Source organism: Pleurodeles waltl, chromosome 7 (genome assembly GCF_031143425.1).
Source record: "Pleurodeles waltl isolate 20211129_DDA chromosome 7, aPleWal1.hap1.20221129, whole genome shotgun sequence".
NCBI classification, from domain to species: Eukaryota; Metazoa; Chordata; class Amphibia; order Caudata; family Salamandridae; genus Pleurodeles; species Pleurodeles waltl.
Genome location: NC_090446.1, coordinates 20,340,524 through 20,412,612, shown reverse-complemented (window position 1 = coordinate 20,412,612; position 72,089 = coordinate 20,340,524).

Genomic DNA, 72,089 nt, shown 5'->3' with positions numbered 1-72,089 from the left:
GCATGTGAATTCAGAGAAATTGTCACAGCAAATGGGAAACACAACATAGGTCCTGTTAGACATACATAAACTGGGAAGAAGTTGCATAGATACCGAGGTTAGGAGTCAGACATATGAATGCAATGAAAATAAAAGTGTCATGTAGAGACCCAATAAGCAAAAGACTAAAGAGAACTGTGAGTGATTGACACTATACAGACATATTAACAAACCAGCAAAGATATGGGTAATGGCAGTTATAAAAATATAACATCGGGAATGACAGAGATAAAAATAGAAGCACAGAATAATCTAACATATAATAGGAATGCTAGACAGAAATTCTGAATTTGAAGTGAAAGACACAATTTCAAGCACTGGGAATGAAAAACAAAGAGAAAGGAGCCAGCAAACTTTAGTAATTAGAGTACTCCACATCCTTGGTGTAATGCATCATTAAGACAACTAACAGTGTTAAAGAGTCATAGCAATGTTACACAGGTACAATATTAATACACACCTGTCATTAGAGCACAGACCACATTGTCATCCATTGCTGAGCTATTACTTTAGGACAAATGTTACTCCAGTCCAGTCACCTTCATTAAAGTGTTCAGCTTGCTTTATTTGCATCTTATACCATTATTCCTTCCACTCTAGTTCAAAAGGGATCACCCCAACATCCATGGCCTATTCTTTGAAATAAACTGGAAAGGAAAGGCCATTTTACCTAAGGGGACCTGCATCAGTTATGTAAAATGTCTCAATTTAAAAATAGCAAATCCTTAGGTCCCAAAACATAGGGATTCAGATAGCCCAAATAAAATCTATTAAAAATAATCAGAAAATTCATGAAAAATGTAATTCTTAAACAAAAATAAAGATAAAATGAAAGACAAAAGAGGGGTCGGGATAGAAAAAAATCAAGTGAGAGGAAAGAAATACCACCGACACGGAAAGCAGTATTGTGCACAGGACAGGTACCACCTGGTGAGTGTGATCCATGTTACCATGTGGGCCTTCTTTTTATGTGACAATTGTGTGGTGGAGCCTTTGCTAATTGAATTGAAATACATTTTATTCTCTCTAAAACTAAATACTGTGGATAGTCTTGGTACAATAGAATACAATATTTAAGAGAGTATAAAGCAGTTGATACATGTTTCTCCATGAAAAGCAGATATAACAATTTTAGGCACACATATATTCCTCTGTGAATGTTGTTCTTTTTAAGAGACAGGTGATAAAACCCACTAAAAGTGTGATGAAAACGAAAACGTTTGTTGTTGGTATGTTTGGAAGAAAGAAACGTATTTTGAACATTTACAAATTGTGAAATTAGGAGCTTTGCTCATAACCACAAAAACAAATTACAAGTCAAACCAGTTAGTCAAAAATGTTATTCACATTGCTGGTGTGCTTTATTTCAGCCTGTCTTCAAATCCCAAATGGAAGGGGAAAATCTGACTTCAGAGAAACCGTTCCTGATAGTAGGGTTTTCGGATCTTCCACTGCTGCAAGTTCCACTTTTTGTTACATTTACACTAATTTATGTCATGACTTTGAGTGGAAACATTTTTATTATGTCAATTATATACTCCTGTTCACACCTGCACACCCCCATGTATTTTTTCCTGATTAATGTTGCCTTCATTGACATCACTTACATTTCACTCACTTTCCCACATATGCTGATAAACTTCTTTCAGAAAGGTACACTCATTACTCTCACTAATTGTCTGCTGCAGATATATTTATTTATCCTCCTGGTGGAGGCAGAATTTTTCATCCTCACAGTTATGGCTTTTGATCGGTATGTGGCCATCTGTTATCCCTTACATTACATGAGCATCATGAACAAAATTATGTGTATACGTCTGGCCGCTGGAAGTTGGCTTGGTGGTATCTTGATCGCTCTACCACAAACTGTACTAATCTCAGGGCTCTCCTACTGCCAGTCCCACACCATCAACCACTTCTTCTGTGATTTCACTGTAATGTTGAAGCTATCTTGCACCAGCACCCGCGCTGTTGAGACAGTGACCTATGTTCTAGGATGTACTTTTGGACTGCTACCCTTAATTACTGTTTTCACATCTTACGTCAAGATTGTCTCAGCGATATTGAACATGAAGTCTTCAGAGGGGAGGCACAAGACCTTCTCAACATGTGCTTCGCACCTCACCATGGTTATTATATTCTTTGGGTCTATTTGTTCTGCTCACATGAGGCCAACATCCAATATTTCAATAAAAGAAATGAAGATCTTGTCTTTACTGTACACATCTGTTCCTCCACTGTGCAACCCCATCATTTACAGCCTGAAAAACAAAGGATTTGCAGATGGCCTCAGGAAGGCAAGAAAAAAATCAAAATCTTGATTACAAGGCAAAAATAACTCACAATTCTAACACATCTTTTAAACTTTTAGGTCAAAGGGTAAAAGTAAACTGAGGATAGAGCCATGTCCTAAAGAATGCCTTAATACTCATTGCTGGTGTTAGGCTGATCCTTTATAACACTAATATCATGCACATAAATTAGGTGTAGCCAGGTGTAGCTGTCCCTGTCTCTCTTTCCCTTTGTTACCCTTTGCTCTGCTGTTACTACCCCGGCACTAAAGTTGACTGGGTCTTGTTTAATTTATGCAGTTTTACCTTCTTGTTTCTCTTCTAATAATTCAGCAGCAAATAGGTATGTGGGATGGGAACATCCTGAGAGGTCACCAGCAGCCAGAGTGTGTGTTAGTGTTTTACCATGATTCCTGTACCACTTTTTGGCCATCTCGGTTGTCTTGAAAAAAGTGTTAACTATGGAAATAAATAGCCTTCTCACTTGCTTAATTTGAGCAACCAGGATTAAAGGAATGGCCTTAGCTAAACTGATCATATCTCTAAGTGCAATGGGAGTGTTTAATCTGGAGGTGTGCTATTATGCAGCACAGTTATTGTGGCCAGTGGCTTTTGGAATCAGGAGAATTTAAAGATCTGACCCAGTCTCGGGAAGGGGGTAGTTGGGGACTTCCAAATGGAGAAGATGAAGGGATTGAACAGATACACCAGAGCCATTTGAGTGCACTGTTGGCATACGCTGACACAAGTATGTTGGTAGATGGGGAGATGGAGCAATTTATTCATCAAAAATACCATTGTAGTGTTTACTGGGTTTCAAGAAACTGGTGCACACTATAATAAGAAACCATGGACAAATGCTGTGGTTTTTTATGTGGGAAACAGGTATCCAGGAGGCTCGTTGTGTACCTTTGAGAATCTAGGGGATAAAACTGGTATACTGGCAGGGCAATTAATGCTGCCTTGGTGTGAACATTAAAACAAACATTGGGGATGCAGCACATGGAGCATATTAAATTTGAGGTGCTAACGAGAACACTCACCCTGGGACACTGTGGGCATCCTATGACCATCTTATATTTGACAATGGTGCCTACTTTTGCTGCTGAAATATCCTCAGTTAAGATGTGATGGTAACAATTGATGGAGAGAGAGTTTACAAAGATTAAGTGGGTTGGTGCCCTGCACTACCCAAAGATTGTCACAAGAACCCTGTGGTTTAAAAATATTCAGGTAAACTACTTACATCTGACATATTTGTCCCCCGTGAAGATTGTTAAAAATCTTCCTCGGTCACCTCACCTCTCCCCATGGTGCCAAAGAACACAGCCCGATTTTTAGGTCTGGCCTTTGAGAGTCTCACCAGATTATTGTTTTTAAGAAAAATAATCCATAATATACCAATGTAGAGGTGCTTTTAGCTATGCCTTTTCACCCATTGGTCTGTTCATGCGTCATTCACATTTTGGGTATACCCACCAGAACACACAACATGGGCCAGTGAGACAACCCACTTCAGTTACTGGATCCTTTTACAATGAGTGAGAATATTCTGTCTCTGCACAATGCTCTTTTTTTTCATGAATGTAGTCCCAATCAGTTCCAAGGGAGGTGGGCCAAAGTGTCATCTTCCAATTAATTACATTATCGCTATAAACATCTTTTATTAATCTTATTCCTTTAGCGAGGGCTCAGCAGCTCTTCAGTCACTGCTATTGGGCCGCTCACTGTGTTTTCTAAATTTATTTACATTTATCCTTGAAAGCAGAAGCAAAGATGACTGGTGATGTTGGCAGGTAAGTCGGGTTCTCCGACAGGAGAGGAGGGTGGCTGTGTTGTGTGCGTGTTTGGGGGGAGGGTGTGTGACTGTGTGTGAATGCTTGCATGCGTGTGTACTACATGTGTGCATGAGTGTGTGTGTACGTACATGTTGTGTCGTGTGAGTGCATGTGTGCCTGGATGTATGTTCGTGAGTGTTGCTGTGAGTGTGTGTGCATGTATGCATGTGTGGGTGATTGTGTGTATGTGTGTGTGTATGGATGTGTATGTATGTGCGTGTATGTGTGTATTTGTGGGGAGGGGAGGTAAGGACTCTGGGGTGGGGGAGGGGGGCATTTGAGACCCCTATTAGTGCCAGGGAAGGAATTCCCTGGCACTGATAGTGCCTACCGCCATGGTTTCTGTGGCGGAACAGAAACCGCGGAAACCATGACGGTGGGCAGGGTCAAAATGCCATGGGCGGCCTAGTGGCGGCTGCCGGGCTGGAGACTGAAGTCTCCAGCCCAGCAGTCATTACGGCCATGGCGGTCGGTGTGTTGACTTGGCGGTTTGGCTTGGGCCAAACCGCCAATGTGATAATGGTGGAAGTAGGTACCGCCATCCTGTTGACGGTAATACCTTCACTATAGCACCGACTGCCAGGGTTGTAATGAGCCTTAGTGATCTTCTTCCAAAATACAAATTGTATGATTTATTGGCAAGGCTACCAAGTCTACAACAAGGACTGCCACGCTAACAACGCCTTATGCATAATCCTTTTTTTAATTTCTTATTTTAGATTTTGGGCATCTAAGCACTAAATGTCAATGCTGCCCCGCCTTTGCCCTCACATGGACAGCCCATGGGTCTCCCTGACATGATGAGAGTCACCTTTTTCATTTAGATGGGCTCTTTATCAGTCTTCTCTGACAAGGACTTCCCTCAGTAGCCAATAACAGAATTTTGTAGTTTTTAAGTTGATTTTGCAATGCAGTACATTAACACACAGCGACCCAAATGTAACTTATGGAAGAGAAATTATGTTTAATCATGTTTAAACTGACATTAGCTAAAGTAGGCCTGCAATTTGTAGGCAAGCTGCATTTTGAGGCTGTTGATTACTGTGTTCTTGTTTCCTAGTTTCTCATAAGAAGAAATGCTTTCTTTTTTCTGTAATCATTGTGGAATGTTATAATGAGTATCCAATTAGAGAAGATACCCTGCTGGGTACAGCCTGGCCCCTGTAGCTCACTGTGTTGCAGATAATTCAAAATTCAAGGATACTGAGCTGTATTGTGGAAGGTCCTGATGCGATGTCCAGCACATAATTATGTCACATTACTTTCACCTGTTTGGATAATTTTATGGGCACTGTGTGTAGGTTTATGAAATGTTAGAAGTGTGTGATTTAGGCTATTCTATGTAGATTAGAAACAAACTGGGTTCCATGCAGCAAACAGCACAGGAGGAGATGTAGGGTACTCTCTTTATGGGAGAATCAGCCTTTTGAGCTTTCCTTTGGAGGCAAACTTATCCTGGCTCCTCCTCTTTTTGTCTTATATGACATTTTGATTTAATTTCAACAAAATATGAATTGATGCATTCATATTTGATTAATCAATACTAATTTGATGGTTTTCCCTTCTGTAATCCATTAACTTTTATGAGAACATTTGGATGTTGGGAGCTCCTTTGAAGACAATGGAGCAGCAGCTGCCTATATAAGCTGGTATAGACATGCTGCTCTCAATATTACAATGTCTTAATGTTGTCTGCCTTTTCCTTCACCCTGCCTTTCCAAAATACATGGACTACATGGATAGGACATAGAAATGTGAAGGCTTGTTTGAACTATGGAAAGCAGTTTATCAGAGTCGGGGGGGACAAGAGGCTGATTTCTGACAGCCTGTTTTCACAGCTCTTGCTGTGAATGATCAACAGTTATTAGCCATGGCACTGCACATGACTGTTAACCGCTGAGCATTCACACTGAAAGCTGCGAAAGAAAGGCTTCGAAGCAACGGGTTCCCAGTGGGACCTGCAAGGGTAAGCAGAAAGACGTGCCACCGTACCCACGCAAAGCCTTCGCATGCCTTTCTGCTTAACTTTGCAGGTCTCACTGGGGATACAGATACTCAGCCTTCTCCCTTTTCTAGTCCAAGATTATCCAGAAAGAATAAACATGGGAATATTTAATGAGCCTGTGGCGATACAACTATCCAGCCCTTTTTTTTCTTTTTGGCTTACATTTATCCCGTAAGGTAATGCCAAGGAATCTCTAAACCCTGATGAGGTCCCTTGTTGGTATGAAATGTGTTGGCTGGGCTGCAGTTGAATGTTTTGAAGAATACATTTTCTGAATACCATGACTCCTGTTTGAACTACATGGATTAATATTGGATTAAGTAAACTTTCAGTGTGAACATTGGACTTCCTATGCACTCCATTTTAAGTGTTGGTTTTCATGTTGGTGTATGGTTTCGAAGCAGTAGGGCCATTGGAGGGTTGAGTGCTATCGTTGACATAACACCAGCACTAACATTTGTACAGCCAGTTAGAGCCAATACTGCTCTCTTTGGAAATACTTTCATTCCAAGTAGCACTTTATGGTCCCTTAATTTCCCCTTGAAAAATATGCTTACAAATAATCCCTACTTACATGTAAATCCTGAATAGAGACACTATTTTTTTTAAAATGCTCATGTTATATTTTTAAATGAATGAATGAAAAAATGAATGAGCAGATGAATGAATGAATGATTTATAGAGCATGCATACACCCGAGGGCATCTTAGTTCTAGCAAATGCAGCGGAAAATCTGAGGGACAGATTTCAGGAAAGTGTACTTTCCTTGCACCCCTCAGTGACCCCCTACAGCCACCATGTGTGTGCCGTATTTAAAATACAGCGCACCATGGTGCAGGGTAGGTAGAAATAGCATCAGAATTTTTGACGCTATTGATGCGCTATTCAGGATTAGCGTCAAAACGTTATACATTTTTAGCACAATTTTGACATCCGACTTATTTTTAAGTCTGACATATAGACAGTTTTAGCTGTCTCATCAACTTCATGTTTTAAAAAATAATCCCATAATAAAACTAAACGAGCACACAAACACAGCTGTAACCTGAGCCAGCATCCATGTTGAAAGGCCGGTCACAGAGGAACAGCTACAATTTAAACAAGGAAAACAAGAATTGTATTTTATTTCTTTGAATCTGTTTTCTAAAATAAAGTGATCAGGCGATATGAGATATTTATGGTATCATGTTAAATTTTTGTATGTATCACAAAAAATCAAATATCTGCATGTTTCTACAGAAACCGTAAACACCATTATATTCATCTGACTGACACCAAAATTATTCTAATATATTTTGTTTTCTAAGAAATTACTATCTTATGTTTGATGTATTTGATTTTGTATCTCAGATTCTGATTTTGTTGTTCATGTCTGCAATGAACATGCTATAGCAAGACACCAAGGATGTAAGAGATTTATTGGAAAGGTAATAGTTTGACCATGTATTATAACAAATAAATTACCCTGTGTCATACTTTATTACTTTAAAAGTGTATAGAAAATAATCTTGGAGTTCCATCACCTCTTCAATGAATTCATCCTTCGACTTCATTCCTCAGAACTAAATAGAGAAGGCTTTAGTTTACCACTCTCTAACCATTGGCATCTTAAGGTGACATTTAAGTGGAATACAGCATGGGCCAATGGGCTACTCTTTTCAGCCCTTGACTTTCTTAATTGTGAGTGACAGCATTTTGTGCACCTGTGCAAATCAACCTATGTATTAGTCTCCTTCAGTGTCAGGGCTGGTGGGCCAATCTTTGCGTTCATTTGTGCTTTCAATTTATGTTTTTCTTTGGAGTACAGACAGTTTGTTTTTGACTGCTTTTACACTTCGATGTAGCAATTAATTTACCTTTTATGCTCTAAAGGGGGTCGACAAAACTTGGAGTTCATGCAAGGGGATGAAAGACAGGAACTAAGGTAAAAATCAATCAGCATTAAAGTTAGACAGTGTAATCAATGAGGCCACACAATGAAAACCCAAATCAGAAACAAAGTTAAAGGGTTTTATTTCAAGTTAACACTCACTGGTTGATGTAAACAAATCTCAAAAACATACTGTAAAGATACAGAACAGCAATAGATAACCAAAATGGCAAGAGTATGCAGATTAACATTAGGCAAACAAGGAATTCAGAGAGAGCTATACAGAACATCAACAAAAGAATCTGATCCATTGAAAACAAACACTGGTCAAACCGTTTATGCATTAGTGCAAACTAAAATTATCTAACTACATAAGCTTATGGGAAAGTAGGAATCTCCTAGGAAGACTTGAAGAATGAGGGCATCAAGGCAAAGAGTAAAAAACAAATAAAGAACAAAACTAATTTCAAAAATGTCACTAGGGGCAATAAGAAGATAACCAAAGAATGTTAAAAGCAGGCAAGAAGTGAAGGTGTCAGCATATCAGAAGCTCGGTCAAGAGTCTTCCCAGAGAATCAAGTGTAAGACAAAGTGACACGCAGCAAAGCATGATGAATGGATAAAGTTAGAGGCTGTACCTCTCCAAGTCCAAGGGAAACTAAACTCCTACTGGGCTGCAACTGAGTACTGAAAGTCATAGTTAAAGTCACAAAATCAGTTAAGAAACGCTTCTTTCTGTCACTCCATACCGGTGTCATCTTCTCTGGCCTCACTGTGTAACTTTGCAACATCAGTGTAAAATTCCAAGATGATCCTGGGAAGGTTGCTGTCCTTGGTCTCTTGTACACCGATTGCAAAATGTATGAATAGAGGCAGTCACTTCTCTGTACCTCTCCCTGTCCCATTCCAAGGTTGCCTTCTTAAGCTCTCTATGAATAATAATACAATAGCACATCTATTTCCAAACTAACAATCTCTCAGCACAAAATGCCTACAATGAAATGCCAGTTTAGCAGAAAATGGAAAACAGTTCCTCATGTTGAGAAATTACAGGTCTAATAATGCTAAGCAAAGAAATAATTCAATTGCATATTAAATTCATATTAGCTTTACAATATACTGAATCAGAAAATGTCAGTTATACTTTGTCCACGTAAACTTCATGTTATAGTTAATGCAAAACAAAATTATTTGTTAGCATATTCAATTACATGAAACAACATCTATTCAACATTAGTCAACAATATTTAGTGCACATGTAGAATAAAATGTTATTGTTTAAAAAGTAAACGCTCTCAAATAATGTAAGGATAATTGTGAAATCACAATAAATGAATACTTTTCAATTAATAAGGTTGTACCACACAGTATTTCTCTTCTATCACTGTAGTGAATGCACTCCATAATGAAAGTCAAGGGCACACTTTATGTTTAGTACTCTGTTTAGTACTCTGTTAGTTCACATAACATGTGTAGAATATGATCACATATAGATCAACATTGTGACATCAGGGGATGACATCAATCTACGCCATCCCACACTTTTAATGCCTGTTTCACACACTTGCAAAAATTAAGTTAAAAGAAATGCAGCCTTATCAAGGAGGCCAGAACTATTGGCTTTGTCAGTGCTTATTATCATATGCTAATGCGATGCTCACAGATTCTGATGTATGAGTCATTCATTGTTGTACTTACTGGGGAGACTGGAGGGAAGGCGCTGCCTCTGAATCCTTTGGTGTGTTACTTCAACTGAAGAAGCTTTCCAAAGCACTAAAGAATGAGTGCCCTTTTATAGACCTCACATTAGGTCTGGCCAAGAGGCACATAGCGATGGGGTAGAAGGCTCGCACCACGCCTGAGTTTAAGTCACCGCTAAATGACGTACGGTAGTGGATGCTTGCAGAGTTAAGCTCCTTATGCGCTATCAAAGGGCTTAGACGGGGGAATCTGGGAGGGGTTCCAATTGGCCAAATCAAATAATCTTCCGCCGTCGTGGGAGGAGATAATAAGAGTACGCTGAGCTGGAAGTGTAGTTCATAACCTGTGAATATGGTGGTAGGAGGTATGGGACGGTGCACTGAATGGTGTCTAGTGTTAGATGCACACACACCCTTGAGCAAAGATGTTGCAAAACTAAAGCGGACACAGGGCAACCGTTTGAATATGGGAATGTTTCTTTGGACAAGGTGACAGCCACTAAACAGATGGGACTCCTCTAGGATGGTGCTGCCTTGGGTGAGGATTAATTCAGGTAGTGTTGAATTCATCGTTTAATATGCTCAGTGGGTCTAACTGCCCTGGTAACAGTAAGTCAAAAAGATGTGTGCTTGTGAATTTAAAAACAGGCCAGCAAAGTGAAAAGTTCTATTCATCTAGAACAAAACTGAAACGTATTAAAAAATGGCAAAGATAGTTATATATTCTGAAAAGAAATGTATTGAGTTCTTATCATTTCTAAAATCTAAAATGCAATAACTGTAAAGTAAATTAAAATAGAATATAGTGTAATTAATCTCTAGTATTATCCTAAAAGAACACCTGAATGTCACAGTTGTCTCTCAGACTGTCTACCATGCCCTGCCTGCAAGCAGAAATATGCACATTGTGCCCTCAAAACCGTAGTAGTTTTGGTCCTGCGGTGTACTTCAATTAAATACTCCCATTCTCTAGTACAAACATTTATAATTTTCTCCTGCCAGGGTTGAATGAGACCTCAAAATCTTTAAATCACCTCAATGCTGTGTTAAATGTGTTTAGACTGCCCTTAAATTGTGCTATTTTGCCATCAAAGTGTACTTACTGTAACTCTAAAGTACATGGAGATTACTTCTGAGCTGTCCTTGTTTACAGTATGGCATGATGGTTTGGCAGCTGTGAGCAGCCTCTTTAACATTCTCTGCAGTGGTAAATCACTGCTATAGTGCGTTGTCATTGTGAGCTTACTCCAGCAGTGTCTTGTCACTGATATAATAGGACATCAGTGTGAGCTTTCTTCAGAAGTGTTCTGTCAGTGCCATAGTGGGACATCAGTGTGAGCTTACTCCAGCAGTGTCCTGTCACTGCTATGGTGGGACATCGGTGTGAGCTTTCTCCAGCAGTATCCTGTCATTTGTAAAGTGGGACATCGGTGTGAGCTTTCTCCAGCAGTATCCTGTCACTACTATAGTGCAACATCAGTGTGAGCTTACTCCAGCAGTGTCCTGTCACTGCTATGGTGGGACATCGGTGTGAGCTTTCTCCAGCAGTGTCCTGTCATTTGTAAAGTGGGACATCGGTGTGAGCTTTCTCCAGCAGTATCCTGTCACTACTATAGTGCAACATCAGTGTGAGCTTACTCCAGCAGTGTCCTGTCACTACTATAGTGCAACATCAGTGTGAGCTTACTCCAGCAGTGTCCTGTCACTACTATAGTGCAACATCAGTGTGAGCTTACTCCAGCAGTGCCCTGTCACTGATATAATAGGACATCAGTGTGAGCTTACTCCAGCAGTGTCCTGTCACTGATATAATAGGACATCAATGTGAGCTTACTCCAGCAGTGTCTTGTCACTGATATAATGGGACATCAGTGTGAGTTTACTCCAGCAGTGTCTTGTCACTGATATAGTGGGACATCAGTGTGAGCTTACTCCAGCAGTGTCTTGTCACTGCTATAGTGGGAAATCAGTGTGAGCTTACTCCAGCAGTGTCCTGTCACTGCTATGGTGGGAAATCAGTGTGAGCTTACTCCAGCAGTGTCCTGTCACTGCTATGGTGGGACATCGGTGTGAGCTTTCTCCAGCAGTATCCTGTCACTACTATAGTGCAACATCAGTGTGAGCCTACTCCAGCAGTGTCTTGTCACTGATATAGTGGGAAATCAGTGTGAACTTTCTCCAGCAGTGTCTTGTCACTGCTATAGTGGGAAATCAGTGTGAGCTTACTCCAGCAGTGTCTTGTCACTGATATAATAGGACATCAGTGTGAGCTTTCTTCAGAAGTGTTCTGTCAGTGCCATAGTGGGACATCAGTGTGAGCTTACTCCAGCAGTGTCCTGTCACTGCTATGATGGGACATCGGTGTGAGCTTTCTCCAGCAGTATCCTGTCACTACTATAGTGCAACATCAGTGTGAGCCTACTCCAGCAGTGTCTTGTCACTGATATAGTGGGAAATCAGTGTGAACTTTCTCCAGCAGTGTCTTGTCACTGCTATAGAGGGAAATCAGTGTGAGCTTACTCCAGCAGAGTCTTGTCACTGATATAATAGGACATCAGTGTGAGCTTTCTTCAGAAGTGTTCTGTCAGTGCCATAGTGGGACATCAGTGTGAGCTTACTCCAGGAGTGTCCTGTCACTGCTATGGTGGGACATCGGTGTGAGCTTTCTCCAGCAGTGTCTTGTCACTGATATAATAGGAGTGTTCTGTCAGTGCCATAGTGGGACATCAGTGTGAGCTTTCTTCAGAAGTGTTCTGTCAGTGCCATAGTGGGACATCAGTGTGAGCTTACTCGAGCAGTGTCCTGTCACTACTATGGTGGGACATCGGTGTGAGCTTTCTCCAGCAGTATCCTGTCACTACTATAGTGCAACATCAGTGTGAGCCTACTCTAGCAGTGTCCTGTCCCTGCAATAGTGGAATATCAGTGTGAGTTTACTCCAGCAGTGTTCTGTCAGTGCTGCAGTGGTACATCAGTGTGAGCTTATTCCAGCAGTGTCCTGTCACTGCATTAGTAGAATGTCAGTGTGAGCTTCCGCTAGCCGTGCTGCAATGTCCTGTCACTACTATAGTGGGAAGTCAGTGTGAGCTTACTCCAACTGTGTCCTATCATTGCAATAGTGGGATTTCAGTGTGAGCTTTCCCCAGCAGGATCCTGTCTGTGCTACAGCAGGATATCGGTGTGGTCTTACTGTCACTGCTATAGTGAGGTAAGTGTAAGCTTTCTCTGGGAGTGCTTTGCCTGTTTTGCAGAAATGCACATATGTGTTCTTTCTTTAGCAGTGTCCTGTCGCTGCTATTGTTGACGTCAATATGATCTTACTCCAGCAGTGTCCTGTCACTGCTATAGTGGGACATCATTATGAGCTTACTCTAATGGTGTCCTGTCACTGCTATAGTGTGATGTCAGTGTGAGCTTACTCCAGCAGTGTCCTGTCACTGCTATAGTGGGATGTCAGTGTGAGCTTACTCCATGATTGACCTTAATCTTCTGTAGAAAAGTAGAAGCCCCGCCACAGACTGTGCAGCTCCCTTCGATGGGAGCAGCTGTCTAAATGCGACTGCACACCCTTCTTTCATTCTAGTCAAGTCTCAAATTGTATCATTCTGTTGCTATTTGCATTTACAATTAATGCTTCTCAACATCTTCATGCTTTAACTGGTCCTCCCACTGATGGCGGGGTATTCAACTATTCAGCCTGCAAGTTATTCACTATGTGTTGGACTTAACCCTCTCTGCACGATCCCAAACTTTTTGCCTTAACCCTTCTGTTTTCACAACCCATTTTTCTTGACTTTTAGGAAGTCTGAGCACTGCTAACCAGTGCTGAGGTGCTGGTGCTCTTCTATCCATTAAACATGGTAAAATAGAATTACACCTAATTGGCACCATTTATTTATAAGTCCCTATTAAACTGGTCCTACAGGTACCCAGTGACTGTAAATGAAATACTTGTATTAGTGTCCAGCACAGATTGTGCCACCTCTTACATAACCCTTCAAATATCTCAGTCCTGCCATTGTAGCCTGTATGAGTCATTTCAAACAGACAAATTACACATTTGCTAGGCCTAAACCTTCCTTTTTAATGTATGTAAGTCAAGCCTTGGGTAGGACCTAAACAGACCATAGTGCAGGGTGTGTTGTACTTAAAACGTTGCACATGTACCTTTAAGTTTCATATGTACTGGTAGTAAAAAAATCCTAAATTCGTTTTTCAGTAGTGTAATTTCCAACCCTCTTTAGTATTTTAAGTCACAATTCTGAAAATGCTACTTTTAGAAAGTCCCCACCATTTGGTCTCTGCAGCCTGTTCCTGGGTCACATGACTAGGTAGATCTGGCTGTTGGTCTTTGTGCACTACAGACAGTGAGATAAAGTGGGTATAGGTGTTGGCTGGATAGGCCATCCCTGACTTGATAGGGAGGTGGACCAGTCACCTACCACACTTGCACTTCTGGTCGCACAGCTTCCAGACTCATCAGAATTGGTGCAGAGCAACTCAAAGCCCCGAAAAACCTCACAGCACACGCTACCAACTTCATCCGAACTGTTGCAGAGTGATGCAAGTCCCATCAAGCTTCACCACACAGCTTCATCAGAACCAATGCCAGACAACGCTAAGCCTTACAAAGCAACAAGCCTCAGTCCCGCTGCAACTGGACCTGCCTAGACTTGCAAAGTAACCTTCCTGAGAACTGTTAGCCGGGAATCAGACTATTCACACCGAGAATCTGCCACTAACAACAACCACAATGGTTAGAACTGTTACTCGCATGACAGTGACCAACAGCAATATCTGCAAAGGGACACCCAACCAGCTCTTCACCCTCCAGCAACAGATTGCGACACCTGCCTGCTCCTTGTGCTACATTGATAACCATTACTGAAGCTCTACCTGCTCCTTGCAGCCTCATCCATCATTAATGGAACTTTTCGTGATGTAAGGAAACAAGTGAAAAACCTGATTCTGCCACAGATGGATGACCTAGATGGATGGGAATTGGGACCCAGATTCAAACCACTAATAGAACAAAGTTAGTCCATCAAGAAAGAGGATGTGAGCATGGAGCTTAGAGAGCAGTGTCAACAGAATTGTATGAACTTGGCTTGGTAAAGAAAGAAAATAACATGCTAAAGATATTAATGGCAATAGCTCAGTATCTAAGCAAGTTTAACGCAACCACAACTGCTTAGTATGGAAAGATGTTGAAAGGCAATTACTGAGACGAGATACCACATGTGAAGCCAAACATTTGCTTTCTGTAAAATAATTCACTTAGGTGCTACAGTTAGATGCGGTGGGATATAATATCCACCTTCTTACCTTTATTTAAATCTTGATTTTCTCAGAACAGACACAGGAAATCTCTACTTTATATCAATACATAGAACTGAAAATGAATAGGTATGTTCAAAGTCGGTCAAGGAAAAAAGAAGCACCACGTATGATGGGCAAGAAGCAGAATAGGGTAGACACAAGGAACTGATATGCCAGTTTCAGGATGTTTGTTAGGACACAACCAGAAATTGAGACTTTAGAGACCATACCACCACAGATAGAGTGAGCACCACATGTCAATCTCAAATTCTGCTATGACCTACTGGAACCAACCAAGAAATGATAGGGTACAATACAACAGGATGAGGTTTTCTGAAAGAGATATTGAATTAAGAACTCAGGTAGAAAAGAAGAGAAGCTGTTTCATATTTTCCTCATATTTCTTGAGACAACCAATGCCACATATTTTGGAACAATCTGGAAATATGGTGAGATGGAAAAACATCCTACATTGTTCCTCTCAGAAAGATTTAGGTCCATACTCCTTCTTAGAGTAAAACATCCCTCGAACAGAGAACTCCTTGACTATAGAAACTATTTTAATTGATATAAGTCTTAATAGTGTGACCAAGCTGGTAGAGAATTATCTAACTAAGTCTGCAGACTGGTAGCTCAAACGGGGTGAAAAACGTTTTGCTGCACATCAAAAAGTATCTTGCTGAAGAAGTGGTGATAGGTGAATTCCAGTCATCAACCTATCATCTACCCTTATTGATTTAAAGAACTTAGAAGAGCATAACCATAGGAAATAAGACTAGACACCGACTCCTTCTTCCCTATGGTCTCTCAGTCCTTCTCCCCTTAACTCCCCGGCATAAGGTATGCCATTTTAGATCCATTTTCAGGGTGGGGAAAACAGGACAGCTTTGTTGCCCCAGCTGTGTGGAGCATACTTTATTCATTCACCATGATGATTTTTGATGGCAACCTCTTGCCTCCCTTTCTCGAGTAGTTCTCCATTTGTGATGTTAGTACCAGGCACCATTGTACCAGAAACCCCAAAATGCAAAGTACAAAAGGGAAAGTGCTTAGTGTGGTATCTGAACTGAATAAGCATTGGTAAAGACAAGTCTCTCACCTATGAGAGATCTATTGGCTTTGTCAATGTTTTTTCCCAATTTCTTTTTAAATTTTTTGCATAACAAATGTCTATTAAATTAGCATTTTCACTTCTTACAACATATCATGCATGCCCGGGGTTTCTCTAATGTTAATGTTTTTAGACACATTGCTCAGCTGCATGAGCTGCTGTGTTACCTGGTTTGAAGTCCAGAATTAACAAGTGATATGATGTGGCTAGGGTTAACTGCAACATATCGCTTTTTTAAGCCATATTGCATAGCAACGTGTGCTACTGTGCACTGTGTTACCACAAATAAATTAAACGGGTGGCTAGGTTCTACAGTGTCGCAATATCCTGTGTGCCTCAAAAATCACTTTAAAGTCCTATCGCATATGGTGCTCCAAGGGGGAGAAGTGGCCACCATAAACTTCAGTGAAAGCACAGGGCTTCCAACAATAGTTACACAACCCTTTGAGCATCCAGAAATATAAAATTCTGAATAAACAGTCTATGGTAATCACCCAAATCATCTTAATTTGTATTAAAATAGATGGACATTGAGAGCACTTAAATACTCTTTACCAAATAATAATACCTCCAATCCCCAGATATCCCTCAGTTCCAGAACCTACAATGAAAACACTTTATGATACAAATACATACACCTGATCCATCATCACATCATTGGTAAAAGCTGGGCAGTACGTGCATGTATCTTCAGCTTATACAACTAGGGTAAGCGACAGCTTGCACACTGCATACTCGGTGGAGCAGTTTGTGGATGGTTTTATTTATTCTGTCTGATATACCTATGGAGAGAAAATGTGAGTTACCTGTTATTTGTTTCAGGATCTATTCAACTTGTGGTGGACCATACTCATATATGAATATAGATAAAATATTTTCTCTGTTAGGTACAAGGTAAAACTTTGTCAGGTCAGCTATTTGAGCACTATACTGTATTTAGCTTTATGTACATGTATAATGGGGAAGAGGGATTTAAAACATAATTAGTTAATCTAATTATCTATCAATCCATGATTTTGCTGTAAAGTGTAGGTGGTCTATGAATTTGTATGTTGAAATGTACATAATCTGCAATATCTACTGACTGTTTGCATTGAGATGTGTTCTTGTAAATATTTTATTGATACATTAGAAATCAGTCTGTTATGAATTGTCAGGAGTGAGCGTTGAAAGCAGGGGATGCTGGGAGGGCCATGAGGTCAAAGCTAGGGCTAGAGGCTAATATGTCAAAAGCATTAAGGGGCATATTTAAAATGCCCTAGCACCACTGTGTGCCACATTAACGTCATTATTATTTACGGTAATGTGGCCCAATGAGGCCAAACTCCCAGTGCTGTATTTACAGAGTGGCGCAATGCATGCTTTGCACCACTCTGTAACACTTTGCGCTACATTATGTCAGTGCAAGGCATAATGTATGCAAAGGGAGTGTTCCCCCAATAAGGGGGGCAAAAAAGTGCCATAAGGAAATCTATGAGATTTCCTTGTGCTATTTGTTATGCCACTTTTATTGCCGTCTCAAGAGCAGGTGTTAAAAGGGGGGCTTCCATTCTTTCGAATGGGCCCCTATGTACTCTGCTGGAGTATCGCTAATTTTTTGGCTCTACTCCTGCAGAGTACATCAATAGCGTAATGAAAAATGATACTATTTTTCCTTACTCTGTGCCATGGTGTGCCATATTTTAAAATACGGCGCACACATGGTGTCAGTAGGGGGGTGCTAACGGGCGCAGGGAAAGTGGTGCTGCACTCGGTGCAGTGCCACGTCGCATAAATCTGCCCCTAAACCTTTCTGCCAGTCCCGGTGTTGTGAGGCATGATAAAGGGCAGCTTCCTCCACCACTCATTCTCTGATAACATATTGTTGTGAGGTTATTTTAGCATTTCCACAGGCACATTATTAAGCTCAGGGTCTCAGGTCTGTGCCATCTCACCTACTTACTTTTCGCTTTTATTCTTTTTATCATTTTAATGGAGATCTTTTTACTCTTTTATCAGTTGTCCTTCTGTTCTGCTTTCCTACATATCTCCTATTGGAGCTTACAGAACCTCTCTGGAATGCACTTCTGAGTTCAAAGAAGACCTTTATTGTTGTTAATTCTTCCCCACCCACAAGTTCTTGAGAGACGAAATTAGTAGATTTCAAGCACACAACGTAGTCGCAGCAATGAAAGCAAAATATATCACAGTACTTCTCAGTTGCAATGTACACAGCAAATATATAATATATTCAAAGCAAAGCATAAAAGTCAAATTCATCACCGTATGGGCAAGGCGGCAGGGCCTATATATTCAGCTTCATCTTTCTGGGGTCTGCAAGTTGATGACTCCGGTCAACTGCGAGAAAGAGATTATCTACCCAAATGGGAGACTGGCAACTGACGTCTAGCTCCAGCCTGAAGTCAAGCAGATTCGAATCCAACTCACTGTAGCCGAGAGTCATCCTTAAAAGCAAACTCAGTGTGAGATTTGAACGGCCTTGGAGAATGGCCAGTTCTCTGAGCCATTCCGCTCTCAGACTGGATTGCGAGGTAAACACAAAATCTACGTGCTCTTATCAGCTAAGGTCTGGTGTGAAGAAAACAGCTTGGTTCATCTTGTGGAAAAACATAGCTTGGAAAAATACAGCTTGGATTCTCAACTGCAATGTCTAACTCCACGTTAAAGCCAATAGGCAGCTAACCTAAATATAATGTCTAATGTCATGTCAAAGCCAATAGGCAGCTAAACTGCTAAAGTCATGTCAAAGCCAATAGGCAGCTAACCTAAATATCAAATGTAATGTCTAATATTGTGTCAAAGCCAATAGGCAGCTGAACTGAATACAAAATGTAATGTCTAATATCATGTCATAGCCAATAGGCAGCTGAACTGAATACAAAATGTAATGGCTAATGCCATGTCAAAGCCAATAGGCAGCTGAACTAAACAAAACATATAGGGGGTGATTCTGACCCTGGCGGTCATAGAACGCCGGGGCCAGGGTCGGCGGGAGCACCGCCAACAGGCTGGCGGTGCCCCGCAGGGCATTCTGACCACGGCGGTTTGCCCGCTGTCAGAAGTGGAAAACCGGCGGTCTCCCGCCGGTTTTCCGCTGCCCATTTGAATCCTCCATGGCGGCGCAGCAAGCTGCGCCGCCATGTGGATTCTGACACCCCATACCGCCATCCTGTTCCTGGCGGTTCGCCCGCCAGGAACAGGATGGCGGTATGGGGTGTTGTGGGGCCCCTGGGGGCCCCTGCAGTGCCCATGGCAATGGCATGGGCACTGCAGGGGCCCCCGTAAGAGGGCCCCACAAAGAATTTCACTGTCTGCATTGCAGACAGTGAAATTCGCGACGGGTGCAACTGCACCCGTCGCACCTTCCCACTCCGCCGGCTCCATTCGGAGCCGGCTTCCTCGTGGGAAGGGTGTTTCCCACTGTGCTGGCGGGCGGCCTTTTGGCGGTCGCCCGCCAGCCCAGTGGGAAACCCAGAATCACCGCAGCGGTCTTATGACCGCGGAGCGGTGTTCTGGAGGGGGGAACTCTGGCGGGCGGCCTCCGCCGCCCGTCAGAGTTAGAATGACCCCCATAGTGTGCTACTGGTGAGCATTGAGCAACTAATAAGTGCAGTGGTGAAACACAAAGTCATTGGTCAAACACAATTAGTAGCATCACACCTTCTAAGTAGAAACATGAGTCACTTCTTTGCACAACAGTCACATCCTGTGCTCAGCCCAAGGCTGTACATGTTATTTACAGGGTATTGCCAATCCAAAAGGAACATCATCTACCCTATACAGAAAAATATGTGTTGTCACTTCAGGGCAGTCCTTAGAACAACAGATATGTTATTATAAAACATCACACTGCCCACAATTTCTTAGAGGGGTCATTCCAGCCAGTTGCCACCTTATGCTGCACATCGTCGCAGTTTCTGTTGAAACATTTTGGTTCCTCTTCATCTACGTGGGAGGACTCCTAGCAGACGGATTTACCTCTTTTCTACCACTGCTATTTGCTCTCATGTAGAAACTTAGTTATGCAGGTCGTATTGTTAGACACACTATTGTGCCAATATGGTGGGATTCTCTTGATCACTGCTGTGATAATGCTGTTTTTCATTATCCTTATAATCGCAATTCATGCCTTTTTACATAGAACACAGATGCTTCAATAAAATGTATTGAACCAGGATCCTCCTTCTGCTTTGTCTTTGAGTGCATGAGACTTATGAAACTGAGATAAAGGGGTGAGATTTGTTCCACCACAACTTCCCTGAGGAGGCCGAGTGTCCTGCGATGGGCTGCCACCAATCATCATCATCATCATCAAACCTTTATTCGGCTGTCAGCCATAAAAGGATAATACAATCAAAAGAAGCATCGTTAAATAGCAAATAATCATATAAATACTAAAAACAGTTACATAAATGACAGATAGAACTCCTAAGATCAATAAATAGCAATCAATTATAATCATTTCTTACACTAAAAGAGTTAAAAATTTCTAAAATTAGTGTCCTGCCAAATGGAATACCATTGTTCTATTAGCTTTCAGATAGAAAGCTATTTAACCATTTTGTAAAAACAATTAATAGGAGTGGAGTAGTATTCCTAAAATACAAAAATAACTATATTCTTCCTTTCTATATAAAAACTAAAATGACATCTTGAACAAAATAACTACCGGGGATCTATTAACTTACCGGATGGGAAACCCATTAGCCATTCAAAACGTCATAAGATTTATCTGTGAGTATTTGTTAAATCTAAACTTACTAAAACCTCAGGCCCTCCTTCTCCCTAATGAATGAAGTTGCTAGAAGAAAGCGGTTTATTCCCAAAACAATAGATGGGATAGTGCTAGACCTTAACAGTCTAGCCGCTTCATTGTAATTTCTAATTCCTACATTCCTACAAATGGGTCAAATCCATTTTTTCCTTGGCTTATCATAGGCTTTGCAGAATAACAAAACATGATCACCGTTTCACAACATATTGCACAACCCACACTTCGCCTCATGGTTATTCTCGCTCTGGGGGCCCCATTTGAAAGTAAATGCCTTGATCTGAAGGATCCCATATCGAAACTTCATAAATAGTGCTTTCGCTCACCTAGGCTTTATTATATCTATCCATTCCTCAGCTCTTGGTGTTGGTTTAATGTCCAAAAATATCGAGGTCAGTCTACCCAGGTCCTTGCTACGGAAGAGACTAATTGAAGAATTCAGCCCTAGGTTATAAAACCAGTACCTTATATGATGGAGTCACGAAAGGGAGACTGATTTATCAAGGTCCATTATCTCAATTAGTGCTTGCCTATAATGAATCAGTTCAGGAATTGTCCAAAGCCTACATCAATAAAGCAGTGGCCTGAAAACTGACAAATTACCTATTTGCTTCATATTTAAATCATAAGTAAGAGGGATCAATGGAGTAGATGGTGGCAATCCCAATACCCCCTCATAAAGCTGTTTTCTTGGGATACTAGTGAGGTTAGGTTTGCAATTCCCCAAAGTTCAGCACCATATAAAGCAGCAGCCTGCGCTTTATACCTGTAGACCTCGAACACTGGTGAAACAATTACGGTTCTTGAACTTTTATAATTATTACTTATCGCCGTGGAGCTGTGAACTAAAGAAGTTACAGCTTTGTTAACATGCGGTGTCCAGGACAACTTAGCGTCCAACAATATCCCTAAGTAGTTAAAGTTTTTTACTCGTTCCAGTTTGTGCCCTTTAATCGAGATACTTCTTTTAAGTGCTTTGTGGGGATTGACAGTCAGATATTTTGTCTTATTTGTATTTATTTCTAGCCCCTTCAAACAACAGTATTTACTAAACATTCCTAGAAGGGTCTGTAGACCCATGGGAGTCTGGGATAGTAAGATGGTGTCATCTGCAAAAACGAGAGCAGGTACTGGATCTCCATTCAATCTTGGCGAGTCGTGATTGCTCAGTTTAAGATACTCTACCAGATCGTTGATGTGTAGTGAAAAGAGGGTTGGGGCAAGCACACAGCCCTGCCTCACTCCCCTCTTAATAGTTATTGGATCAGTCAGCTCTCCATTTGGACCCCACCGTACCTTTGCGTACGTATTTTCATGCAACCTCTTTATCTGGCACAAGAGATTCCCCGGCATACCATGACTCCCTAACGCAGCCCATAGAGAGTCTGATAGGACCGGATCGAAGGCCGCACGCAAATCCACAAACGCAAAGTAAAGATGACCCTTTATTAATTTTGTGTATTTCCACATTATTGCTAGTAGCCTGAAGGCCTGGTCAATTGTACTTGTCTGCTGCCTAAAACCTGCCTGGTATATTGTCAAAATGCTATTCTATCCAGCAGCCTATTCTATTCAGCAGCTGCCTAGCATAAATCTTTTGCATGACATCAATAAGGCTAATTGGCCTGTAATTCCCAGGGTCCTCCCTAGATCCTTTTTTATAGACGGGGGTTATTTCCGCACCTTTCCATGTCTCAGGAGCTGGCTCTCCCCTTGCTATGGCATTGCTAAGTAGATTTACGTAGGGTGCCCAGACTTCTATACTATGCTTAAAAAGATCCCCAGGGATTTTATCCAAACCTGGGGCTTTGCCTATTTTGATCGCTTCTATGGCAGTCACCGTTTCTTCCAAGCTAAACTGTATATCAGGTAAAATGCCCCAGGAGGGTAGTTCTTTAAACAGGGAAGTATGTGAATCAAGCTCGGGAAAGTCTGAATAGAGGTATGTAAAATGGTTTACCCAAGCACTGGAATCTATATGATGTTCAGTATTATATGTCCCCTCTTTCCTACCATGAGTAACTATTTTCCAAAAAGCTACTGCATTGTTGCATTTGGCTGCCTCTAAGAAGTCATGCCATTTTTGGTCCTCCCAGTTTTTTTGTGCTGTAGCCAGAATTTTCCTGTAACCAGCCCTTGCCTGTTGCACGGCTATTAAGTTTTTCTGTTTTAAGGCCTCTACCAGTAATGTTTTTCCCTCTCTACATTCAGTGATATACCAGGGGTTAGACGAAGTAATTTGCTCCTTGCCCTTTTTATACTTTTGTTGTATCTGTTTAGTAAGATAGGGTCTTAGTGCAGTACTCATTGATTGATGAATATCCGTGATAGGGATGTCAATACAGTTTTTATGGGCATGGGGTTCCAGCAGTTCTGTATATATGTTATAAATGTTTGTCATGACACCCAAATTGCCCAATATCACCGGCCATTTTACTGCCCTTCGATTATTACTGAGAGTGGGTTGCAACTCCACCTTATCCTTTTCCATGCAATCCCGGTCTGTGAAGTAGCCCCCGAGTTCAATTACTGGAATATGTAGTCCCCTTCGATTCCGGTAAGCGCGTCCGCGCTCCGGTTTTGCCCCCTGCGCTTTATAGCGCTTGTTGGAGTGATAGTGGAAGCAGGTGGTGCAAAGATGGCCGCCTCCTGGGGCCTCTAGGCAGTCTGGGATATGTAGTCCCCTTCGATTCCGGTAAGCACGTCCCGCGCTGCGGTTTTGCCCCCTGCGCTTTATAGTGCTCGTTGGAGTGATAGTGGAAGCAGGTGGTGCAAAGATGGCTGCCTCCTGGGGCCTCTAGGCAGTCTGGGATATGTAGTCCCCTTTGATTCCGGTAAGCACGTCCTGCGCTGCGGTTTTGCCCCCTGCGCTTTATAGCGCTCGTTGGAGTGATAGTGGAAGCAGGTGGTGCAAAGATTCCCGCCTCCTGGGGCCTCTAGGCAGTCTGGGATACGTAGTCCCCTTCGATTCCGGTAAGCGCGTCCCGCGCTGCGGTTTTGCCCCCTGTGCTTTATAGCGCTTGTTGGGGTGATAGTGGAAGCAGGTGGTGCAAAGATGTCTGCCACAAATCACTTCTGCCTCTGGTACTTGTGAGGTGCTTCTAGCTAGCCGGAAAGGGCTAGGCCGATAGCTGTCACATGGTGTGGTACAGGACTCAGTCCTCCACGCTTGGTGGTGCTGCCACCGAAATTTCACCAGTCTCATTACCATAACGGGAGTCTACAACAATATAAAACACCTATGATCCATTACGGAGCAACATAGCCTTGTTTATAACGCAACATTAACTACCCTCCAATAGTAGTAAAAGGTGGCATTTGGGTAGAGGCTGAGGGCCTGACTTAAGAAAAGTGGTGTTGCATCCAATGCAGTGCCACTTTTCTTATACCCTTAGCGCCCAATAGAGCCACCATGTGTGGTCTGTATTTAATATACGGCGCACCATGGTTCAGGGTAGGGGCAATACCATCAATATGTTTTTACACTATTAATGTACTGTGTAGGATTAGCACCAAAATGTTGGTTCTAATCCTGCACAGTCCACAGGGGCCTATTGAAAGCAATGGTGTGCCCCCTTTTAACACCTGCTCTGTGCAGGCATTAAAAGTAGCCACAAAAAATGGTGCAGTGGCATCTCTTATATTGCATTGCATAATTTTTGCGTTCCCCTAACAGGGGAACACCCCCCTTGCATACATTATGCCTGGCTCAGGCATAAGGTGACACAAGGGGTTACACAGTGGCGCAATGCATGCATTGCGCAACTTTGTAAATATGGTACAGTGTTTTTGTAAATCTAACATCACATTGACGTTAAACAATGATGCTTATGTGGCGCTAGCCCTTCTTAAATCTGTGCCTAAATATCCCTAGGTGAGGTCTATGCCTTCCACAATACCCTCACTTCTGAGGCTTGGCTGGGCACTAGGCGATATGTGTTTGCAAGATCACAGAGTTTCCCCTTCTTTTTTTCTGTTCCTGTAGTGAGCAGCCCCTGTTTGACCATGGGCAGTTTGGTATTGCGTGCATACTTCATGGCTTTTAGCACATTTCTGAAATGGGTGTTTCTGAGGGTCCATCCAGTCAAGAAGAGAACACATTACCTTGATGTTTTCCTAAAAGGTGGCACTCAACATTGCAAGAGATGCCTAAAGGCATTGTGGGGCATGGCATAATGTCATTGGATCCACTGGCCTGTGCCAAGAGAGAAAGCCCAAGATGATCAAATATAACTTTCTTAGGCATCGAGCTAGACATTTCATATGGCCTGTCTTGACTGTCCAGGGCAAAGTAGAACATGTCATTGTTGTGGATGAAACAACATTAGCAAAGGAAAATGAGATGTGGTGCCACATAGCCAGAAAATAAGTGCCCAACTACCAGTATGGTTCATATAAGGAGACATTAATCAATGCTTTCATAACCATAGCAATTAAGGCAAGCTTTACATCACTAGCAACCAAATTATTAGAGATATGGAAACTAGGCAGATATACAAATATATATATATATTATTCCATGAGTCTGTATTGAGTCAACCGTGTTGAAAAATTGCCAGGAATGCGTTTCCAATATGAAAACATATTTCAGAGATGAATGGTTAACAAATCCTGGTAAAGACTTCAGAAAATACTGGAAATGTGAAAATATGGCTTGATATTAATTTGATGTGTAAAAAAGGAGCTTTTCATATGGTTTGCTTGGATTACTAATTAAATGTTTGCTAAACGTTTGTGTGTCTTGTCTTGTCAGGAACGAGGGTGTGGGATCTTACAACTCCTTTGTGGAAATAGCAGCACAAAATGCACGGGCAATGAGCTGGAGAGAGGATCACATAGTTTGGTGTCAATCGCATGAGCTGGGCAAGCCTTATTAGCAGGCTAGGACAAAGTGTGGACTACGATAGAGACTAGTCAACTGTGGTGTCGATTCTTCTGGGGAGGGGTGTGGATGAACTGAAATCCAGTGGAAGGAGAGCTCTACCACCCACCACAAGCAGTCACTGGTGGCCCTTAGTAGTATGTAGAGGCCCTGTTAGTCGGAGATCATAGCCCAGACAATGAGAAAAATTTTGGTAGGAGAAGGGTATCAAACTCTTGCAAAGGCACAACGCAGACATTCGTCGTGAGGAGAGTTTTTTTTCTTTTTGGTTTATTTCGACACAACTGTTCACCTCTCAAATTAATGGATATTTTTCTGTTGGGATTCACCTCCCTGAAGTGAGCATGGAAACTTACGGGACTCTTACAACAGTTTATGGAAGTGGCATGATGTGTGTGAGCTCTTTAGGAGACACAAATTTTTGTGAACCTCATAGCTAGCAGGAGGCACCACTGAGACTTTGCGTAGTTATTGTGTGATCCAAAGGTGAAGAAGATATTTAAAGTGCTGCTTGCCACCTGTGAGGATATCCAGGCACTAAATCGGTGTCACAAAGAGCCCTACACAGTGGCAGGGACCCGGGTAGAAAGTGACTGTGCCCTCAGTAATATTTTGCAATGGTAAAATCCTGATGACTGTGGGCCTGGCATGTGATTGTTCCGCCCTGCACAGGAACAGTGTTTCTTGGACCATAGATGCTGGGTAAACCCAAAAAGAAAACACCATATGTAACTCTTCTTGGAGGGTTGTGTAAAACCAATCAGCAGCATGTCAGGTCTTCTTGTCAACTTAATTTTGATTCCAGTGACCAACGTGGAGTCTCATTGAGTTCAGTGAAAATGTTAAAGAATCAGGATCTTTGCTTGCGCACTCCACAATTAATTTAATGAAGTATGGTCTCTAGGCTTCCAACTCAGCTCAGCTTCCATGCGTTGTAGTTCCTGTCACTCTGGACATTCATACTTTCAACTCCCAAAAACACTAAGGCCTAGATTTATACTTGCTTTGCGCTGAATTAGCATAATTTTTTTTGCGCTAATTCAGCGAAAACCTAACTCCATATTTATATTTTGACGCTAGACTAGTCTAACGTCAAAACATTGGAGTTATAGTCATTTTTTGGATACGTGAACCCACCTTGCATCAATGAGATGCAGGGTGGGCCTTCTTATTCAAAAATGACTCTAAGGCCCTAGCGCCTTATTTATCCTCCCGTGCAAAAATGGAGCACTGGAGAGAGGTGTGCCTAAATAATGGTGCTAAGCCTGATTAGCATCATTATTTAACACCTGGGTCAGGGCAGGCATTAGGGGACCTGTGGGCCCATTTCCATGGTGAAACACCATGGAATAAGTCCACAGGTGCCCTCCCCGGACCCGAGGGACACTCCCACCCACACCAGAGGGACACCGGAGGATGGTGGACCCCATCCGAGGAAAGCAGGGTAAGTAGATGTAAGTAGTTTTTTTTTTGTATATTTTTTTTGTCATATTTCGAAACAATATGCAATATATAAAAAGCAAATAGCAAACAATAAGTCTCCAAAATTCGTATAAGTCATATACCTGAACGTCAGATAGAACCACACCAGTGAGTGTCAAGCAGGTGAGAAATAAAAACAATCAACTTTAGAAAAGCCTCCAGAAGGTCCCTGCTACCTAACAACTATTTCTAAGACATATAACTTCTACTGAAATATAAGACATGGAATACCAATAGTACAATCACAAAATAATATGGTAATACCGTACCCCAATAGAGTAATGCAGAAATATAGTAACACATTTGTGTAGTAACAAGAAAGCGTCATTACTTTGCAATCATACAACTACACTTCCCTTCTGTCTCACCTTAGGCCTCAGGAGAGGACAGGGATATATGTATGCCTAACAGGGCTAACAAACCTGCCCTCCCTAACCACCCCATCACCAAGAGTCCTAGAGCTCCAATAACCCACACCAGGAAACCGCAGGAGGACAACGGAGGATGGCTAAGAGACCACACTGTGGAACCTCTAAACAGGAGACTCTGGCTAAAGGCGGGGCATGGTGGGACACATGGTTTGCGGGGAGGGGTGATATTCCTCCCTAGGGATAGAGAAGGGAGGATCCGAAAGGGGCTATAAAAGAAGGGAAATTGAAGTAAAGGAGCGTCCCTTTGAGAGCCATGTGAATAAGAAAAGTGGGTGTCTCTGAGTATCAGTTTGCATCAACATGGGTAAGATCTTATTTAGGGAAGGGGTATCCCCCCCAAAAAAATGGGTGCATACAAGATAATAAAGACAAATAAAGAAAGACAGAACTATGAACTGATAATAAAAATGGAGACAAAAGGGGAGGGGAGAGAAGAGAATATCAAAGAATGAAATGGAAAAGACAGAAGCAAGAGGGAACGCATGAATAAAAATAGAGAGGACAAAGACGTGGATGGGGTGCAAATGAAATTGAGCGTGCTAATGATAATGATAATGATAATAATAATAATAATATTAATAGTGACAGGGGGGAAGATTAACACAAATGGGAGAAGGGAGGGGGACAGAAGACATGTCCATGAAGGACTGACGTGTAGGAGGGAAGGGGAGAGATGAGGGTGGGTGGTCGGTACCTTCTTGATAGGACCGGATAGGGAGCAGATGAGGATATGTGTTTGCACCTAATGGAGACCTACACAAAGCAGAAAGGGATAAAAAGAACCATAACACACTGGTGTGTAATGATCAATTTGTCAGGTAAGCATAGCGCCACTTAAGCATCTGCAATATGGCCTCCATGGGGGGTGTTCAGCTCACCGGCCCAGAGAGAAAGGGTGACCACGTCTATAAAAACATGTCTGCCTTATCCTGCAAGTCATAAATAAGAAGCTCATGGGAAACTGCCTGATACATTGCAGAGATCCATTCCACGTAAGAGGGGACGGTTGGTGCACGCCAATACCTGAGAATACATATCTTTGCTGTGCGGTGTGCAATAAACGATGTTGTGGTCTGGAGAGATCGTAGAGCTCTCCGGTGTCATGTAGCAGAAGAAGAAAAGAGGTGAGGGAAGGCGGTAAGGGTAGTGTATCTCTAAAAAGGCTGGATGACCCGGCAGTCATGTAAAATATGAGGCAAATCACAGTGTGTGTGAGGACAGCTCCAGCAGGAGGCGTGGGGCAGTAACCCTGCAGTACATAGTTTCTGAGGCGTCCAATACCAATCATGTAATGTTTTAAAAAGACTGAATTTCAAGAGGACCTCTCGTGCTCTGCGGTCTCTGGCCTCGATTAGTTCTGCCCAATCCTCTAGATCGTATTCGACCTGTAAGCGTGCCTCCCACTTATTCTTGAGAGAAACTAGGAGGGGGGGTGAGAAGAGGTGTTGATTCAACAAGGCTTGTGGGCCTGATAGAGCCACCCCTTAATTGACCCCAGGTTTCCAAGTAGTGAAGTATAGGGGATTGAGAGAGCCGCCGGGGGGGGGGTTCCAAGACGGCTTATCAGACAATGTCTAAGCTGTATAAAGCGCCAGGATTGGTGTTCAGGGAGACCAAATGACTCCCTAAGCTCTGGGAACGACTTCCATCTGTCCCCCGCGAGGAGCTGATCCACCCGTGTGAGACCTTTCAAACACTAATCCCTCCAAAAAATAGTCTTTCCCCCATGCTAAAACCTTTATTGCCCCATATGATTGCCCTGTCATGTATGTGGGGATCTACTTTCAATAAGCGGTGTGCTTGCCGCCATGCAAAATTTTGCATGGCTACAATCATGGGATTAATGATTTGTTGGGATACCGGGTCTGTATTATATAATACCTGGAGTCCTGATGTGGAATGTGAAAGCGTTTGTTCTATTTCCACCCAATGCGGCGGATCCCATGCTCCCCGGGAGTTAAAAGACCATCTGCGAGAGATGTAGTGCCAAAGCGTAATGTTCCACTGAGGGAAGACTCAAACCCCCATAATCACGTCTGGCAAGCAAAGTAGCTCTAGGCAACCGTGGACACATAGATCCCCAGACAAATGTCCGGATGTGACAATCTATCTCTTGAAGGAGAGACAGGGGTATTCGCAGGGATAGCATATTTAGAACGTGTAAAAATCGTGGTAAGGTCACCATACGTACCGCCTGTACCCTGCCCCATATAGAGAGGCCCAGATGAGTCAATTTCTCAAAATCCCGTTTCATACTGCAAAGTAAAGGATCGAGGTTGTCCGCCACCATTTTATCTAAACCTCTGTTAACTTCAATGTCCAGGTAGTGACGACATGACTGTTTCCATTTATCTGAAAATCCGTGGACTGAAGCACGAACTGTTACTGGGGATAATGGTAGCACCTCACTTTTGTCCCAGTTGATCCGATAGCCTGAACAATGTTCAAATTCCATTAGGACAGCTAAAAGGGCTGGAAGGGAGGTGGGTAAATTGGTGAGAGTGAGCAAAATATCATCAGCATGTAGATAAATGGTGGATCAGCTGCCTGGAACCGGAATACCGGATATAAGATTGGAATTGCAAATCGTTGCCGCTAAAGGCTCTACTGCTAATAGAAATAATATTGGAGACACGGGGCAGCCCTGGCATGTCCCCCTGTTGACCGAGAAGACATTTGAAAGAAACCCGTCACAGTTTACCTGGGCAGTCGGGGAGACATACAGTAAACATACTCTGTTGATAAAACTCGGTCCTAGACCAAAACGTTTTAATATTTCAAAGAGGTACCACCACTCTATTCTATCAAACGCCTTCTCGGCATCTAGTGAAAGGGCAAGGGCCTTCTCCTGTGAGTCCCGGGCAGACCATATAGAGTGGAGTAATGTACAGAAGTGATTTCTTGAGGAGCGACCCGGAACAAAACCCACTTGGATGTGATGAACTAAGGAAGGTATGACCTTCTTGAGGCGAGACTCCATTAAGGAGAGATATGGGACGATAACTACCATACAGAAGGGGATCTTTACCTGGCTTGGGTAGAACTCTGATGGAGGCTTTGTTGGAAACAGGATGTAAGGAGCCCGTCTGGTCAGCCCCCTGAAATGCCTCATAGAAGGCATCTACGGTATCTGCTCCCATCCATTTATAGAATATTGACGTGAACCCATCTTCCATGGGTGCCTTGTGGTAGGAAAGGTTGGCTATCGCCTGCTGTATCTCTTCCTTGCTGATGTCACCCTCCAGGAGCGCTCTACCCTCATCTGAAAGACATGGGGGGTCATTCTGACCTCAGCGGTAAAAGGCGCTTACCGCCGGTCAGAAGACCACCAAAACACCGCCGCGGCCGCGGTAAACCGCCACGGCCATTCTGACCCACAACTGCCAAACCGCCAAAAATCCGACCTCCACTGCAGTCCGCCATATCAGCGGGCAGCGATAAACTGGAGATGACCAAACCTCCACCGCCACGCCAACAGAAATACGCCCATGCCATTACGACCCACGAATCCACGCGGCGGTGTTTCAAACGCGGTATTCCATTGGCGGTACACACCGCTGCGGTCAAAATACACACCCAGCACCAAAACACAGCCACATTGGACAATATGAAATACACACACCTGAAACACATACATGCACCACTCCCACACAATCAATACGATATAAAACACACACCCACATCACCCACAAACCCCTGCAACCAAAATTTTGACGAAGGAGAGAGAGACACACCAAACAATATAGAGCTATACACACTGAGGCACACTACACCATCACACACACCACATAGAAGCACAAAGCACCACACACCAACATACTCATCACCACATACACCACCCCACACCTCACCCACACCACCCCATGGCACCCCAAAGGCACCCACGGTTTTCGGACCAAGAACTCCGGGTCATGGTGGAGGAAATTCTAAGAGTTGAACCCCAGCTCTTCGGCTCACAGGTGCAGCACACCACTATAGCCAGGAAGGCGGAGCTATGGCAGCGGATCGTGGACAGGGTCAACGCGGTGGGACAGCATCCCAGAAATAGGGACGACATCCGCAAACGCTGGAACGACCTACGGGGGAAGGTGCGCTCGATGGTCTCAAGGCACAACATCGCGGTCCAGAAGACTGGCGGCGGACCCCCACCCACCCCTCCCGAATTCACATCATGGGAGCAAGAGGTCTTGAACATTCTGCATCCTGAGGGCCTCGCTGGAGTAGCCGGAGGAATGGACTCTGGTAAGTCGAATCTCAACTACTTCATCCCCCCCACCCCACCAGCATGCCAACCCACACCCCCACCCTCACCCCCAACCCCCATCACACATCCTCCCTGAGAATGTCTCACCAGCACAACCCACCCATCCCAACACCAACCCCTGCATGCCAACACAAACTATGGACACCCATCACCTAAGCATGACAATTGCACATACCCATCCCCCCCCCACTAACTACCCTCACAACACCTCCCCCAAGGGAATGCCTGCACTGGGGGACAAGGGCACCCATAAATCGCACGCTATTGCACACACAGAAACAATAACCAAACTCTCTTACCCCATGCAGGACCCGAACGCCAACACACCGGCCAGGAGGGTCCAGAAATGTCCATCCCACCCCCGGAACAGGCCCCCAGTGATGACAGCAGCTCTGTCGAACCTGAACCTGATGACCAGCCCGGACCATCGGGGACCTCTGGACAGTGGGTTCCCCTCAGGCAGCCACAGGCCACACCAGACCCAACCCCCTCTGGCAACACCAGCACAGCTCCCACCCAGCAGGCCCATGCCTCTGTCTCTAGGACAGGTCAATCAGCGGTGTGTCTGCCACTACAGGGCACCCAGGGTAACCCACCACCCCAACAACAACAGGGACCTGGGGGCATTGGTAGCGGGCACACCGTCCAGGAGACAGAGGCCGGGGGAAACCGGGCAACTCGGAGGGCTGCTGTGCGACAGGGGGGGGAGGAGAGGCCCAGGGAACCCACTCTCCAAGAGGCCCTCACCACCATCTTGGGAGCGTACCACCACTCCCAAGAGACGATGGCGACGGTACTGGCCAGGTTCACGGAGATCCAGGCACAGCAGGAGGAACGCTACATGGGGTTCAGGGACGAGCTTCGGAACTTCGGGACCGCAATGGGGACCATCGTCCTGGCCCTCAACCGGATTGAAGACACGTTGCAGGACCATGTGGCACCACACAGGGCCCCTGTCACTAGCCAGGACCAGGAACAGCCTACCACCTCCGCCGGCGCTAGTGGACAGGAGGCCCCAACACCACGACAGGCCACCAGAACCCCACCTCCTGCTGAAGAACAACCACCCCGCAAGAGGAGCCTGAGATAAAAAAAAAACGACAGAGTAGGATGTCAAGACCCCCGCCAGCAGGACATACCCCCTGTAGTCATCCCACTGTCCCACATTGCCACCCTGTCCAACCTTGAACTGCCCCTGCTCCATCCTTCCACAGGCAAAAGGACAATGCACCTGTGAGACTGAGAACTGGACTCTGCCATGGACATTACTCCACCCCCACCCATCACCGTTATAATCTCATGTACCAATATCTAGCACTGTAAATAAATCACATATTGCACACAAATCAGTTTGGAGTCATGCTGTATTCTAAACAAATGTATTACACATTACAGTTCAATATCTGTTCTGTCAATTAGTGATGACAACATACCAATGTCAATACGATGTAGTTCATGGGCAAACCAAGCAGAAGTCACGCACTGAGTCATACAGCACTGAGAAGGGAAGGGGAAAAACAAAAATTAGTTACCAAGAACTTGGGGGAAATACAGAAAGTAGAGATGCAGGAGGCTCTAAGCAAACGTGAAATTGCGTGGGTGATTCTTACCTGTGGGCTACTGGAAATACTGTTGTATAACAGTGTCCCTGTTGTCTGTGTTCTCCCCGTCGTCTTCCTCCTCTTCACTCTCCACAGGCTCCACGGCTTCTACAACACCACCATCTGGACCATCCTCCTGCAGGAAAGGCACCTGGCGTCGCAAAGCCAGGTTGTGAAGCATACAGCAGGCCACGATGATATGGCACACCTTCTTTGGTGAGTACATGAGGGATCCACCTGTCATATGCAGGCACCTAAACCTGGCCTTTAGTAGCCCAAAGGTTCGCTCAATCACCCTCCTAGTACGCCCATGGGCCTCATTGTACCGTTCCTCTGCCTGGGTCCGGGGATTTCTCACTGGGGTCAGTAGCCACGGCAGGTTGGGGTAACCAGAGTCACCTATTAGCCACACACGCTGTCTCTGTAGCTGTTCCATCACATAGGGGATGCTGCTATTTCGCATTACATACGCGTCATACACTGACCCAGGGAACTTGGCATTTACATGGGAGATGTACTGGTCAGCCAAACAGACCACCTGCACATTCATCGAATGGTAATTTTTCCTGTTTCGGTACACCTGTTCATCGTCATTTGGGGGGACTAAAGCCACATGGGTCCCATCAATGGCACCAATGATGTTGGGGATGTGTCCAAGGGCATAGAAATCAGCTTTCACTGTAGGCAAATCACCCTCCTCTGGGAAAATGATGTACCTCCGCATGAGTTTCATCAGGGCAGACAACACTCTGGACAAAATCTTGGAAAACATAGTCTGAGACATTCCAGATGACATGGCCACTGTTGTCTGGAATGAGCCACTTGCCAAAAAATGGAGGACAGACAGAACCTGCACTAGAGGGGGAATTCCTGTGGGTTGGCGGATGGGGGACATCAGGGCTGGCTCCAGCTGGGCACACAGTTCATGGATAGTGGCTCGGTCAAGTCGGTATCGGAGTATAATATGGCGTTCTTCCATTGTCGACAGGTCCACCAGCGGCCGGTACACGCGAGGATTCCTCCTTCTCATCGCAAGTCCCAGCGGACGGTGCCTAGGAAGGAGAATATGGAGTACAGAGTCAATCAACTCACAGGTACGTTCACCACAGCTTGCACAGTCAACGATAATGTATGGATTGCTATGCTTGTATGTGTGGCTATGCAAGGCCTAGGCCTGTGTGACGCAGTTGAAATTAAGCCATGTGGGCCCTTGAAATGGCGGCTGCCTGACCTGTGAAGTGGGACAATGGGATGTGAGGTCACTGCGCTGGCGTGGCACACCGTGGCGGTAGGCGGCCGAAGACCGCTGTGCGAAGACGCATTGGTTAACATTGAACCCTATGGGTTTCAGGAGCCAATGACGATGTGCACCGGCGGTCGCGGTACGCACCGCCGCGGTACGCACCGCCGCGGATGTGACCGCCATTTTCTATCTGCTTAATCACTCGAGACCTGATAACCCACAGGTGAGGACCTATACTGCAAGTGCTGCTGTGAACTCGGTCTGGAAGTGACAATGGCTGCTGCGACTGGGGAAAGGGCCCCTGCCTTCACGTCTGAGGAGTTGGAGAAACTTGTGGATGGGGTCCTCCCCCAGTATGCGCTACTCTACGGTCCTCCAGACCAACAGGTAAGTCCACTGAGTGCACATTGAATGGGTTATGCCTGTGTGGAGTGGGGTGGATGTAAGTTGGTGGGCTGGGGATGAAATGAGGAGTGCAATGCACGATTGATGAGAGAATGTGCCACATGGCAAGGTTGGGGAGGGGGGGCATTCACATCTAACATGCAGAAAATTGATTTTTTTCATTTCCTCCCTGTACATGTCAAATAGGTCAGCGCCCATCAGAAAATTGACATTTGGCGTGCCATCGCCAAGGAAGTCCGGGCCCTGGGGGTCTACACCAGACGGGGCACCCACTGCCGCAAGAGGTGGGAGGACATCCGCCGCGGAACCCGAAAGACCGCAGAATCACTGCTGGGGATGGCCTCCCAACCTAGGAGGGGTGCCAGTCGTACCCTGACCCCCCTGATGTCCCGGATCCTGGCGGTGGCCTACCCTGATTTGGATGGGCGCGTGAGGACATCACAGCAGGCACATTCTGCTATCTTTACGCGCAGTTGAGGCGTCTGGGTGGGGGAGGAGGGCTGTGGGTGACAGTAGGCCAGGGCGCTTTCTGTAGTGTAGTCACCTCCCTTAGACATGACCCTGTGCCCCCGCCCCCCACCTCTGTAGGGTGCCAAGTAGAGCTAACCATGGTCCAACATCACACATGTGCACGTTTGTTGTCCCTAGACCTGTTGGCCTAGTCAGAAGTACTGAGTAGTGTACCCCGATTGCGCGGCTTAGTGCATGAGGCACCTGCGTCTGTCCTCTCCGCCAACGGTGTTTACAAGGCATGCACTCAACCTGTTTTTATTTCTCCTCCCACCCTTTTTCTTCAAAAACTTGTACATGTGTGCATTAGCATCATCAGCCGGAGGAGATTCGGCATCGGAGCACGAGGGAGCTGCAAGTCACAAGGCCCCGGTGGGCACTGGAATAGACACCGAGGGCACCAGTGATCCGGAGGGCGAGGGGAGCACCACAACGGGGACCAGTGAAGACAACAGCGACACGGACACGTCCTCGGTTGGGAGCTCCCTAGCAGTGGCGGCAACATCCGGGCCCCCCACCTCTACAGGTACAGCCGCCACCCAGCGCACCAGCACCGCCCTCCCAGCAGCCCCTCAGCCTTCGCTCCGTGCCCGCACGTCCAGGAAGGCGCGCGTCTCCTTCGGCCCAGGCACCTCAGCCCCTGCCCCTGTTACCCCTGCTGCCCTCAGTGAGGAGCTCATTGACCTCATTCAGACGCTCATTGTTGGGCAGACTACCCTTTTGAATGCCATCCAGGGTGTGGAGAGGGAGGTGCATCGTAGCAATGCATACCTGGAGGGCATTCATTCGGGTCAGGCTGCCCATCAACGAGCGTTCAATTCTCTGGCCTCAGCACTGACGGAAGCCATTATCCCTGTCTCCAGTCTCCCTCTTCAAACTGCCTCCACCCTTTCTCTGTCTCCTGTTCCTCAGCCTATCCCATCCACACCATCAGACCAGCCTGCACACACCTCAACACCCAAGAGCAGCTCATCCAGACACAAGCACCACAGATCCCACAAACACTCACACAAGCAACACCCAGATACAGACATTCCAACAGTCACTACCTCCTCTGTGTCCCCCTCCTCCTCGTCTCCCTCCTCCCTCCCTGTGACGTCTACACACACACCTGAATGCACACCACCATCAGCCAGTGCTTCCATCCCCAGCACACCTTCCACACCAGCCCGCACACATGCAGTCACCACCCCCACTGCCATTTACACGTCCCCTGTGTCCTCTCCCACTGTGTCTGTCACCCCCTCTTCCAAGACACACAAACGCAGGCAGACACCCAAACAACAGCCAACCACCTCACGACAGCCTACGTCTCAGTCACCTGCACCCAAAGACAGCACACCTGACTCTCCTACAACCACATCCTCTTCCTCCACCTCCACCTCCATCACCACTACTCCTACCCTTTACCTTGGTCCCAAGAAATATTACCTCTCCAGTCTTAACCTCTTTCCCTCCCCTGACCCACCCCCTCCATCTGCTAAGAGTCCCAAGAGCACCTCAGCAACCATCAGCCCAGCTTCGAAGGTGAAAGTGGTGCATGGGTTATGGAGTCCACCCTTTGGCGGCAGTGAGACTTCAGTCAGCAGCAAGGGGACAGCCAGCCCCCCCCCAGGCAAGAGGACCCGGAAACAGAAGGGCCGCCGTGAGAGGAGTGAAACGGCTGCCCCCAAGGAGTTACCTACAGCCACTTCACCTGCCACAACAGCCAGGGGAGGCAAGGCCCCGAGAACAACATCCAAGGAGCGAAAGGGAAGCAGGGCAGAGAGGTCAGCCAGCAGGAGCGCGGAGCAGGAGGGCCCCATAAGCCCCATCCCGGCTGCAAGGGACGACACCAAAGGGCCCAGAACTCCGTCCCCGAAGGGGCCTGACACTGCACGTTCAGAGGGCGAGTGAGCAGGGTGTCCAGGCCAGGTCTGGCTCCCTAGACTTACTGGAAGAGCACCGCTGAACAGGGCCCCGCCGCTAAGACAGGCACCGCTGAACTGGGCCCCGCCGTGCAGAAGAGCACCGCTGAACAGGGCCCCGCCATGCAGAAGAGCACCGCTGAACAGGGCCCCGCCGCCAAGACAGGCACCGCTGAACTGGGCCCCGCCGTGCAGAAGAGCACCGCTGAACAGGGCCCGCCGTGCAGAAGAGCACCGCTGAACTGGGCCCCGCCGTGCAGAAGAGCACCGCTGAACAGGGCCCCGCCGTACAGAAGAGCACCGCTGAACTGGGCCCCGCCGTGCAGAAGAGCACCGCTGAACAGGGCCCCGCCGCCAAGACAGGCACCGCTGAACTGGGCCCCGCCGTGCAGAAGAGCACCGCTGAACAGGGCCCCGCCGCCAAGACAGGCACCGCTGAACTGGGCCCCGCCGTGCAGAAGAGCACCGTTGAACAGGGCCCCGCCGCCAAGACAGGCACCGCTGAACTGGGCCCTGCCGTGCAGAAGAGCACCGCTGAACAGGGCCCCGCCGTGCAGAAGAGCACCGCTGAACAGGGCCCTTCATCTCAAGCACCGCTCCGCTGGCCCTTCATCTCAAGCACCGCTCCGCTGGGCCCTCCTGTCAAGCACCGCTCCGCTGGGCCTTCCTGTCAAGCACCGCTCCGCTGGGCCCTCCTGTCAAGCACCGCTCCGCTGGGCCCTTCATCTCAAGCACCGGTCCGCTGGGCCCTTCACCTCAAGCACCGCTCCGCTGGGCCCTCCTGTCAAGCACCGCTCCGCTGGGCCCTTCATCTCAAGCACCGCTCCGCTGGGCCCTTCAACTCAAGCACCACTCTGCTGGGCCCTCCTGTCAAGCACCGCTCCGCTGGGCCTTCCTGTCAAGCACCGCTCCGCTGGGCCCTCCTGTCAAGCACCGCTCCGCTGGCCCTTCATCTCAAGCACCGCTCCGCTGGGCCCTCCTGTCAAGCACCGCTCCGCTGGGCCCTTCATCTCAAGCACCACTCCGCTGGGCTCTCCTGTCAAGCACCGCTCCGCTGGGCCTTCCTGTCAAGCACCGCTCCGCTGGGCCCTCCTGTCAAGCACCGCTCCGCTGGCCCTTCATCTCAAGCACCGCTCCGCTGGGCCCTCCTGTCAAGCACCGCTCCGCTGGGCCCTTCATCTCAAGCACCGCTCCGCTGGGCCCTCCTGTCAAGCACCGCTCCGCTGGGCCTTCCTGTCAAGCACCGCTCCGCTGGCCCTTCATCTCAAGCACCGCTCCGCTGGGCCCTCATCTCAAGCACTGTTCACGGTTCACTGTGCCTACCATGCATCCTCCTTGTCCAGTGGTGACATTTATCAACCAGATGGACTGTGGCTTTGCACTCCCCAGGATGGTCCAGTAGGCAATCCACCCACTGTAGAGACTTGAGAGACTGTGGCTTTGCACTCCCCAGGATGGTACAGTGGGCAATCCGCCCACTGTAGAGACTTGAGAGACTGTGGCTTTGCACTCCCCAGGATGGCACAGTGGGCATGGTGGGCCCTTCGTGGATCTGGCGTTGTGGACTCATGTGGCTGTGGTGCTCCCCCCTTCCTTTCCCCCTGAGGTGCCTGTAGTTTTGTCACCAGATGCCCCTGCAGTGTTCTCTCCAAAGGACTCAGGTCTCCTGTGTGGGCTTTGCCCTTGTGTCGCTACACTTTGGCCCACGGACATATGAAAATTCGTAAGATGTGCAGGACTAATTGCTTCGGTTATCCACTGCTGTGTATATAGTTTTTTACAATGTAAATATTTTTGATCGTTGAACAATACTTATCAGAGGCTGTTTTGTACATAAATATTTATTCCCAATTTGATTGTGTAATTGCATTTTTAACGGGGGTTTGGGTGCTGTCACTGTGACTTGTTGCTCTGCATTGGTGTGTACATATTGGGGGGGGTGGGGGTTGCATATGTGTGTGCCCGTAACCTTTCCCCCTCCCCCCTCCCGTGTGTCGTAGGTGCAGTACTCACCGTTGACGTCTGCGCTGGAGTTCGTACTCATGGTAGATGAGCAGGTAGACGAGAGCAGGTAGGATGTTCAATTCGGGTTCCATGCTGTCCTCCGTCCTCGTGGAGTGCGTAGAGGTGAGCGTTTTCCCGTTCATAGTCTGTTTCTGCCGTGTTTTTATCGGCGGGGCTCCCGCCCCAGAAAAGGTGGCGGATTGGTGGGTCGTGATAGGGTGGGCGGTACATTGTCTTCCGCCTGTCTGTTGGCGGTGACCGCCGCGCTGTTTGTTTGTACCGCCGTGGCGGTCGGAGTGTTAAAGTGGCGGGCTGTGTTGGCGGTTCCCGCCAGGGTCAGAATTCCATTTTTTTGACCGCCAGCCTGTTGGCGGGTTGGCCGCCGCTTTATCACCGACCGCCAGGGTTAGAATCACCCCCCATGGTATGTTCGCCCTTTCAAGGAAGGCAACCAAGCGCCCAGTGTCTTTAGTTGTTTCCGGGGGTGTATAGGGTTTTGGTAACCACTAAACTCCTCCGCAATTGCCTGTGGGTGCGTAAGAAACGTGCAGTCAGGGCTTCGTAAGGGTGGTATGGCCAATGCCGCCTCCCTCTGACGGAGTTGAGCGGCTGACAGAAAACTCGCCTTCTCTCCGTGCTCATAATGAGTCATATTCCACCTGTGACATTTAGAGACAGTTGAGCTCCAATTTAGCTATTTCCAGGCACCGACGAACGGTCGGAGTGGGTGTTCAGGTATCTTCCCGGGTTGTCTGGGTAATGCAAGCTTCCAGCTTGCTCTGTTAGTCTCTCCTTGAGGCATTGGAGACAGCCGCATCTCTCACAACTAAAATGTGTCTGTAGATAAAGGTGTAGTCCCATAGATAAAATTGTATATAGTTGGTTCAAGTATAATGTTAAAATAAATGTTTTAGAAATAGACAATTCAATACAGTAGGAATAGGAATTGGTATCTTCCGTGGTTCCTTAGAATGTGAAATATTTGTATACCCGGGAGCTGACCATAGAATGTTGGGGTTGCGTGTTGACAGATGAGAGAAGGACGGAGTTCGGGGGGCGTTATAATAATCTGCTGAGCCAGTCAATTCATATCTGCGTATCATTTCAACTATAAATATAACAGAAAATTGTGGCGACGAGTCAAGAACTGCGCAGGGGACAGAAAGCGCTCCCTGCCCCTGATGGTGTTACTCCTCCGTCGAAAGACTGGAAAATAGAAAGTGTCTACCAAAAGTGCACCCAGAAGCGGGTGTTGGCAGAGACAAGTTCGGTAAACTGTTATTGTCATTTTCAAGCACGTGCATGAGGTTGAAAGCTGACACGATCAGAGAGAAGATTTCCTGGAAAACTAAAGCGCACGCAGTGAAACGAAAGTGGCGACGAAAGAGGATAACAGGAACGGTGGTAAGAACCCAACACTCGTTCCTGAAGATCCCGTTCATGCTAAAACAATTACGGCAGCAATTGCAGCGGTACACAGCGGCTGAGAAGGTGTGGAGCGCGAGCGCATTCCTGGAGGAAGCGCTCTCGAACATCGTGAGGCGGCAGTAGGCAACTACTGACGAGGGAAATAAAGAAGTAAGCGCTCCTGAGGCATGCGCTCTTTTTACATTAAACAAACAAGGAAACAACGAGAGAAATAAGGAAGTAAGCGCTCCTGAGGTACGCGCTCTTTTTACATTAAACAGACAAGGAAATAAAATAAAATCTCTTCACGTAGTGTAATTGTGGCACCGGTTCTCATCTGTTGGTGGGTTTCTGTTGAGGTGGCTGGTCAATCGGGGAGCACGACAGAAAGACTGTAATCCAGGAACAACTGCATGCAATACACGTGACAGACAAGGCGGAGTCACGTTCAATTAACTGAATTTTAAACAACTAGACAGCAAAACTGCATAGAACTGTGGGCAGTATTCAGAACCATTTTATTTGCAATCTGATATGAAATCATAGTATAGTGAAGGTCTTCTACTAAAAAAAAAAATTATCATAAAAAGGATTTAAGTTACAAACAAAATAGACATAAACGCGGCACACAATGGCAGCAGCAAGTATGTCACAGCCACCTCCTTTCCTGAGTGAGTTGGATGAACCGAATCTTCCATGGAAAGAATGGATAAAATTATTTGATTCATATTTAATAGCTATAGGAGGGGAAAGATTCACAGCATTGAGAAGACAACACATATTGCTTCATAATTTAGGTATTCAAGGACGGAAAGTGTATGAGAGCCTCACAGACCAAGATGAAGAGGAGGATAATGGGGGAGAAGTGTTAGATGACTATGAAAAAACGATAAGGAAATTAGAAAAACATTTTGGGCATAAAGTTAATGTAGTGCTGGAGAGACACAAGTTTTTCAGTAGAATCCAAGGCAAAGATGAAAAAGTTGCTAGTTACGTTGCATGTCTTAGAGGTTTGGCCAACACATGTGAATTTGGTAATTTAGAAGACTCTTTAATAAGAGATCAGTTAGTGAGGTGTACTAACAACCTTAAAATTCAGGAGAAGTTACTAGTTCACAATCCAGCTTTAAAAGAAGCAATTGATATAGCCAAGGGCATAGAACACACTGTTGAATGCAGGAAAATAATTAAGCAAACTCCAGTTATGGAAGAAGTAAAAGAGGTCAAGACATGTTCTAAACTAGAAGACAAAGATTCAGATCCAGAAAAGGGGAGTAGAATACATGAAATCGCAGTAAACAAAAATACCACTAATAGTATAGAGGTAGGGAAAGGTAAATGTTTCAGATGCGGCAATAATAGACACCTAGCTAACAACCCTATGTGCCCTGGTAGAAATTGTGTATGTAGAAAATGTGGTGTAAGAGGACATTTTGCACGAGTTTGTAAAAATGACAAAAGTGAATTTAATGAAAAAAAAATAATACACAAAATTGAAGATCCCCAAGAAGTTAAAAACAAGTATGTACTGCAATTAAAAGAAACAGGTGATGGGAAACAGTGTGACAACTCATATCCTACGTGTGATATTGACCTTTAAGGGGTAAAAGTAAAGGCATATGCTGATTCATGTTCCCCGTTTACATTCATTGAGTATAGAATATACGAGAAATATTTCCAAAGAAAAGGGTACAAGTTACAGCCAGCTGACATCTTCCGGGAGGGTACAATGATGATCCTATACCCTTAAAGGGTAAGCTAGAGCTACAAATAACATTTAAAGATCAACAGACTAAGGGTAATGTATACTTTACTAACAAAGGATCAAACTTATTGGGATGGAAACATCAAAAAGAATTGGGTATTAAATTGGATCCAAATAGTGAAGAGCAAGTTTTAGCGGTGGTCAAATCCAAGGAAGAGAAAAAGGTGTGTGAAGAGTTTCCCATATTGTTTAATGACAAATTGGGATTGCTAAAGGATTACCAACATTTGATAAAGGTTAAAGAGGGTGCCATACCAGTTGTTCACAAAGTTAGACCTATTCCATATCTAATGAGAGAACCTTTAAAAATGGAGTTGGAGAAACTGGAAAAATTAGGAGTCATAGAACCCATAGAAAGCTCATTATGGTTGGCTCCCATAGTCATTAATAAGAAACCAGAGGGCAGAGGAATTAGGGTATGTGTGGATTTGAGAGATCTTAACTCTAATATATGGGTGGACAGGTTTCCCCTGCCCAGAATAAGAAAAATGTTGAGCACCATGGGATCAGCCAAGTTCTTTAGTGTGATAGACCTATCATCAGCGTATCATCAAGTAGAGCTCCACCCCTCATCTCGGTCACTTACTTCTTTCATCACTCCCTATGGAGCCTTTAGATACTGCAGAATGCCATTCGGTTTGGCTTCTGCAGCTGCAGTCTTTCAGCGTATTATGCAAAGAGTATTACAGGGCATAGACTAAGCGTTGTGTTTCCAGGATGATATTCTGATATATGGGGTAACAAGAGAAGAACACGACTCCACCTTGAGAGAAGTTTTTAAAGCGCTAGAGTGTTCAGGAATGACCATTCGAAGGGATAAATGCCAGATAGGAGTGCAATCAGTCGAATACCTGGGGCACAAAATAACAAAAGATGGAGTAGAGCCAAAAGATGATCTAGTTGTGGCAGTGACAGAAGCTCAAACTCCTACTAACAAGCAAGAACTCAAGTCGTTTTTAGGATTGGCTGAGTACATGGCTAAATTTGTACACAACTTTGCTGAGGTGACAACCCCCATGAGAACATTACTAAAAAAAAATGTTATCTTTGAGTGGGATCGGAATTGTCAGGAAGCATTTGAAAAAATTAAAGAAGCTATAGCCAAATCTCCCAATTTAAAAAAATTTGATTTCAGGAAAAAAAACATAGTGACCACAGATGCTAGTGGAAAAGGGTTAGGAGCCACCTTATCTCAGAGCGCAAATGGACAAGAGGATATCATAGCTTTTGCCTCAAGGTCCCTTTCAGTTGCGGAAGCAAATTATTCCACCATAGAAAGAGAAACATTAGCATGTTATTGGGCTCTTAAACACTTTAAATTTTTCCTATGGGGTTTGCCCTTCATTATCAGAACGGATCATAAACCCCTTACAGGAATGTTCACTACCAAAGGAAGAGAGCGAGCTACTCCTCGTATTGCGAAATAAATACAAGCTTTAGAAAATTTCAATTTTAAAGTAGAATATGTTCAAGGGAAAAGGAACATAATTGCTGATTTCTTGTCCAGATCACCTAGGAAGGTAGAAAGTGAGTAAGATATTGACATATTGGAGCCAGTATTGTATGTAGATCTGGCTGGTTTAACAAAGAGTGAATGGAATGAAGGAGTCAGTAATGATCCTGTGTTGACAAAATTGAAAGAAAAGATTGTCAAAGGTTGGCTCAAAGATCAAAAGAATTAGAGGAAGAGCTGAAGGGGTATTGGGAAGTAAGAACAGAACTTAACATTCAAGATGACATGGTGATGAGGGGTGAGAGAATAGTACCCCCCGAGTATTATGGGACAAGCTGGTTACATTGGCACATGAGGGACATCTAGGAAGAAGCCTCACTAAAAATAAATTAAGAGCCACCTACTGGTTCCCAACAATGGATAAACTGGTAGAAATCAATGTAAAAGAATGTATTAAATGTGCCACCAGTGACAAGATCAATGTCACAAGAAAATCCCCACTGTCACCAATAGATGTCCCAAGTAAACCATGGGACAAAGTAGGCTTGGATATCTTAGGCCCCTTAGATCAGGTGGGAGTAGGCGGTAAATTTTTACTAGTATTAGTAGACTACCATTCACACTGGATAATGACTAAACCTGTAAACCAAGTAATCACAAAAGAAGTAATAGTTTTCCTTACAGAGGCATTCATGGTTGAGGGAATTCCCAGTACTTTGATAACCGACAATGGGGTACAGTTCACTTCGGACGCCATGAAAGAATTTCTAAAGAAAGTTGGGGTCAGTCATTTTAGAACTGCCTTTTATCATCCTCAAGCAAATGGTTTAGTCGAGAGAACCAACAGAATGATCAAAGAATGCCTACAAATAGCAAGGGTGGCCCGAGAGCCAGGTGAGATAGCTCTAAAAGAACTGTTGTGGTCATATCACACCACACCCAATTTAGTAACAGGTATCTCACCTTTTACGTCACTCAGAGGTAGGTTGCCAAGCACTAAGTTAAACCCCAACTGGTTGGGTGGAGGAAAACCCCGAATTGTTCAACAAGAAGAAGCCAAGGCCCTTATCCAGCAAAACCAAAGCAAATATAAAAAATGGTATGACAATAAATTTGGTACCAAATATAGGCATTGGAAAGTGGGGCAGTGGGTAAAGGTCACACTACCGGAGAACACCAAGAGAGAGGGTAGTACATTTTCAAGCCCCAAAAGAATTATTGAAGTACATAGGAATGTGGTCAAGCTGGAGGATGGCAGAGTGTGGAGTATGGACAAAATATCCTGCAGTGGAAAACCAAGAAGTGGTCATGAAAACTCACAAGAGGAAGTGCAAGAAAAAGAAACCAATGATCAAACAAAACAAGGTGGAGAGATGAGGAGCAGAAGACACCCATTGTGGCACAAGGACTATTTGTTCAAATATTAAGGAAGGGAGATATGTTATAATCCACAACTAAAATGTGTCTGTAGATAAAGGTGTAGTCCCATAGATAAAATTGTATATAGTTGGTTCAAGTATAATGTTAAAATAAATGTTTTAGAAATAGATAATTCAATACAGTAGGAATAGGAATTGGTATCTTCCGTGGTTCCTTAGAATGTGAAATATTGGTATACCCGGGAGCTGACCATAGAATGTTGGGGTTGCGTGTTGACAGATGAGAGAAGGACGGAGTTCGGGGAGCGTTATAATAAACTGCTGAGCCAGTCAATTCATATCTGCGTATCATTTCAACTAGAAATATAACAGTCGCCTTCGTGGCCACCCATAGTAACTGTGGCAAGGAGACCGAGCCCTTATTGTTCTGGAGATTTGTGGCAATGTGGGACGTGAATAGTTTTTTTCCCTTTGGGGATCCCTATCTGGGGTTTGGGAGACGCCAAGGCTTACGACCTGGTGAGGTCATCCCCAGCTCCAAAGCCAATAAAACCAGAGAATGATCAGACAGTGCGGCCGGAAGAATTTCAGACATTCGAATCGACTGTAATAACTGGTGGTTGATTAGAAAATAGTCTAGACGGGATTGAGTCCCATGTACTATGGAAACAAAGGTATATTTTCGGTCATATGGATGACAGAGGCGCCAATGGTCCAGCAGACCTCAGTCCAAATTAACGTCACACAAAAAGGGCTTGGTCCGCATTGTTGCCCGTATCTAGGCCACTTGAGCGATCTAAGATGACGTCCTGTACTAAGTTCCAGTCCCCACCCAACAAGTATTGGGAAGCGCCAATCTCTGTCAGAAGTCGATTAAGAGAAAGGAAAAAAGAATGTTTGGAGCCAGTGGGAGCTTAAATAGAAACAACACAAATTGTAGAAGATCCTAGGTTGAGCTTGGCTAGTACGTAACACCCTTTCGGATTGTTCCACGTCTTAAGAAGCCTGAACTGGAAGGATCGACGAATAAGTATTGCTACCCCACATTTCCTCCCCAATCCCTGTGCCTCACTATGTGCAGTTGGCGTTCTGCTAAAAAGCACCTTGCCCACCCAGTCTCTACGGAGTTTTTATGATTTAGATGGAGAGAGGTGTGTTTCCTGTAAGAGGGCAATGTCAGTACTTTTTGAGCGAAGATAAGAGAGGATCTTCTGACGCTTGATTTAGTGTGTCATACCGTGTACATTCCAAGAGAGAACTGTAAGCGGGGTCGTCGATCCCATTATGAAGTAAAATAGGAACGTAATCTATGGGGAACTGGGAACTTTGTGATCGGTGATACAATGGATGTAAGAATAAGCTAGATATAGCGGAGCTCCGAGCACTTGTGTTCTGGGGCGGAACAATTAAATGAAGGGAGGACTGTGGGAGAGACTCTCGGTCACAGGTGAAAAAAAAAAAACACAAAAAAAAGATGCAAGGGAAGGAGTGAATGAAAGAAATGGGTAGAGAGAAATAATAATCACCCAGATAGTATGAAAGAGTATACAGACTAAAAAGCACAAGAGAGAGGGTTGGTGCGAGAGACAAAAGGGTAAGATATAAGAATAAATGAATCTATGGGGAGGGTAAGGGAGGATAGCTACAGTGATTGAGGAATATCTTGTCACCAAAAGCCCTGCTAAATTGCAGGTCGGAACCTGTAGAACTCGCTTGCCGGGCGGGCGTTGGGGAAAACAGGAGGGGGGCAAGGGAATTGATATGCTAACTGATAGGATTGCCTGAGGGCCTCCCCCACAGGAAGCCCCAGGCAGTAATATATGTTGAGCAACGAGTTTAGAGCATGGAAAGGTGACAGATACCACTATATAAATATGGAGGTAGACTGTGCTATAGAATGGAGAAAAAAGGAATACAATCCAGGCGACCACACAAACAGAGTAGGAACTTGTTGCCGAGTAGGAAGCGAGAAGATCTCCGAGCACCCTAGGGTCCAACATTAAGGGTGCTCTTCAAGAGTTGGTTTCAAGGGGGAACGGGACTTGTCTCCGCCCTGGTCCTGATATGATCAATCAGTGAATGAATAGGGTGGGAGCAGGATCTTCAGATGAAGCACTGCTCAGGAGATGTTTGAGATTGACCCACAAGCTTCTGCCAACGAAAGCTGGTTTTGGTCTGCTCCTAGTCTGCTCTCACCGTGAGAGGTGGGTGTTCCTGCAACAGTGGCGGCATGCATTTCCCGCTGGGATCCTTCAACGGGTCGCAGCGTTCTGACACGTCCCAGGCCATCAGTAAATCATTCAGTTAGTGGGAGGGGGAGGGCATTCACCCTTTATGCCTTTCTTCTGGGTGTCCGGTCCTCGGAGAGGCGACGGGCCAAAAACGGTTTGCGCGGTGCACGGGAGGCAGTCCTGACCTCCTGATCCACCGTCAATGCTTTCCCCCTCCTGCGGAAATCAAGGCCGTGGCTCGGCGCGCCTCAACAGATGCCCCGCCAAACACCGCTGGAGGTTGCTGCGCCTGCTGCGCGCCGCTGGGCTCCCCGTCACCTAAGCCCGGCGTGTCTAAGAATCACCAGTATAGCAGGGAAGGCCCCAGCTGAACACCGAGCCCCCTACGCAGGTCCCGGCCCGGCACACGGAGCTCATTGCTCATGCGGCCATTCAGGTTGGCGGCCAAACCACGCCCGGTAAAAATATTTTAGGTGTAATTGGGGGCCCTGAAATGGGCCCCCCTACATGAAAATGGGTGCAGTGGCCATGCCCAGGGGACCCTTGTCCCCTGTGCTGGCCATTGGGGTGGTGGGCATGACACCTGTTTTTTCTAAGACAGGAGTCATGTGGTATGGTAGGTTTTGCGTCAAGAAATGATGCTAGGCTGGCTAGAGTCATTTTTTTCTTTACTCTAACCAGCCTAATCTCATTTTTAAGTGAGAAACCCCATTCTCCCATACTGCCATCCCAACCAGGCTAACGCAATTTTCCTTGAAACTAGCCCACCCTTTGTGCCAGATTGCGCCATTCCATAAATTTGGCACCTGGCTGGCATCCTGGAGTGGCGCAAGCCAAAGCTATACTTTTTGATGCAAAACTGCACCAATGCAGTTTTGCGTTGAAAAGCATAAATCAGGCCTAACATACTTGGCAATTCTACAGGGTCCCTATGCTCACCCGGAAGTGAGTGGTACGTCAAGTTGCTTTACAGTCAGCTACTTCCTGGATGCCATGCTTAACAGTGTATGCATTATCACATATATTTCAAGTTTTGTAAATTTTGTGCTATTTTACCTCTTTTTTACAAAACGTTTTTTGTCTTACTCTTTCTCTAAATTATTTTTTAAACAATTCTTTCCATCATGTCAGTTTGCACTGTGTTAAGTTCACCACTGTTTTGGATACCGACATAAAACATTTTTGATTTCTTCACAGAGCTTATCCCCTTATTCTTTAAATTTTGAGGCTAAATGATTGTTCAGAGCAAGCCTTGCCCAACTACACCCTACCACAGTTGTGTCTCTGACCGCAGGTCTAATGTTGTTTCATTAATTCTGCATCAGCTATTTAACAACAGGGGCAGCTACATAATGAACCACAGATCCTCATGGTCAAGTACCAAGCTTTAGAACTTTAATAAAAACGTGTTTAAAACTTCGGAGTTTGGAGCACTATTTATTACACTTGATAAATAATGATACTTTGGTGTTGCAATAATGTCTCAAATTACAAGTTTCTTTCTAATATTGGAGAATAAAAAGCTTTCTTTTGGTGCTTTTCTCACTAATTTCCATAGTGAACTGAACTGGGAAAACTGTAATGATGATTACCTCATGCACTTTCTCCGCATTATGTCTTATTCTTATATGAGTGAGGAGTCACTGCACCTATTGTGCAGCTATTGTGGATGTACTGGCCCCCTGGTATGAGAGGCGTAGATCCTCATGCATTCTCACAATTTCCGCAGGTCTTGCCCTTAAATCAGTTGAGTGAGACCCATGTGATAAGACCACCTTTGCATCTTTCTTTGTTCACTTTATTAAAGAGGATTAAAAAAAATAACTTTTAATGATTCACGAACTGTTAATTAATTAAACTCTGCACCTGTGCAGCTTCTGTGCTGTCACCATCTTTGGGGATCAAGTCTCAAGGTGCCGTGTGGTATTAGAAAGCTGCCTTATATCAGGCTAACTCTGAAAAAGGAACTTCGGAAACCTTCTTCATTGAGATGTATCTTCCACAGACCTGTACCTGCCTCATTTAGTGCATGTACAGCCTCCTCTGGTTCCATGAGTTGTTTCCCACTCCACTTCTCTTGGGCTGCAGGACATGAATTCTACTGAAGTTAGTCTGTGGACGCAGCTACCAACATCTAGCTTCAAAGAACCCAGCTTTGAGATCCGCTTCAATCGATGTGGGGCAACTGCTTTTAAAAATACCCTGCTTTTTTCTCGTCTCTAAGGTAAGTCACCTTGGGCCAGATTTTTGGAAAAGTGGCCCAGTGCGGTGATGCGCCAGAATTGGCAGCGCCATGCTGCGTCACTTTAGAAACACAGCGATGCGCCGTATTTAAGTGAATACGGTGCACCCATGCGTTTACCCCTGTGCTGGTGCTAAATTTAGCTGCCAGCGACAACGCAGGCATCCTTGCACCATCGTGCAAGGGTGTCTGAATTGAGGGGAGTTCTTGTTTATATGCGGGAAGGTGTCCCTTCCTCCACATATACAATCACTAATGGCACTTTGTCACTTCTGTGTGTGCTGCACAATGCACATAAACAATAATTTCTGGCATTTCTCTCTGTCTATTAGTGCTGCTGAATGCATAGAAGAAACAAAAAAAAAGAAGAATAAAAGTATTCCTCCTTGTTGTGCCCTGCTAACGCCAATTTTGGCGCTGCCTCAAGTTTATGAAATTTCATAAATCTGAGGCAGCATCAAAATGCAATTGGTGTTGCTGTGGCACACCCAGAGCAATACCCGTTGCACGCCCCTTCCACGCACAGTGCTGCTTGGGAAGGGGCTGTATTTACGAGGTGATGTTTAGCCACAAAAAGTGGCTTAACGCCACCTTGTAAATACAGCGCAGTGCTTAGCACCACAGGAGTGTTTACGAAAAGTGACACTCCTGTGGCACTAGAGTCCTATAAATCCGCCTCCCAGTTTGAGAGCACATAATGCAAGAGCTTCCAAATAGACTGATTTACATATAATGAATTTAACAATTTAAGTGGAACACATTTACATAACCAGTGGTAAAGAACACAAACTTACATGGACCAGTGCTGGACACCTGTGAAATAAACCATCTAGGTTAGAAGTTGTGTCTCTTGCCTCAATTGTTTGTCCTATGGTTCTGATTGCAAAGGAAGATTGGACATCCTAAAGACCTCTTTGTATTACCTACAGACCAGGACTACAGGCACACCCCTTTGTCAAACCCTGACCTGCTCCTAAGCCACAGTAATATTACCAGATTCAGCTTGCTTCAGCAGTGAGCGTAGAATGTTACTACTCTTATTTGATCCTTACCTTGGATGTGCATTGATGAGGGGAGTCAACCTCCAGTGGAATGGAATAATGTGAGACTGCAGAATCCCTACACCAGGCACTTACATGCATGCAGCAAAAGGTGTATGTGTTAAAACCCTCAGAAGTAAACATTCTGCACTGTGCTTAAGACATCTGTAATAACCAATGTATATCATGGTGAAACATTAATCAGTTAACCCTTCATTCTTTTGTTTCTTTCTTTCTTGCATGAAACTCGGGTAACCATTTAAAACCCCATTTGCCAACCTGAGTTTGAGGTTGGTGCAGAAATTCAATGACTTTCAAGAGCAAATTAATTTTGTTTTTCACAAAATGTGGTTTTGTTTTATGTTCATGTAATATTTTGCCAGTCAGGTGTAATGTTGCATGGGATTAGGTCTTGGAAGTTCTGGAAAGTTTGTGCACACTCACAAACCTGTTTGAGTTAACAGGACTTCAGGGACTTTTTCTGAGTCCTTTTCCATGCTGAGAATACTTGGTGAGTCACTCCTCTTAAAGAGCAGAAATCATTTTTCCAGGGGTGGCAATTGGCAGTAACCAGTCTCAGATCGGCGAGGGGGATTTCTCCTGAGAGAAGGAAGGTGCCATTGTGGGTGAACATTGTCATGCTCAATAGTTCTGTGTGTTATTACACACTTTAAACTGCTTGTGGTTTCAAGTAGAGCCATATTTTCAGTAGTGCTCGTGAGATTATTCCAGAATTCCAAAAATTCATAAACTTACATACAAACATAGGAGCAAACCAGGATGACAAATTTAGTGAGAGTCTCATCCATTTTTAGGAAAATTAAAAATCACAACTCTGTAGTTATGGCCTGAGGGTTAAATCACTAACTGGGAAACCAGGCTCTGCCATTTTACCCAAAATCCTGCCCTTCTGGTGAAATCATTTCATCCCCTGTGTGAAACACTGAAAATATTTGGAATGGCGGAATAACCATGATTACATGTGTATTATAAAGCATGTTAATGTGTGCTGTCTAGCAATGTGTACATGATCCAGGCTCCTTGTCCATCACATCCAGTGCTCTGTAATCTGGTGTCAACTGCAGCCCGCGCGCTCTTATGTCTGAAGAGATGTGGCTAATACATTTATGCCCTGACTGCAATTTGTGAGATTTTTACCAGGATAAGGTAAAAGTAGTGAAGTATTTACAAGGTGAGATAAGTATGTCCTGTTTTCCATTTCTGCTTGGGAGTGTGCCTTAACAAAGAGGATCAGTAAGCACACAGAATTTTGCACATTTTGCTTTTTTTTATTGACAGTGTCTTCTCCCAGTAAATTTTCACAAGCTTGGCTTGTCAAAATCTGTCAGGGAAAACAATTGGTATGAAAATGATCACCTAACTTGGATTTTTGATTCCACACAAAACTTATGTTTACATAAGAACCAGTAATGAACTTGTAATCAGGTCTAAAAAGTTTGTTGTGGAGCATTCTGTGCTCCATGAAAGTGGAACCAGTCTACATCAAGTACATACAATAAGACAAAAGGAACATGAAGTCATAGAAAGTGACTTGGTGTGTTGTGTTCTAAGAAGGTGTTCACTATTTAAAGTGTACAAAATTCAGACTGTTGCTTGCTCAGGAGTCACCAGGAGAGTCAGAGACAGCAGAGTTATAAGCAGCGAGGACAAGACGCAAGTGTGGAAGGAGGTGAGACAGGAGAAGGCACTGATGGGTCAAAGTGTGGGAGGAAGTAAGACAGGAAACCACCGAGGAATAGTACAGGATGCCTGGTGTACAGCCTAGGCTGTCACTTAAAGTGATGAGTGAAGAGTTGTGATTCCAGTGACAGGTCACTCTCTATAAGTTTGCAGTGCTTAATGCGCGCCTAACACTCATTTTTGGACACTGGGACTGCATTTTCAACATCAGACACCGAGAGAGAGAAAGAAAAAGGAAAATCGTGAGAGGTCAGTAGTGTCAAGGAGAGAAGGCAGAGTGAAAAGGAAGGTCCCCGAGTGGGACAGAGAGACAGGAAGTGGAGGTGGGGGGAAGAGAGTCAATAGATGGAATCAGGACCAGGCAGCCTTGGTATTCGGCAACTCCAGCATTCAACACAGAGGCTCCTAAAACAACTTGAGGGACTTATTCATTCATGCCTTTACAAATTAAGCACTGTTTCAGAATTTCTAATAAATGACTTGAATTCACATTCTGTGCACCCGCAACTATGGTTAGTAGACGAGAAACAGACTGGACAACCCGAAATATTACCTCCATCCACATGTCTATTGCCCCCAGGCACACAGAACTCAATGACACCATTGTGATTAGTTCATAGACAGCCAGACCATTAATGGTTTCATAAAACTTTAACCTATAGTATTTGTTACTTGGAAACCGACATGAATTCAAATGCCTTTACCGAAGACAAACTTACTATTTTATCTCAAGGCATTTGATTTTCATAGATCTGCCAACATCACAATCTCAGTTTAAAACCTTTGCTTATAAATCACCTGAAATCACAATATTTTTCATTAAGAAACAATCTAAACAGCTTTAGCACTTGATGCAAAACATCGTAATACAGTGAAATTTTCAGCATAACCTCATGTGCAACACAAAACACCATTAGAATAACAACACAATTGCACGCATGAAGGAGATCCACTGGCTCCCCATACACAAATGATAACAATTCAAATCCCTCATCTACACTTTCAAGGCACTCCGGAACCCGGCCCAGCAGACCTCAACAATTGCATCTGTTTTCACAAACCTTACAGACCCCTCCGGTCGTCAAGACTCCTACTAGCAGACATCCCATGCATATAGAAAACCAGAAATGGCAGTCAAGCCTTCTGCCACAAAACTCCTAAAGCTTGGAATGACCTTATGCTGCACATAGGAGCCACATACACAACTCTTGAATTCCGAAAGAAGCTGAAGAATAGGTTATTTGAGTAGTCCCACTAGGCCCTAAGTTTACCCCATCTGACACCTGCTCAACACCAGTTAACCTTCGATGCCAAAGTGCACTCTACAAGTCTGCAAAACAACAAAACATAACATACGCTGCAGAACAATTAACTCACTAAAAACTGCATGCCACAAGAAATACAGATCTACCATCAAAATCCACATAATGCAAGCAGGACAACTCTCTTCACCTATTTACACTCAATTAAGGCAACTCCAACAACCTCAACAGGATGGATACAGACGGATAATCCACACAATAACAGAACCCTAAAATTTCATTAACATCTCACGTCAGATTTACCCATTTGTGCTTTCCGTTTCCTCTACTAAGTTATCAAAAAGCTGATTAGAAAGATGGCCTCATGTGAGTTCAAAGTTCGAGGCCCAAATCAAATCAAAAAAACCTACACAAGTTAAGATTGAAAGTCAAAACCATGAAGGTTTATTTAAATTTAACAAGCATTACAGAAAGCAAAATAAAAATTAGTTAATTCACATCAGCGTCAATACATAGCATTAGTATAGAGAAAATATGTAAGTATAGGATCATCAGAGAACTGACACAAAGGGGGTCATTCTGACCCTGGCGGTAATTATCGCCATGGCGGAGGTCGGCGGTAGCACCGCCAACAGGCTGGCGGTGCACCGCTGGGCATTCTGACCGCGGCGGTTCAGCCGCGGCCAGAAACGGAAAGTCGGCGTGTCCCGCCGACTTTCCGCTGCCCTTGAGAATCCTCCATGGCGGCGGAGCACGCTCCGCCGCCATGGGGATTCTGACACCCCCTACCGCCATCCAGTTCCTGGCGGTTCTCCCGCCGGGAACAGGATGGCGGTAGGGGGTGCCGCGGGGCCCCTGGGGGCCCCTGCAGTGTCCATGCCAATGGCATGGGCACTGCAGGGGCCCCCGTAAGAGGGCCCCAAAAAGAATTTCAGTGTCTGCCTAGCAGACACTGAAATTCGCGACGGGTGCAACTGCACCCGTCGCACCTTCCCACACCGCCGGCTCAATTCTGAGCCGGCGTCCTCGTGGGAAGGGTATTTCCCGCTGGGCTGGCGGGCGGACTTTCGGCGGTCGCCCGCCAGCCCAGTGGGAAAGCCAGAATGACTGCTGCGGTCTTTTGACCGCGGAGCGGTCTTTCGGCGGGAACCGCGTGGCGGGCGGCGACCGCCGTCCGCCGCGGTCAGAATGACCCCCAAAGTCTGCCTGTGGAGAAAGAAAGGAAAAATCTGCCAATGAAAAATACAAAATATAATAAATTGACATGGAGACTGCTCAGTTTGAAAGCAAGGAGAGGTTTAGCACACATCGTACAAAAGGCATTTGTGTAGGTTTTCAAACAATAAATGTAACACGCATGATATGGTGAGAAATTAAGTAATAATGACAAAACAATTCAATTTTCGTAAGCACATGGCACCTTAACTGTAACATTGTAGAGCCACCTTCAGAATACATAATTAATTCTGACATTTAACCTACAAACAAGAGAATGACTTTACATCTCTGCACATACTAAATATAATGGTCTCTTCAGAGTCATCCGTAGGAACGAAAAAAACATTGACTTATTGCTGGTGTGCAAAGAGTGAGAACACAGCTTCATAGGAAACTACAAGATAAATTACATGTTTAGTCACATCACCACAAAACATATCCCATTTCAACTATTTTATTAAAAGAAAGATAATGTAGAGAGAAATACATGCACACAGAAAACTTTCAATTGTAATTTTAAAATTGTATTCAACTGTAATTGCAAAACTTGATCCACCTGGTAGATTTGTTTTTGGGACCTGGTTATGTAACTTAAACACATACCAATAAACATTAGGCATTTCATCATAAATGTGCTCTGAGACATGAAAGTCTGAACTAGAAAGTCTGTCTCGTGCAGCCACCTGTCCGAGTTAGTGCTGTGTCTCTTGCTCCCAGAACCAGTGATGAGAGCCCATCTCTTTCAGCCTTTTCTCTTTGCTGCAGCTCTTCCAATTTGAGCTCTGCTAAGAGCCAATCACTTCCAACTCAGAGATCAAACATGAATCTCCCTCCCAGAGCTTTTTGTAAATAGCATGTCACTCCTTCCCCAGAGGTCACTGTGGAAACCTGTCTCTTCTGCCTGTTTGTAAAAGGTAAGAATATCATTGAATGGTAAGATCTGAGTCTTCCACCTCCCAGCCAATGGTGAGAGTCTGTCTCTTCCAACTGCCACTCAAACAAAGCATGAAGAGACGGGTTGCTCTTGAGAGCCCTCTGAATGTGAATGGGATATTTAGTAAATTGAACATTAAACTTGGGCTGTAAAATGCTGTATTTTACCTCAATCTCTCACATTTAAAAAAAAATAACTCCCTTGTGGATAGTGACCATCCTTCTTTCCTGCATTCTGGTGTTGGTGTGGTCCCTGCAGGCAGTGGGAGGTGCCAGTGTGGGGAGGGGATTTTGGCCTTCTACAAAAACTGAATTTACTGCCAGCATCTCAAACAAGCTAGGCATACAAGGCTACAAACTATAAAACTGTAGGACATGTGTCATTCTTCAAGAATAAGTGCTGGGCAATCTGCAAATCAAGAGAGCAATGTATGAGAGATATGACTGGCGGTATGAGTGATGTTAATATTGTATGAAATGAGGATGACATCAGTGATGTCAGGGGTATTAATGATGAAAGCAGTTTGAGTAGAGTGAGAATTGTGAGTGGTATCTGCAACAGAAGTCTTTTAATTGACTCACATAACACTAGTGGTGGAACTGGTGAAAGTGGTGACATCGGCATTATTCGCCAGAGTGATGATGTTTGACAGGCCACTAAAGCAGAGACATAAACTCCACCCTAGTGAATACACCGTGAATAAATGCACAAAATAAAAAATATCCAGATGTGGCCTTCCTGAAGCACTTTTGCACAGCAACACACTGAGTGAAAGGGGCTCACTACCTTCTCATGTGGGCAGAACCACTGCTTTTTGGTGCACAGCAAAAGCCTTTTTTACTTTGAATTTTTGGGGCATTCTGCCAGAGTGCTATAAATTGATATGATTCTTAAGAAAAACACTCCCATGTTTGGACAAAGAGCTTTGTCGATGTACACTCAAGTTTTATGCTTCTGAAGTCAACAGGCTAAGCAAATGTTCAATTGTGTGTATTATTTGAAAATATAAGGTTTTTACTATTTGTCACTGTTAGATATTGGGTTACTGGCTGACTGGGGTGTGAGCCTTGGTCAAGCAGCAGCCATAATCCAAGTTAGGATAAGGCAGAAGCAGAACCCAAATTAACCTGTGCTCAGCCCCCTAGTAGCTGGGCACAGAACAGTCAGGCTTGACTTAGAGTCAATGTGTAAAATAACAGTAAAACAGTAAAAACACTACACAAAAAATAGCCCACACCAGGCTAGAAAAATAGAGTTTGATTTAATAAATAAAACAAGATTAAAACGAAAAGGTCAATAACTAGTACTGGAGTTATGAATTTTTGAAAATGGACTGTAAGATAGTGCCTCGAAGCAGAAACCTCCAACCACAGCTATCTGGTCATGCTAGACAGGGTCAAAGTCAAAAGTTCAGGTGGGTGGGCTAGATACAGTCTCAGATTTGATCAGCTGAAGTTTACCTTCTCAGGTTTTGAGCCAAGAGTCCAGTTGGCATTGGAGAGGACTGCAGGGAGTGTTTTGTGGACAGTGGTTGGCGTCATCACTGACGCATAGGATTGAGCTTTGTGTTGGCAGTCTACAGTGGGCTGTTAATGCTGCGATGCAAAGAGGCAGGCTGGTGGCAGCGAACGTTGAATTTTCATGCGAACAGTGCAGTGTTCATGCATACGAGCCCATTCAATTTTGCAAAGTGCACGAAAGCTTGATTTCAAGAGCTTGTGATCCACCCCATGGGTCAAGGATGTGAGAGGCACAGCTTGGGGTCAGGAATTTGCTGCAGCTGGGTCAAGGAGCCTGATGGGGAGACTTCTATGTCACTGAGGCTCATGTCAGGATGCCAGCTGACTATCCCTTTGAGTCACCCTGGGTTCAAGATAAAGTTGCAGATCTAGTTATTTTTTTCCTCAGTCAAGAGGGCAGCAGGTCATCACAGCAGGGCAGCAGTTCCTTTAGTGCAGCAGTGAAGCAGAGTGGTAGTCCCCGTAGCAGCACAACAGTCCTTCATCCTGGCAGAGTATCCACTGTTCCTGAAGAGTTGCTATCTGAGGTGCTTCTTTTATACACAGTTGTGCCTTTGAAGTGGGGAGAAGCTTCCAAAAGCAAGCCTTTGAAGTGTCCAGATGCTGTCCTTTTCTAACTCTTGATCCAGGCTGACTACAGGGGTATGCAGCCCTTTGTGTGGAGACAGGACACATCATATTCAATTGTCCATGGGGCTGGGCCCTGTATCTCCCCCTCATCCTGCCAGTGATGGCCCATCCAGTCACACCTAAGCTCCCATTGTGTGTGGCTTTCTAGGGGGAATGCACAAAGCCCAACTGTCACCAGCACTCAGCCATATGACCCAGGGACAGGCTGCAGGAACCAAATGGCTAAAGAAGCAAATGGCAGCTTTCTAAATGTGGAATTTTTTTAGAATTGTAATATAAAATCCAACTTTACCTAATTTGGGATTTTAAATTAGTATTCCTTTTAGAAAGTATACTTATAAAGTATCATAAGGTAATTTCAATGTTATCCTAAGATAGAGATAGGCCTTGCAGTAGTGAAAACATCAAGAAATTTTAACTACCAGGACATGTAAAACTTAAACGTACCTGTTCAACTTTGTAAATAAATTGAAACTTACCCTCTGAGCTATGCAGAGCCACCATAGGGGTGAACTATATGTCTTAAACATAAAGGTATGTGCCAGGTTCAATGGCATTAGAACTGCAGTCTCTGCAATGGCAGGCCTAAGACATGTTTGAAGTGCCTGGAAAGTTCTGGGATGATCCGTCACGTGAGGTCTGAGAACAAGGGGTAAAAAAAGGGGGTTTCCCATCTTAATTCCCATAGACTATTTAGACACACCTACAAACGGAACTGCTGGAAAGAATCACACCACATGTGGCAAAATGGTAGCTTTTAGTCTGCAGATCACCTTTTCATAATTTGGTATAAATCCATATAGTAGTTGTCAATATAATTAAGGGAAAAGACATTTGTATATCTAGGACCGCGGATCCAGGGAGCTTTCCTGTTGAGATCAGATTGGCTGGAAACACTTCAAACAAGATGGGTCTGCAGCCATTTGGGACTCAGCTTCAACCGAGTCCCACAAAATAAGTTTAAACAAAAGCCCACTATCCTTGGTCCAGGGGTCCACATGATGTAAAAAAAACAAAAAACATCTCATGCATTACAGAATGCTTCAGTCCCTGGGTAGGCCAGGGACTGGGGGTATAGCAGGCTCATAAAATAAGGGGCTGCATGGGGCTCCCCTCCAAGGGCTTTAAGTAGCTCCGTGGCCAGCCACCACCCCCGGGCCATGATTAGAAAAACACAGAGGACGCGCAGCTGCCAGCGCTCTGGGGACCACCAGTTCTCTGAGGGATTCTGCAGACTCTCCCCCAAGCCCAAGAGACCACAACCTCCCCTGGCTATCTTTTCATAGTATGGGACCACCGTCTCCCTGGGGAAATATTTTAATAGAAGAATGAGGGGAGGCAGTGTGGCCCCCCCATGGCCCAGTGACCAGGTGGAGGTGCCCGGGGCAAAATACTATTTCAATAGTAGGGTGGTCCTGCAAATTCTTCCCCCCTGAACCCTGGTGATAGCCACCTCCCTGGGGCTCACATAACTTTAAAGCAGTGGGTAAATTGAAGTCTTCCACGACCCCTAGGCCAAATCAAAAGAAGAAGCCATATTCGGACCTAGGGACCACCACTCCCCAGGGCTGGCTCCTGCTACCAGGAAGTAGCTGTTTGCTTTTGCTTGGCAGGAGCTGACAGCTCTTACCAAGCAAAAGCAAAGACTCCACCATCAGCAAGCAAGATGTGTCAAACTGCTCCTTTTTACTGGACGCAGAGTTTTCATCTCTTTCCCTGCCAACTGTCATGGGGGCAGGGAAAGAGATGAAAACATTGCTCCCTCATGCAGGGAGTTACTATTTGTAGCAGCTCCCTGCGTGTGGGAGCTGGAATATGCAGGATACTGAAGCCAGTGGGACCGCGACGCCCTTAATGCTCCCCGTGCAGTCCCCATTACTTTACACTAGGTGCCCTGGGCACCAAAGAGCATGTGGCTGGGCCCTGAGGATGAGGTCCACAGGGCCAAAATCACCATAGGGAGGGGGCCACTCAGAAGGTGGTGGTCTCAGGGGCGTGGGTCTCCTTGTGGCACACTATTTAAATGTTTTCAGAATTGCCCCAGGGAGGGGGTGGTCCCCAGGGCATGGGGGGGGGGTCCACCCGCCCCTCCTCAATTTTTTTAAAATTTAGCCCCCAGGAGGGTGGTGGTCCCCAGTGCACGGGGGGTCCAAGCAGACCCCCATATTTTTTTATGTTGTCCCATGGAGGTGGTGAACCAGGGAGCTGGAGGTGCCCATGCAGCCCCCCCACATAGCTCTTAAAATGTAGCTCCAGGGAGCGGGTGGTCCTGGGGAGGTGGTGCTCCTGGAGGGGGGGGCTCTGTGTAGATTCCCCTATATTTTTTTATTATGTGGCCACAGGAAGGAGGCGGTCCGTCTGGCCCACCTAATTTTTTGTCATTATGTAGGCTTAGGAAGATGGTCACCCCCTAGGGCCATGTGCCCCTACCAAATATTTTAATGTTGGAAAAACACAAAGGGAACACCCTGCCTCACACTCCAGCATGCAGTCAGCCCTAATGCATCATGGTACATGCAGTACACGTTCATTTTATATCCATAAAGTAAACTGTAGTTTTTCACCTTAGTAGGTGCAGCAAGTGCTTCAAATCTTTTGACAAATGTTTTTTAGGTTCAGATGACGAGCTCTGGTTGAAGCACCTGCGTGCCAGTGAGGGGATGAGTTATATTTACCTTAGGGCACGATTTATAGTTACTTGAAATAACCATAACTATGTCTCTAAAATCTCATATAAAATCCTAACTTATGGATAAGCCAGATTTTAACTTGCAATTCTGAAAATGGCACTTTTAGCAAGTAGGCAGTTACTTGCCTTAGTCATTTGGTGAATGCAGCCTATCTCTGGGTGACATGACTGGGTGCAGGTGTCAGTTAGGCTTCGTTTACACCTCCTAGACAACGCCACACAATGGGGAGCTCGGGTTTGACTGGAATGGTCATCACTGGCGGGATGGGCGGGAGGAGCTGAACCCAGCCTCACTTAGGCTGTGTCCTGTCTTCACACAAAGGGCTGCATCTCCCATGCAGTTAGTCTGGAGCGAGGCCAGGAAGTACTGCCATGCTACTACAAGTACTCCCACTCTGCCTAACTGCTGCTCTGAAAAAACTGTTGCTATGCTGTACTGACCTGCTATATGTAGCCATCTTGCTTGGGTGAGAAGCATAGGACCTGCATTTCTTGAACCCAGAACCCAGAGTGACTCCAAGGGCTAGTTGGCTGATCACCAGATCTGAAGCAACAGGGATATAACAGGCTTCCAACTGCCTTGCATCTGCACTTGGATTCTGCCATCTGTGAGTCGACCCTACCAAGTGGGGCCATTCCAGTTAAGGATCCTTGCAAGTTGGCTTAGGGTGCCCCACTAGCCTTTGTGGATCCAGCAGAATCAACACATCTCTTCTGCTGTGCAGCACCACCCTCAGTAGAAGGGACTCATCTCCACTACTACGTGGATTGTCTCCCTCACAAAGACACCCATTGTTGCTGCAGTCACATCATCTTCGGAACCAATGCTGCGTGACACATCCTCAACACCGGCTCTCACATCTCTCCAGGGCAGTAGCCTCAACACTGACCCCTATTTCCGCATAGCAGACTCAAAGCTCCTCAGAACTGACACATTGCCCCGATTGTGCACCTCATCCTTAACACCGGACTTCGTATTGCAAGCCCCCTCGGCTGTATCCTCAATGGTGATGCATCTCCTTGCATTGCATCCTCGCCACAAATAGGAAGCGATGCATAGTACATATTCAGCACGGATCCTTGCTATGGTCCATAAACCAAACTGGAAGGTACTGTGTTTGGCAGTTCTAACTGGGTCCCTATAGCTGGCTCATGCTGCATCGTGGTCAGCATGAACATGTGAGTTTGTCCTGGTCAGGCAAAATCAGATATCCACAGTTGGCACTTTGTGCTTTTTGGCGCTATTTTTACTGAAATCTATTAAACTGCATATTTCCATCTCTACCGATTGGATTTTTGTGTTTTTTATTTATTAAAACAAAGATCTATTCTAGTAACGTGGATCCTATGTGTGTGCGGTACACACTTTGTTACTGTTTGAAGTGTTGCACAAAAAGTTAAGCCTGACTGCTCTGTGCCAAGCTACCAGAGGGTTGAGCACAGGGATAATTTAGGGTGGGCTTGTGCCTCACCCTGAAAAAGATTGTGACTGCTGCTTGATTAGGGATCACACCCCAGCCAACCAACAACCCAATTTCTCAACACCCTCAAATGGTGAAATTCACTGCACTTAGATAGAATTGCATTTTAAACTCTAAGCTGGTTAAGCACGTGGTATGTGCAACACAACTTTATGTGCATCAGTGGCATATTCCTAATATGTTTGGCTATGACTTCATGTGCCATAGCTATTGCACTGCTACCTATACTTCTGTGCAAATATATTACATCAAAATATTTTGATCACAATGACATTCTCTGAAAATGGACTATATAACAAACTGACAGTCAGTAGAGGCAACATAGAAATATATTCCAGTGTAAGGCATTTTGTTACATAATCGAAACATTTTTTTTTGTTGATATAAAAACGTTTAAACACATGACAATAAAACAGAATAAAAAGTAAAAGGAAAATACAAAAAATAAATGTAGCAACATGTGAAGAAAATAGATGATCTAAAATATGACACAATTAGTAAATCTCTATCCATCATCTCCCAATTAAGGCCAAATTGTATCCTCTAAATGATGCTGTCACTGCACCACCTACAGCCAACGCACAAACAATGCCACCTAACCTAGCTAACATGTAATGAGACCTGGTCACTTATGCCCAACTGCCATTACTATCATAATATGAATTTTGGCATCTATAAACTCACTGCCACTGTTTGATACAGCACTGTTGCCATAGTTAATTTGCCATTAAGCACACAATTCTTCCAAATAATTGTTGTTCTTAGCAGAACACGCACACAATAAAATTACTAAGAACCTTTTCCACATTTTACTTGACAATTTAGGAAAGGACTTTTGCAGTGGGGCAGAAAATCCCTAGAAACACACTAGAAGTGGGACATACAGGCATATAGCCTCAGATAAACTGAAACAGGAAGTGGGAAACACAAGACAGGTCCTGTTAGACATACATACAGTGGGAAGGAGTTCCACACGTACAGAGGTTAGGGGACAAAAAACAATATATATATCTTTATGAAAATAAAAGTGTAATTTCAAGAGACCGAAGGACAAAAGACTGAAGGGGAGAACTCTGAATGATTGACAGAACATAGACGTATTAACAAACCAGCCAAGATATGGGGAAGGGCAGTCATAAACACATAACAAGAGCAATGACAGCGATAACGATGGAAGCACAGAATAAACACAAATGCACAATACTAGGAATACTAGACAGAAATTCAGACACTTGAAATATAAGACACAAGCACTGGAAATGAAAACTAAAGAGAAAGAAGCCAGCAAAGTTTAGTCTTTGCTATCTTATGACGAGCTATCACTCTGAGATAAATGTGCCTCCACTCCAGTTACTATCATGAAATATTGCCCCATTAGTATTGGGCTTACTTTATCTGCGTCTTATGCCATTATTCCTTCAATTGCCATCAAGTCTCAGATAGGATATTCTCTTCATCCACACCTACATCTATGGGCTATTTTTAAAATACACTGATAGGGAGGGCCACTTCATCATCAGGGAACCTGCATCAGTTATGTAGTGTTTCAATCTTTAAAAAATGCAATAAAATCCAAAGGCCCTAAAACAGAAGAAATCGGGGGATACAGATAGCACAAATAAAATCTATTACAAATAAGCTAAAAAATCAAGATAAAAGTAATCCTTAACAAAAAGAGAAATAAGATGCAACAGACAGATAGAAAAATATCAGGTCAAGGGGAAGAAATACCACCTGGCACAGAAAGCTGAATTGTACCCAGAAAAAGTACCTCCTGGTCAGTGTTGATCATGCTAGCAGGTGTGCCTTCTTTTTATGTGATAATCTTGGGCTGGAGCCTTTGTAAATTAAATGAATATACATTTAATTATTTCCAAAGCAAAATATTGTGAATAATATTGGTACAATAGAGTTCAACATTTTAGGGAGTGTAGAGCATTTTTCTCCATGAAAATCAGAGATAACAATTTTAGGCACAAATATATTCTACTATGAATAATGTTGCCTTTTTTAGAGACAGGAGATAAAACACATCAAAATTGCGATGCAAGAGAAAATGTGTGTTGTTGGCATGTTTGAAAGAAAACCATACATTTTGAACTTTTGCAACGGGTGAAAATAGTAGCTTTGCTTAAAAACACAAACAGAAAATTACAAGCCAAACTAGCTAGTCATCCCTGTTACTCACATTGCTGGTGTGCTTTATTTCAGCCTGTCTTCAAATTCCCAAATGAAAGGAGAAAATCTGACTTCAGAGGAACTGTTTCTGATAGTAGGGTTTTCGGATCTTCCTCTGCTGCAAGTTCCACTTTTTGTAGCATTTACACTCATTTATGCCATGACACTGATTGGAAACCTTTTTGTTATGTCAATAATATGCTCCAGCTCACACCTGCACACCCCAATGTATTTCTTCCTGATGAATGTGGCTTTCGTTGACATCACTTACATTTCAGTCACTTTGCCACATATGCTGACACACTTCTTTCACAAAGGTACACTCACTTCTCTCACCGAATGTCTTCTACAGATATATTTCTTTGTCCTCCTGGTGGCGACAGAATTCCTCATCCTCACAGTTATGGCTTTTGATCGGTATGTGGCCATCTGTTATCCCTTACATTACATGAGCATCATGAACAAAATTATGTGTATGCGTCTGGCCGCTGGAAGTTGGCTTGGTGGTATCTTGATCCCTCTACCACACACTGTAATAATCTCAGGGCTCTCCTACTGTCAGTCCCACACCATCAACCACTTCTTCTGTGACTTGACTGCCCTGATGAAGCTATCTTGCACCAGCACCCACGTTATTGAGACACTGCACTATGTTCTTGGATGTACTTTTGTACTGTTACCCTTAATTATTGTCTTCACATCTTAAGTCAAGATTGTCTCAGCGATATTAAACATGAAGTCTATAGAGGGGAGGCGTAAGACCTTCTCAACATGTGGTTCGCACCTCATCATGGTTATCTTATTCTTTGGGTCTATTTCTTCTACGTACATGAGACCAACTTCCAAAGTTTCCACAGAAGAAAACAAGATCTTGTCTTTACTGTACACAGCTGTTCCTCCAATGTGCAACCCCATCATTTATACCATAAAAAACAAAGGATTTGCAGATGGCCTCAGGAAGAGAAAAAAGCAATGTTGATTATAGGACTAAAACAACTCACCATTTTTACAATTCTATTAAACTGCAAGGTCAAAATGTAACTGTAAACTGTGCCAGGTGTTTGGGTGATCCATCATAGCACTAATATCATGCACATAAATTAGGGGTAGCCAGGAGCAACTGCTCCTGTCTCTCTTTCCCTTTGTTTCCCCTTTGCTCTGCTGTTACCACCCCTGGTCTCAGGAGCCATAAAGGCAGTAGTATACAGATGGAAATAGAGTTCACTCGGTCTTGTTTACTTTCTTTAGTTTCACCTCCATGTTTTTCCTCTAATAATTCAGAAGCAAATATATTCCCCTTTTATTTCAGAGTTGAATACATTAGGGACTTGGGAATACCAATAAATCACAGAGATGAACATCTAGAAACTGGATACTTTAGAAAAACAGTCTGGAATTAGATCATCAATTCCCTTTTAGTCAAGACTTCCCCTCTCATCCATTATATAGGTGGACATTGCCAAAATGTTAGTTTTCCGACAGTTCCTGTCCCACTTTTTGCCCATCGCTGTTGTCTTGAAAAAAAAAGTGTTCTTAATGGAGATAAATAGCCTTCTCACATCCTTAAATTGAGCAACCAGGAGAAAAAGACTGGCCGCTGCTGAGAAGATGAGGCCCTTAAGTGTAATGGGTGGGCCTAATTTGGAGGTTTTGTATTGTGCAGTGCAGTGATTTTGGCCAATGAGATGGATTTTGGAAGCATGGAATCAATAGATTTTAGAAGATTGCTAAAATGTTCCCTGGGGCAATTGACCGCTGCCGAAGGTGCCAAGAAACAGAGTTCAATACTTTAGTCTCACCTTGGAGACAAGTTTACCTGCCTTAACAGACTATTATTTTATTTTTTGCAAAAATAGTCTACTATATATATGCAAAGAGGGGTTTTCATCCAGGCCTCTTCATCCAATGGTCTGTTGATGTGTAATTCACATTTTGGTTACACCCACCTGAGTACACAACATCGGCCAGTGGGACGGCCAGCTTCAGCTCGTGCCTCTTTTTACAATGTGTGAAGGCATTTTGCCTCTGCACAGTGTTCTGGTTCGCCAAAATGGATCCCCAGTTAGTGCTGTGGGTGTCATCCTAAAGTTTAATGTCCTAATTAAATATATTATTACTATAAACTTCTTTTATTTATTTTTATTCCTCTTACGGAGCTCAACAGAACCTCACTCGCTGCTATTGGGCGGCTCACTGGATTTAATTTTTAATTTGAATTTACCCTTAAAAGCAGCAGCGAAGATGGCTGGAAAGCATTTCAAAGCTGCTCTCTAGAATGCAGGTCCTGGCTAATCAAGGGGAAAGGTATTTGGTTTTTACTGTTTTTTCAAAATACCAACTTCTTAAAAGGAAACAAGGAAAAAAATATTTTAAAAACACAACCAAAACAGGATATATTGTCATCTATCTCTTTGATACACACACCCTACTATTTAAGGCTAGCATCACTGAGACCCATTTTTATAGGTTCCAAAGCAGGGCTGGCCATCTTGCACACCACTCTGGTGAGGCAAAGTGAAAGAAAGTAGTATTCTGACAAGCATATTCCATTTCCTATAACCGGAATGATGTTTGGTTTTAATATCAGGGCATGTAAAACTGAAGTCCATTGATCTGTGTGGACTGACAAGGTGCCACTGTTAAGGTAGGACTGCACTTTCTAAGATGCTGTGCATGTCTCTTATTTTATGTCCCCTAATAAAGTGCTGTAGGTTCATCAAGGCATTGCAGCTCGCTGCCTGAAGGTGACCGTTTTTTATGAAGGAGTTGTTTAAGAGTGGTCACAACAAAGTCTTTGAAGACTTTAAAGCAGCATTGTATGAGTTTCTTGAATGTTCAGAGAAGTGTGACCAGAGATTTAGGGATTGTTTTGTTTACCATGAAACTTTTCAGTTTACCTGTTTTTGCCTAAATTGTGTCACAAGCTCCATGATTCATTAGCAAGGCTGCCAAGTCTATAAGAAGGACTGCCACACTCCCAAAGCTTTCTGAATAATCCTTGTGTGTATTACTTCAGGGCTTGGAAGTCTAAGCTCTGAATGCCAATATTGAACAGCCACATAGGTGGCACTGGCAGGACATGGTTCCCCCTGACACAATGAGAGTCACCGTCTTTTATTCCTCTTTCTGTTGTATTTTCAGAGGGGCTCTTGGTGAGGCTACACTCTCTGACAAGGAATTCCATCTCCCTCAGTAGACACTGCCAGGATTTTGTGGTTATTAAGTTCACGTTGCACTGCAGTATGAGGGGTTTATATATATTAAATAGTTTGCATATAATAAGCATTAACACAAAGAATAGATAAAATAACCCTCTGCCTTCCTTGTAAGCTGAATTTCTAATGCTGTTGTTAACTGTGTTTTAGTTTCCTACTTTCTTACAAGAAGAAAGCTTTTCTTTTGTTGTAAAAAATGTAAAATGTGTTAATGAGTATAAAATTAGAGAAGACACCCTGCCGGGCACAGGCTGGCCTCAGTATCTCACTTTATTGCAGATAATGCAAGTTTGAAGGGCACTGAGAGAAGCTGTATTGTGGAAGGTCCTGACAAGCTATCCAGCATATAACTGTGCACATTTATTTCACCTGACTGGATCATTGCATGGGCAGAGTGTGTAGATGTATCAACTGTTAGAATTGTGTGATTCACGTTATTCAAAGTAGATTAGAATCAGACTGGGTTTCGGTGCAGCACATTGCACAGGAAAAGATTAGGGGTGCTCTTAGGAGATCCGACCTTCTTTACACATTCCTTTGGTGGCGATCTTCTCCTGGCTCGACCTCTCCTTTTATATATGAATTTGATTTTATTTGAACTACATATTTTATCAAAAGTAAGTTTATGGTATTTCCTTCTACAATCCATTAACCTTTTTTAGAACATTTGGATATCGAGAGCACATTGAAGAAACAGAGCAGCAGCAGCCTATATAAACTGGTATAAGCACCCATCCTCTCCAGAATACATGGATTGGGCAGGTGTAGGAAAGTCCTCCTTTTTGCCCTGGTCACCCCCACACTTTTTGGACAGGTACTGGTGGTTACTGACTCTTGGCTGTGCCCCGGGTACTGCTTACCAGTCCCAGGGCCAGTGCTCGGTGTAAAATGGATATGCAAATTAGGCTAATTATAATTGGCTAAGTTAACCTACCTTTAAGTCCCTAGTATATGGTAGGGCATGTAGGTTTAGGGACCACAGCATAGGTGGTGCACCCATAGGTGCACTGCTGAGCTGCCCAGTGTCATTTTAAAGGCAGGCCTGCCTTGCTGGCTGCTTTTAAATTAAAGTTATATGCAACTTCGACTTTGGAATTAAAAGTAGTTCCAAAGTCTTAAACTACCTTCTTTTTACATATAAGTCACCCCTAAGCTGTGTCCTATGTGCCCCTAGGGCTGGGTGCCAAGTAACTATGAGCAGGGACCTTATAAAAATAGTTTTATAAGCCCTGGTGAGGTAAAAACAGCCACATTTGTTTTCCCCTCATTGTAGTGAATGGCCTCCATAGGCTAGAATGGGGAGACTTTATTTTAACTTTTAAAGTCCCCTTAAATGATGGATACCAAGAGTTTGGTATCAAATTAATTGTTATAGTAAACCCCACAACTTCAAATTGTTTGATTTAATATAACTTGATCAGGTAAAGAGTTTTAAACTTTACCTGAAAAGTTGCCAGTTTCAGCCCTGCATTGTTTTTGCTGCTGTGCTCTGATTGACCAGCCTCTAGCAGCCTGGCCAGGCCGCCTTGATGAGGTGTGAAGTGGCCTGGCTTTACACAAAGGAATGTGCCTGTGGGAGGGAATCTCCCATCAGCAGATGGTGAGGCAGGAAGGGGGAGGGCTGCCAAACTGGTCTTCAAAGGCAGAGAAGGACATTTGGAGCAACCAGCAACACCCCCACATCCTGCAACCCCAGACAACTAGGTGCCCCCTTGATTAGATTAGGAGAGGGCAGGAGAGGGGTGTGTTTATGATTTTTAGCCACACCAGTGGGTGGGCTCAGCCAGATGTAACCTCCAAAAATCAGATTCAGCCATGATGGATTTTTGGAGAATGTTGACTCCTGGGATTGATTTTTGCCACACTTCCCAGGAAGTGGTCATCACAGGGGGAAGGACCCTGCACCTGATTGGAGAAACAGGGCCCCCCTGCTTTTCACCCAGGAGCAAGGATAAAACTGGCAGACGTGCACCCACACCTCAGATCCCCATCAGATTCCAACAAGGAAGAACCAAAGGAGAAGAAGTACTTTCCTGCTGGACCCAGGGCCTGCACCTGGAACCTGCACTCAGAAGGACTGCACCAGCTGCACACTTAGTCTTCACCACAAGAAGGACTTTGCCTGGCTTCAACTGGTTCAAGGAGGGACTCCCTGTTTGCCACAGGTGAAAAAGTGCTATCCAGAGTCCCCTGCACCAACTCCTGAAGAAATCAACCAGCTGGCCACTGCCCAGTGGCCAAAAAGGAGTTTGCACCAGGTGCATTCTGAGAGTTGTAGTCCGCACCCCCAAGGACCATCTCAGAACTTCTGGACCATTGGGGTGAGCTGTGGACCACAAAATAACCTTAAAAGGACATCTGGGAGAAGCCCCAGAAGTCTGGAGAAGTTTGGAGAACTTTTGTAAAAAAGCTCCATAGAGGGACCGACCCCCAGCGGCAACTGTAGCTGGCTTGCCTCAACCGCGACCCGGCCTTATTTGCTGGTTCGTCCCGGTAAAGAAAATCTCTGAAAAAGAGACTAGGTATGTTGTGTGCTGTTGGTCTTGTGTTTGGCTCACGAGTTGTGAGCCGAATGGGGATGGTGGAATGTGGCCTCGAGGGTTGGAATGCGGGAGGTGCGGCGGCTCGAGGAGGGTATGCGGGAGGCGCAGAGAGTGAGGAAGGGCAGTTGGAGTGGAGCTGGGGACGCACTGTGGAGGTGGTTCTTCGCTACATGAAAATAAAACCGGAATTTATCCCTACCTTGTGCGATGTCATATCTGTTTGAGCACAGCATAATATTGGCGACGAGGAGTCTTCGCTGAACCACCTCCGAACCTACGCTCAGTCAACCTCTTTCAAGGGGTTGCAGCGCCATTAACGGATCTCCGGCGAAGGTGAGATCTGTTTCTTCGAGGGTACGAGTCACGAAGAGACTTTTGGCTGGATTGCTGTGATGTTATGGAAAAAAAAATTACACGCGCTCTAATACGCGTTTAGGACATAGCGTGTATTGAATTGAAGATTTGTTTATTTTCAGTCCCCAGCCACGAGTGCTGCCTCGCTCAAAATCTTCACGCGCACTCTCCTGCAACTGCCTGTGCGGAGGGTGTTTGAGCAACTGAGTCTTACAATTCAGGAAGTTTTCTCATAAAAAAAAAAAAAGAGACATTAGATGGAAAGGAAGGTGAATTTCCTTTAGAAAACGGACTAGTGGCTTGAACATTGTCAACGAGGAGGTTGCAACTAGTGGCTGTATGTTTTATTTTCTTGTTTTTGGTCAAGATTTGTTTTCAACAATTTTTTGCTCCAACTCAAGCTTTGTATTCTGGTCAAAAGTTGTTCAGAATTACATCAGAAATTCCAGTGAATGTGTTTTATAATTTTTTTCAACTTCAGAACGATTTAATTTTATTTCATATATATGCAGTCAGTCTCTGCTCCTCCTCCATTTCTTGATACACCTGGTGAACCACCAGTGTCATGGTCTCAGTGGTTCGATGCTTTTGAGACTTACTTAGGAGCCATTGGGGCATCACGATATCGACCTGAAAGGAAGACGTTTTTGTTGTTACATTCGCTGGGATTTGAAGGCCGAGAGACCTTGAAACACCTTCCTGAAATTGAAATGTCAGATAATGAAGAATTGGATGAATATCAGGATACAGTGAAGAAGCTGATTTTGAGATTTGATAAACAACCTAGGGGCCAGATGTAGGAAGGAAGCAATTTGCGACTTGCAAATTGCGAGTCCCTGCGACTCGCAATTTGCAAGTCGCAAATTGCTATGCAGTACGGTGTCTCAGACACCGACTGCAACTCGCAATGGGGTCGCAATGACCCACCTCATGAATATTCATGAGGTGGGTCGCAAATTGCGGCCCCATTGCGAGTATAGGCACTCGCTAACATGGAGGCCTGCTGTAGCCAGCAGGCCTCCATATTAGCGACCTGCTTTTCAATAAAGCAGTTTTTTTTTTTTTTTAAATGTAGCCCGTTTTCCCTAAGGGAAAACGAGCTGCATTTAAAAAAAAAACGAATCCTTTTGTTTCGGTTTTTTCAGGGCAGGGAGTGGTCCCTTGGACCACTCCC